Here is a 62,975-nt window from a genome sequence, read left to right on the forward strand (position 1 = left end):
GACTTAACCCGACGCTGAACCATACGGTGATACTGACTCGCCCTTCCACGGTAAACATAGGTATACTGGATTAGTGGAAACTTCAGCATTCTTCTTTGGTCTGGTCTCAGTTACATACTTCACAATAACAGACTCGGGGTATCCATTGAGACGAAACAGCGCACGTAACTTCTCCAACTCCTGCTCCAACCTTGAAGACGAACAAAGGCGACGTGCACGATCCACCAAATTACGCAACAAATTGATCTTTAAATATACAGTGTCGCGCAAAACGAATCCCAAACAATGTACAAGCCAGTGAACGTAGGCTTGCGATAGACCGACGTGACAACACCACCATCAATTGACTTCTCAACGAGCACGTCAAGAAAAGGTAGACGATCTGACTCCTCAAATTCACACGTGAAATCCAACATACCATCAACAACCTTCCTCAGCAGATCACGAAATTGGAGGCACTGAGCCTCGGACTGAAAATACGAGAAAGAATCATCGACAAATCTCACATACAAGGGGGGGGGCATCAAACTAACCGGAATCTGACATTCGTAATAACCAACAAATATATTTGCCAAAACAGGACCAAGGGGCGAACCCATAGCAACGCCATCAATCTGTCGATACATGACACCATCAAAGGAGAACTCCACACCTGACGTTACCAAGCGGATCATTTCGCGGAACGAATCTTCACGTAACTCGCCAGGCGGACATAGTGAGCGATGATATAGCGTTTCACAGCAAATATCAATGACTTTATCCAAAGGGACATTAATTTTGTGAACAGACTAACAACATCGTAAGAGCACTTATAACATAGGTATCGGGGAAGGAGTGGTCGCGCAGAATATCGACAAATTGAAAACTATCGCGCACTACATACCGACTGTATAATTCTAAAACGGGTTGCAACATTCTACATAGCCAGCGAGAAATCTTATACTGGGGAGAACCTAACATAGAAAGGATGGGACGGACAGGACAATCCCTCTTATGAATCTTCGGTATTAAAACCATACATTCTAGGGCGAGCTGAACCCAAAGGCTTAAGCAGCTTAGCCTCATAGTCAATCAGTTCCTTCGACTCAACCAACCTATCAAGAAAGGCGCATAATTTATCTTCAATTATAGAGGTACGATCATGTGACTCGACGGGACCTAACTTAACAAACTTAGAGGCATCGAAAAAAATGTGAAGGGTCTTAGCAATATATTCGGCTTTCTTCAAAATTACTACGGCTCGACCCTTGTCAGGCCTTGTGATTGCTATATCTGGATTATTGCGTAACTCTTTACGAGCTTTGTAATGTTGAGGAGATATAGGGTATTGCGCCGTATCACTCCGCGCATCAAGGTAGTCAACCGCCACAGCAGAGAGCTTGGTCGCGGCAACGTCATATGACTCAGATGACTTAGGGAGGGAACCAGACTACCGATCGTGAAACAACTCAAATTGTGCATAGACCTCCTCGCGGCCAGGCTTGCAAGGTAAACCATAGTCCATACCCCGGCACAACAACTCTCTTTGTGCATCCGACAATTAAAAGTGTGAACAAAAAAGGAAGTGCTACAGCATTACATAATAGGTGTCAAACATAGTGCTAACATATATAACTGAGTGCTGCGAAATCGGCCACGGCTTTGCAGGAACGTACACTGACTGGCAGAGTGTTCCACAGCGCAGGTCCACGGAAGAACGGTCGGCGAGTGCCTGTATTCGTCCTGGCCAGCGGGAGAATGAGCCCGGCGTTGGCTTGATGTCGAGTTGTGGCCGTGGTGGCGGGCGTCAGCTGCTTTGAAAGCGCTGTACTACATTGGCCGTTCAGGCCGCGCCAGATGATGAAAGCAGCTGAGGAAATCGGTGTGGACATCCAACTCCGCGTCCCACACACAAGTCACGTGTCGCAAGTTGCTGATGTGGCCAACTACTTCCCAGCCTTCAAGAGGAAGCCTAGGCAAGCGAAGTCTGATCTGCTTGTGAAGAAGGTCCTTGGTGGTCAGCCACCTCGCCTTGGTGTTGCCGATATGCCAGCCATTGTCAAACAACCTCGGGAGGACGCTTTCCATGCTAGTATCAGCCGCAAGGGATGGGCAGAGATCGGATTTGATCCAGCGACCAAGTGCTGCAACAGAAAGCTCTTCTGGGACCTCAAGTTGAATGAGGAAGCCACCAAGGAGAAGCTCAACCAGTCAAATGCCAGTGGTCTTGTCCTCGACACCGGCTGCATACAGTTTCAACAACATGCTGCAACTGCAGATGACAACGAATGCACCTCCGATTCATCAGACGCAGGCGATTCTGATGCCAATGTCGACAATCTTCGGTTGGGCGGCGAAGATTTCCAGGTGAGTTATTTTCTTACATTCAACATCTCTAATTTTAGTACTACTAACTTCCATCGCACACAGCCGCACGAAGTCCTTCAATGTTGCAACACAAAAGACATACAGTTGATGCGTGCACTGTGGGTACTGTTCATTTACTTTTCTTTTTCTTCTTTTTTCAACGCAACCAAGCCTCTTGTGCGGGCAAAATAAACACAATAATTATTACGAGTGCAACCTCAACAGCACCGGAAGAAAAACGAGCAAAAATGGCTGTGAAAACAGTCGAGAGATCAAAAATGGCTGTGAAAACAGTCTAGTACTACAGTCTAATGTCATAAAATGGCTGTGAATACAGTCTACTGTTCATTTACTGGTATTTTTGTGGCTTGCATTTTACAGCATTCATTGGTTCACAATGACATGTTTTACTATATTCTTAACAGGCTGAACAATACCTTTGCATTATAATTATGTCTTTCCTCTGTCTACAGTTTGGGCCCGTTGACATACGGGGCAGGTCGAGCTAAGCTTGAAGAGCGGCAGAAGCGGAAAGAGGCGCAAGAAAACCTCAAGAATGAGCGACCTGCTAAGAAACTAGCCAAGGACAATCGGAAATCTCAGGATAGTCAGCACGCTGCTAGGGAAGCTGCGAAGCTCTTATGGCAACATCACGACCAGGGTATGAAAGTGGCCATTACCAAACTCCAGAAGAAGCATCTTGCAGCACTTCTTCTTTTGACCAATGAATCTGTAAAGGGATCTGAGTCCAACGCAGTGCTTCTATCCGCATTGGAGAAGAAGTTGTCAGATGAGGATCCTGTGGAAGAGGTTAACAATATGCGTTCTCTGGTGTCATTGTTCCATGACATTCCTTCAGCACCGACTCTCGCTTCCGATGTTTCTGTATCCCCGTGCTCTGAGCCCCCTGCAACGTACCTGAGCTCTTTGTCTTCTACAGCAACATGTAGCCCTAGCCCTGGAGCATCACTTCAACTTCAAGTGGACTTATCATGCAGTTCTCCGCTAGCAACACCCAGTCCTCTGTCATCTCGGCCCGTGGACACCTGCAACTTACACACTGCATGCCCCGACTTCAGCACCTGCAGCCGATGCTTCAGCCACTGTAAGCATGGTAAGTGGCTTGGTAATAAAAATTAATGCAAATAGCAGCCCTGTGTTGTCATCCAATTCAGCATATCTCCACGTACTCGTATGTACCTTGGCACATCACGGATGTCAACAGCATCTCCTAGACCGCCGCTAGCATCGCCACAGGCTTCACATGGACTGACATCGAGGTATGCGTTTTGCTAGTTGAATGACTTGATTTCATAATAATTGTAGTCTAGCTTGTTTTGGTGTGTGTGTGTGGGGGGGGGGGGGGGCAGGATGGTTTCTAAATTAGGGTTCAAGTTTGCACAACACATGAAGCAATTCGTTCTGCTCAGTTGTTAGTATGAACACCCTATTTGAACGATTGTGTTTGTTTTGTTTGTATTCGGCTTTGCTCAGAGTGCAGCATGCAACAAGTGTCATAGGTCGTAGACCGCCGCTAGCACCGCGGCAGTAATAGCACGCATGCGCAGTGGCTAATAGTGTGCCTCATCGGGTATGTCACAGTATGTTGCAGAACTTTCTATCTTCCTTTGGGAATTATTTTTAAAGTGTGGAACAGCAGACTTTCCTTTGGGCTTTTTTAGGCTGACCTCCACTGGTTTCGAAAGTCGTTGTATAAGAGTAGGTGCATTTCTACTCTGTGTGCGGCTGACTATAACTACAAGTAATTGTACATGTTTAGTTGATAACCCCGTATCTACCTGTGCAGGGTTTACCGGGTGTTAGCGACCGTCGTGAGTTTTTTCGGGAACGGACACGATAGTAATTTACTTTATATTTACTTACCGGTGCATGTCCATGTGTTTGGTGTTTGCAGTTTTCATAACAGCCGACATTACCAAGACAACAAGGAGGCGAAATCGCCTGTTTGTGGTGCGACGTTAAATAAACTTCTACAACAACAACAACAACAACAACAACAACCACTTAGAAGTTGCTAATTTATGTAGCATATACTGTAACACGTGTAGTTTTCCTCACTGTTTATTTCTATTGCATGATTTGCATCAGGAGATCCCCTCGACAGGCCATCGCCTCTGGGAGATCCTTTAATAAAGATTATTATTATTATTATTATGTGAGGATTCCTTCCATATGTATCACCGCGTAAATCAGTCTCTATCCTTCTTGCTCTTATTGTTTCGTGCTTGTATTGGTCGTGTTACATTATATCTTTTCCATGGCCCGATCGGAATCGGATCCCTTCTTTTTCTGCATGCCTTGCTCCCCATTGGCACATATATGAGCAGGAATTGCTTTGACGTACGATTTGATTTTATCTTTTATTATGCACTCTCTGCTTTGATTGCAGAAAGTGTGTGTTTTGACTTTTGAGTCATGTTCGTTCTTCGGAATTAACTGTCACGGTGATTCTTCTTTCCCATTTGAGCTGGTTGAGTTTTTGTTACTGCAGACTAACAGTTATGGGTGTCTGCTTTTGATGAAGACCTTATTGATTTGTATCTTTCTGGTGGTCCTCTTATGAGTGCTGGATCTGCATGACTGACTTGATTTGTGTTGCATAGTAGCAAGGATTAGTAAAATACCGGCATTTTACTACTCCCTTGTAATAGCATAATAATAATACTTTTCCCGTTTGTCTCTTTCCCTCAAACCAGTTAAAATAATAATAATAATAATAATATCTTTATTAGGATGACCCAGAGGCTTGTATCGGGGCGTGCGGAATGAGCTCTCGTGCTGCCCTGCTTCTGATTGTATTGGTTATTTCAAGCTAGATTGGTGTAGTACCAGCTATTGAAGTAATATTTATCAACTTCAACACATTTATGCATGGTTAGCCTGGTTTGTGATGATATTTTACACAATGTCAAATAATGACACACCTACTTGTTCAAGGGTGTGAACACCATGAAAGCAGGGCGTGATCTTGGGAACTTTCCTTCAATGGATCGTCCCCATTTTTGGACACAATGGGCAAGAAGGATGCTACTTCCACTTGCCACAAAAAAAGTTTGACATTGCTTTGCTAGAAGTTGATGAAAAAGTGACATTTTACAAACATGTTAAAAAGCCAAACCACCTCGTACCCTGGCTGCCACGGCTTAGACGGATGATAGACATTGTAAAATAGAAGAAGAATACACATGGAAACGATTTATGAAGCAACTATCCACGACTGTAACAATAATAAACGGTCAGTACGTGCGATAACAGGGCACAACACTGACCGGCTACTGAGACATTCAGCGACCTAATGATTTGACATTGTGTTCTGATTGCCTTTTCTTTGCGTTGTTGTTTTTCATCACTATTGATTTCACGATCTATTTATTTTTGCCCGTACAAGAGGCGTTAATACATGTACAGTAGTAGCAAGAGTACATGCATGTACCGTCCTCCTCCTTCCTCCACCCTTTTTCTTAATTGGCCTCATTATGGCATTCGCTTCCATGTAATTGGGCTTGTAGCCCGTGTGTGTACTTGCGAATTCAAATAAAACCACACCTACATGTAACCCCCTGGGGGTTATGTACTCTTGGTAGTAGTATTTATTATTTTACTTGGGTATACCCAACAGGCCTATGGCCTTCTCATAGGGTGCCCAAGAAGAAATTGTGAGCAGCTAGCGCGAAAACCTAGCCGAGAAGCAGGCAAGGTGCGCATAAGTATAACCATACATCCTCACAACTGAGGGTTAGGCATGGGCGGATAATGCTCGAAAAGCAGTGAAATTGGCAGAACCATACAAACCTTATGGCGGGCAATTCCTCGAATTCTGCTCCAGTTCTTTATCCAAAATACCATACCAAACATGCATGAAACTTACCAGAAGAAGTACCGAATTCTGCCAATTTTTCTGCCGGCATTAGCCGCATATGCAGCCTACCGAGGGTGTATGCTCTTTCTCATCGACAAACAACACAACATTTTACGGAGATGTGTTGAAGCTAGGTGTCAGGACGTCGAATGTTTCAGTACTCTGTCAGTTTTGTGCCTAGTTATTGCACTTTCTGACTGTATATAGTATCATGTTACAGTGATGGAGAGTTACTCTTAACTCGTATCCATATGTCTTTTTCTCTTGCACAACATTTTAATTTAGTACTGATAGAAATACAGGTCTAGCAATCAAGTCGCAATCAAGTCGAGGATCAATCAAACTGTTGAGGATGGCGACGTCTGGAAACCGTTGTCGCGAACCAAACGAGTCCTGGACAACGCCACGGTGGCGAAGAACACACCCGTACACGTACGGAGTATAATGCCCTGGGGACTTATACATGCATGCTCTTGGTATGACCAAGACTGGCAAGAGTGCATAATCTAGTATAGATGTACATGGACATGTACATGTACAGTGGGTATGGTAGAACAGGGTCAGCCAGGGAAACCTGGGATCGATTAGCCGAACGGCCAGAAGTTTCAGAACCAATTAATTAACACTTCTTCGTGATTCGTATGGTGTCGTCCACTCTGCCACCAATTTCAGTCAAGGAGGTCACTTCGGAGGTTAGGTACGAGTCAAGAAGTGTCGCGGAAAAAAGAACCACTGAAGCATTTTTTGACGAAAAAGGCTTGCAGCTAGCTACATGTACATGACGCTCGCATGCAGTCAAAAGCAAAGGGGGGGGGGGGCATCGTACAGCTTACCATAGACATTATGCATCGAACAGCTTTCTATAGCCGCACCTGCAGCAGAGCGCGATGCCAGGGAGTCCAAGTGGAAGCACTTCGGAATGCCACAGGAACTCTTATGTCCTTTTGATACTAATACTTATAATAGGATAATTTCCGCAACATGGGTTATGATTACTAGTATGTATGTGTGTGTGCATGTCAAAACAGCACAGCCAGTGATCATTCCGGTAGACCTGTAACATCAAAATAATGGAAGAGAGAGAGAGAGAGAGAGAGAGAGAGAGAGAGAGAGAGAGAGAGAGAGAGAGAGAGAGAGAGAGAGAGAGAGAGAGAGAGAGAGAGAGAGAGAGAGAGAGAGAGAGAGAGAGAGAGAGAGAGAGAGAGAGAGAGAGAGAGAGAGAGAGAGAGAGAGAGAGAGAGAGAGAGAGAGAGAGAGAGAGAGAGAGAGAGAGAGAGAGAGAGAGAGAGAGAGAGAGAGAGAGAGAGAGAGAGAGAGAGAGAGAGAGAGAGAGAGAGAGAGAGAGAGAGAGAGAGAGAGAGAGAGAGAGAGAGAGAGAGAGAGAGAGAGAGAGCACTGCCTTGTTTGAATGCACAGCGGTCTTCAGTGGATCGAATGTTAGCCACTGGGTAGCAGCATTTCAATACTGGCAGAAGCAGCAACTGCGAAATGCATAACATGCAATGGTCGCTCCACTATAATGGTGCCACCTCATTGTCGAGGCAAACATGGAACAGTCAACAGGTGTGTAGCTGGACCTCGGGTAGCGGAATGCTCACAGTATGTATAATAATAATAATAACTTTATTAGGATGACCCAAAGGCTGACCGCCTATCGTGGGGTCCGTCGCATTGAAGGATGATGGTACAAGAGAGAACAGGTTGGGAAGGGGGGGGGGGACTACGATGAACAGGGTAACGGCATGCCAGCGAGTAGACCTGAATACTGACAAGAATGTTTGCGCAGCTCTTTCTTGAATACATGGACAGAAGATTCTGTAGCTAGGGGCCTCCGGGCGAGCGCGAATAGGATTGAATTGTAATAAAACCAAAGACAGGTCCGTTCGAGAACCATTGTGACTCAGAACCCTATTTGAGAACCATTGTGAGAACATGTTTGTGAGATTCAACCCCCGAATCTCAGCCTGGACTGTCCACTCTGTTCGCAAGCAAGTCCCTCATTTCGGATAGTTTCCACCGGACATCGAGTTGGAGTCCTAGAGGATTGCCCGTCGCAACAACTGCGTCATTTTCTTCAACAGAAGTTCATTGCCGATACCATGTCCTCTCCAGCCACTACGCCCGAGGATGTCCTGGATTTCTGGTTTTCTCTAGCTCCTGAGGAGCACTTCAAAGTGAATCCGGAGTTAGATGAGAAGATTCGCGCTAAGTTTAGCCAGTTGCACGATCAGGCAAGTGCTGGACAATTGGACTGCTGGAAAGATGGTGTTGAGTCATGCCTGGCACTGACTATTATTCTGGATCAGTTTTCCAGGAACATGTTCCGTGGCTCAGGCGATATGTATGTCAATGATGTGTTGGCGTTGGCCGTGGCCAGCCATGCTCTAGAACAGGACTATCACAGGTGCCTCCCAGTACCACGTGCAAGTTTCTTTTTCTTGCCATTCATGCACAGTGAGGAAATGAGTGATCAGCACAGGTGCGTCCAACTCTACCGTGCTGAGTGTGACACAAACGGAGCAGCTCCTGCTGCTTCGCTCGACTTAGCTATAAGGCATAAGTACATAGTGGAGCGCTTTGGCAAATTTCCACATCGCGATGCGCTACTGGGCCGCAAGTCGACAGCAGAAGAATTGGAGTTTCTCACTCAGCCTGGATCGTCTTTCTGAGCAGTGCTTGGTCGCCACCAGGGAGTCGTAAAGTGAATTAGATATTTTTTTAAATGACTCCCCTTTCTCTCTCTTTGATGTTGCTTGTGTTTTCACAGTTTAAAAAAAACTATTTTTTAAATGACTCCCTGGTAGGCAGCTGGTACTCATAGTGTAGCGTTGGCACGCTAGTAACACACACACAGCTGCAGCGTGAATCACTTTCAATGTATTGGTCACGCGTGTTGCACCGCACCGCACCCCGCACTTGCAACTCTATACCGTGCTTGCAGATCCATGACATGGATAGTACTACTAGTAACTAGTCTCACTGCGTTCAATGTAACTGTTTTAATAATTATATTGACCTTAGAAATACTACTCTAGACCTTTTGCTGCACTTTCAACCGCCTCTTTTACGCCCATTGCCCACACCGCTGTTCAGCTCCTTCTTCTGCATAGAACCAAATAGCATTCCTTGTGCAATGACTGTGGCCCACACATCTTACTTTGACCTTTCTTCTTCTGCTCTACGTATCCCCTGGTCATAGCTTGGCTTGGCTTACTTACATGAACAGTTCCTCACCCTATAAAAGCTGCTGTTCACAATTCTCTGCAGTTCAGTTAGAAATGCCAGTTAGACATGTCAGTTTAGAGTTAGAGTTCAACCTTCAATCCAGTCTTTCGTGATAATAAAGTTAACAACAGTGCGTTCACTGAGACCCGTGTGCATTTGCCTCCGAGAGAGACTGCGGCCCGCTACATTAGCAGTAGACCATTGTCATTGGCATTGTCACCAATGCCACGTGATTGTGGATTCCCGTATGTCAAGTGATTGTCGCCTTGGCGTCGACCAATGACAGATCAAATTGCGTCGGCTGGAAAGCGTGGTCCTGCCTGCTCAAAGGTGATGGAACTGGATCCACCGCCCGTCGACAAGTGAGGACGGGCAGGAACGTCGAACGGATTCCACTGCCCGTCGTCACTAGACGACGGGCAGGAACGGAATCCACTGCGTTCATTGGCTCACGAATAGGGGTGTGCGGATAATGCTCGAGAAGTTGGCAGATTCTGCTCGAAAAGCAGTGAAATTGGCAGAACCATACAAACCTTATGGCGGGCAATTCCTCGAATTCTGCTCCATTTCTTTATTCACATAACAAACATGCATGAAACTTTCCAAAAACAGTACCGAATTCTGCCATTTTTTCTGCCGGCATTATCCGCATATGCCTACTCACGAACTACAACTTACAGACAGTACAAGTACATGTATGGTGTTTTATTTATAGGTTAGTGCATGGCAGGGAGGGCCTTATGGCTTGTTAGTGCCCGACAGGTTAGCCTGAGGGCCGTAGGCCCGAGGGCTAACCTGAAGGGCACAAACAAGCCATAAGACCCTCCCTGCCATGCACTAACTATTTTAGAACGAGGTTACATGCATTATCTCACTTCCATTATGCTTGTGTACCAATATATGGGGTAGTTTTGTGGTTTGTGTGCAGAGAGACTTGGTGTGGTATGAAAGAATATTTTCTTCTGGTAAGTTATGGTAACTCAGCACCACTTAGGACTACTAAAAGTAGAATGGAAGCAAATGAAATGCTGGGCTCTTATTGCGAGCTTCATTCTTATTCATATACATGTATGTAGCTTGTGGAGCTATTTAGGGGCTTTTAGAGCCCCTTGTCGATAGCTCTAATGACTTTGATCCTCGCTTTTTATAGGTTTCCGCAAGCTGTTGACAAAGAAAATTCGTACAGATGAAAGAATACGGGAGGCAAAAGCCGTACACACTTCTGAATTGCGTAGCTTTTAGTAGCACACCGTACACGTTATGCAGAGTTCATTATCTGCACCGTACTATTATGCATACAGGGAGTTGTACGCACCAGTTTAGAGTATATTCAGCGGGCTTTAAACTAATCCAAGGCCCTCGACGCGTCATCAAGAGTAGTAAAATAACGATTGAGCGGGCTTTAAACTCTGATAAGGCCCTTGGCGGGAATGTCGCTGATTGGTCGTTTCCTGGACAACGAGACAGACCTCGTTCTAAAACCTATTAAACACTGGTTCGAAACCAGTATTATAAGTACATGTACATGTACATGTACCGGTATGTGTAATACCAAGAGTACATAACCCCAAGAGTGTGCAACTCCAGCTATGGCCCAGTATGGGGTCTGCGACGGCAGAACTTCACATCACGTGATGAACCCGTGCACTCTGTGCATGATATTTGAAGTATGTCGTGATTCAGAAAACGTCTGTACGGGGATCACTGAGTATCACGTGGTAAATACCAATGATCAAGTCAAAGGAAAAAGAAGTTAAGAGAAATGCAAAGCAGAGCTGGAGTGCAGCCGCCCGATAGCGGACTGAAAACTACTAGTAGTAGGATGAAAAGAGCACAGGCGAAGCCAATACAGACAAAACCAGAGGCAAATGGTATCAAATGCGAATGCCCGCCTCAGCAACCGCCAAGGTGGGAGGTGAGTCCAACTGCACCGGCCGAAGATTCCGGGATCCGCGCAAACACATCACGCTGGACCGGAGTAGGGCAAAACTCAATTTGCATCGAACCCAAGACATAACACAGCTGTATGCTTCTCCAGTCTTCGCGGCTTGAAGAGAAGCTATCCGCTTGTAGAGCGACTCCGCGTGTTTGCCCAAACCACCAGTGGTAGAGAATATGGCCGGAACAAACAACGAATGCTCTATGTCGCGGACACGTTGCTCGTAGCAGCGCCGCTTCTCCTTCTCGTGCTTGGTGTAGCAGGAAGCAATGGAGGTGGCGCGGTTTGAGGTCGCATGAGGATTGAAACCCTCACATCGATGAAGGTGCGCTCAAACCGGCCACCCCAGATGCCACTTGCCGCAACGTCGAGACGGGCCTGCTCAGTCTGGATAGCGGTGCGATACCGGAACTGCTCCCCAGTGACCGGCTGGAGGTGGGGCTCCACGGAGACATTGTGAACCACTCGCTTCAGCATATGGGCAGTGAGGTCACGCACCTCATTGTGCCGCACCGACGGAAACCCCCCTGTGGGGCAAGACAAAGCGTGAGCGACTGAAAATGTGGCTCCACAGCTGCAAGATGATGGCAGTCGCTGTGGAAGCCAGCCGTAGCGCAAGTGGATTCCGTCGCGGAACTCACCCATGGTGAGGGTCAAGCCATGCCGCTTCAAGGGTCGACAGGTCAGCCAGGAAGAAGCTCCCTTCTCCGACGCTAGCGCAATGACCATGATAGATACTGGGTTGTATGCAGCCCAGCTTTGGGTACAACTCTCTTGTGGTCACTTTGCACTGTTTGCCAGCATAACCTTTTGAACCATGTCACATGATGTGAAGTTCTGCCGTCGCAGCACAGCATAGAGGTTGTGCAGGCAGTAGTAGTAGAAGTAGTAGTAGAATTTAATATTTTGATAGGGAAGGACCTACAGACGTTGCCGTCTTGTTACAGGGAACCCTAAGTGCTCTTTACAGAGCGAAACAAAAACGGATAGATGCTCAACCTGACGACACGAGACAGGCAGAGAATTCCACCTATCAGCGCCAAGGAAAGAAATAGAGAACATGCCATATCTAGTGGTAGCAGCGGGCAAAGAAAGTGAAGAGAATGATTGCCCTCTAGTGCGCCTCTCGGTTGCACACTCTTGGGGTTATGTACTCTTGGTAATACTAATACCGTATTTCCTTAGACCATGCTCAAATAGTAGACCCTCCTAGAGGCCTTACGGAAAAATAGTAGACCATGCCCGAATAAGAGACCCCGTCTCTTATTTTGAGTTCATCGCTTTGCGCATGCGCACTAAGAAAGCACGTGGTGGATCAAAAAAGGACGCGATTTTAGGTTGCGCAACTACAATTTTTGTAGTGGCTAGTGCTTTCTTTCATTATTTGAGCACGGTCCACTATAATTATTTTCATCGGCACATCGCTGGAAATGGGCGCGTTCGAATTGTCACTCTTCGACTTTTCGAGGAGCTTCGTTTTTCTGAAGAGGTGGCCTTATTGGCCTCTTCAGAAAAACGAAGCTCCTCGAAACTCCTCGAAACTCATCCCATCCGATGGGAAGGTGGATTACAAAGTTTCGAAGAGTTTGGAATAGCTACGTCACGTAGTACGTGGAGATATATTATTATTATTATAATAGATGGTGGATCTGATCGGACGTCATCATCGCCATGACAATTCCACTGAAAGTGAAAAACTCTAAAATGATAGAAACCGTTCTAATGGGACACATCAACTAATCTCTTTATAAAATTTGTTTGAACAGTTGATGAAGACGAACGCGCCCTAATAATTATAAAGTAATAGTTACTTGGCTTGGGTGCACACGGGAAACACGTTCCAGCAGAGTGTAGGCCATGGCATGGTAGACAGACTCCTCACTGACCTCAGTGCATGCTGCTCAATGAAATCCGATCGCCTGAACTGCTGAAGCAAGTCGACCTTCACCGGTTCACATACCAGCGTTCGCAAGTCTAGGACAGCCCAGCGCGACCGGCGACGGCGTGGCATAAACTGATAAAGACTTGATGCCGGTTAGCATGCACGGACGTCGGTTAGACTAGAGCCTCTACTCTTCAAGACAGCGTATAATGACGTTTTCTTCTTATTTATTTATTTATTTATTAATGGCTATGAATAGGATCAAGAGTAATGTACTCTTGATAGGATGAAGGCCGCAGACATCACGCAACTACGTTACTTGTTTGACATGTATTAACTGTGTATTTTATAACAAAAATATTATTGAAAACCCATAATCGATTTCCTTGTTCCTATCATCAGTGGGAAAAAATACGGAACTAAGGATACAACCAAAGAAACTGAAGTTAAGTACTGTAAATAGAAAGGTGTTAGAAATAACAACAAAGATACAAGTGCAATATAACCACTAGAGGAAACGCAAAAAGGTAACAAGATTACGTAACCAAAGGCGAGAAGGCACTAAACGAAGTGTCAACCTACGAATACAACTTCAGTGCAGTTCCGTATTTTTTCCCACTGATGATAGGAACAAGAAAATCGATTATGGGTTTTCAATAATATTTTTGTTATAAAATACACAGTAAATACATGTCAAACAAGTAACGTAATTGCGTGATGTCTGCGGTCTTCATCCTATTCATGGCTATATTAAAATTATTATCTCCACGTAGATTGAAACTCGGGTATTGAGCCAAAAATAAAAGTAGAAAGGAAAAGGACAAATGGAAACGAGTTAAGAGTAACTCTCCACCACTGTAACTAGATACTATAATACAGTCAGAAAGTGCAACAACTAGGCACAAAACTGACAGCTAGGTGTCAGGACGTCGAATGTCTCAGTACTCTGTCAGTTTTGTGCCTAGTTGTTGCACTTTCTGACTGTATAATAATTATTATAGTAGAGAGGTTCTGCAGAACGAAAATGTGTACGAACTTTCGCTCTACGTCACGAAGTGAGAAACTTCGCACGAACTTTCGCAACTTTGGACGCGAAACTTGCAGGGAACGCGAAATGAACTTTCGTAGGAAGTTTCGTGAGATTGGGTCATGTCGTACGTGCACTTCTTTGACTTGGCGCGTGCAAACTACGAAAATGTGCAGAACACAAAGTTCGTGCGAAACTTCGTACACATTTTCGCAAGGCCTGTCGCGAAACTTCGTTCGAATTTTCGTTGTGCAGAACCTCTCTAGTATCTAGTTACAGTGGTGGAGAGTTACTCTTAACTCGTTTCCATTTGTCCTTTTCCTTTCTACTTCCACGGAGATTATTTTTATTAATGGCTTTCTCTTTTACCTCGAATGGTTTACAGTCTGTATGACAATAATTATTATTAGTGCCTGGTACTAGTACTAGCACTAGTGGTAATTAAAAGCAGAGACAGACTAACTGGATTACATTGTTGTAGGGTTTGATTTCGAGCAGCACCGAAATGATGCATTTGTGGTCTTTTTGTTTTTTACATGGCGCCGCGGACGGACATGTCGACAGCGCGCGCGCGCGTACAAGTGTGAAGGCATGCAGTGCGTCTCCTTGTCCGCCATTTTTACACTGCAGTAGTGTCTAGTGATAAGCAGGGAGTCGTATGTCTACGACTCCCTGGTGATAAGCTCAGTAATGGAGCTGCTGGTATCACAGAATGTCCTGCCGCTACCTGGATACAGCTAGCTATGTTGGTTGTTCTACTTCTAGCTCGTCGTCCCAGAAGAAGTCTATCTGTCTGCCTGACTGACGGACTACAGGAGGACATTGCCAAGCCGGAGCTGAGCTACAAAGCAACTCGCTTCGCTAGCTACATCTGCAAGGAACAGACTCGCCTGTCTGACTGACGAACTCCAGGAAGACTTCGCTTGCCCGAAGTAATTTAGTTGCGAGAACTGAGCTTAGCTAGAAAGCGACTCGCCTCGCCAGCGTGCAGTAATCAAACTTCTGCTAAAAACTAACCCGCCTCGGCGCCTGGCTGGCTTGCTGACTGCATGAAGATATCGCCGAGCGAAAGCTGAGCTAGGCATTGAAAGTCGCAACTCTCTCCACCATGCAACGTGCAATATGCAGCGCCAATGCCAATGGGCAATCTCTACCGAGAACAGGTGGGGACGGAGGGTGGAATACTCTCACCCTGCTGCTGGCGTATCCAGAATGCCCGCCTCCCGCAGCCTACAACAGCCCCGTGCCCCACAGGCCTATTTCCACGTGTTGCTTTCGATAACGGTGGCGAATCTGCCCCAGCCGCATCAACGGGCCACGAAGACACACTCCGCGTCTTCACTTGTTCGAGAAATACGGGCAAGGACAGCTTCAAAGCTTTGGGACACTGTTTCTCACGACACGGCCCTTCAAGTCAACGTACATCCTGCACACAGTCCGTAGGAGTGTGTGTGAAGAATGAGGCACGTTGATTTTGTTTTAAAGGGTATGTAGAGTAACAGTTATTGAGTACATGATTGTACAAAGAACTATTACCCCATGCTATTACCCAAAAGAATTATTACCCAATTGGCAATTACCCAAAGAAGTATTAGTGATGCTCTGCTCTAGCATGGGTGTTGGAGGGCAATTATTTAGGTGGTACGGTGAGTCATCTGAGGCACATTACCTTATAGTCAGTTTCAAAAAGATTAGCAATCCTGGTGATCGCCCGGGGAGTTTGCCGTCTTACCGTATGAGCGCTCGAGCGCTGCCTGGAAAAACTCACTGTGAACTCGAAGAAATATTCCGCGCGAAAGCATGAAAAATGACAACTCACTGACGATCTTCCTCGCATCGATGTGGAGTCAGAGAGGACATGTCGAAAGTGTGGTAAATTTTGACGAGCGGGATGCGTCCGTTTTGTGACCAAATAGATTCTTTGAGCTGCCGCGGATGCAATTTACTCTCACGATGTGACGAAAACGGCATCGACACAGACTCATTCCCAAGGCCTTGAAGTGGCAAAGTTATCCGTGTGACTTCGACGACATTTTGAGAAAGCAGACGCCTGTGAAAGCTGATAGAAGACGGCGTTGACTCCTAAATTCAAATAAATTGGCGATCTTCAAATACTAAAATAATTCTCAAACAGAAATCGATCGATCGCGATGTGCCGGTTTATTCAACAACACGTAGCTACAGCGCAATGACTTCCGTGTTCACTCACACGGTTTCAGTGTTGTGTGTGTTCACAACTTCACATGGCGTGAGCCAGTCATTCAAGTGTCAGTCAGCTCGGCAGGAAACGCGAGCTCCAACAACAAGTCGCTTGGCGCAGCCACCTTCTTTGTCTTGTACCAAAACAATGAAAAAAATTGAAGAAAAAATGTTTGACTTGAAGATTTGTTGGGATTTGAACTCACAACTTCATGGTCAGCAGACAGCATTCATAACCACTAGGCCAAAAAGGAAGGGATAAATCGTGGGTTTTGATAACAAATCGATACTGGCTTCCAAGGCAAATTATAAACCATGGGAAAAGGCCAGAAACCTGGCCGAAATACTAACTCCTTAACGGTTGGTCCAATTGTTCCGAAACCTTCACAGAACAATTTTCCGTGCCCTAACAAGCCGTTTTATGTACTTTGTTGTCCAGATTTCCCTTATCTTCATACGTTTTAAGACCTAAACTTGATTGCTAATCTTTTTGAAACAGACTGTAGTAGGGTTCTAGACAAAGGGGGTGGGGAGGGGGACGTAGACTCTATCCCAGACACCTGCTGCTTTCTACGGGATTTCTGTACGCGTATAGCAGAACTTCGCTAACATCTCCCAGTTCGGCACAAAACAAACCATACATGATACTGGTGCAGTGTCGACGTTCTTGTAAACAAATTCTTGGCCTCAGTGCGATAGAGAGAAAAGTCTTGATCTGAGAAAGCTAATACACTCCCACACTCTATAATTATTCCCAATTTAACTCACTCCCTGAGACTGTGTGAGTGCGCCCTACTAGATAGAGATTTGCTTGGACAGTTTCAATGGAAGCTTCACTTCGTTCTTATAGAAGTGTTCAGTACGAAAAGGACGACGGCATATTCTCCAGAGACAACAATGGACAACGGAAACAGGTAGGGTGGGGACGACATTTATCAGGGAGATGAAGAGACACAGACAAAGACGAACGGAACGACTACATTGTGGAAGAGAGAGACGAGAGCGAGAGATCAAGTGTGTCCGGCAAGATAAAGGGCCTGGGTAGCTATTGCAAATATTGGCGCGCAAGTAGCTACCCAGGCCAACGGAACAAAAGGTGACAAAAGGAGACAAAAGGTGAGTACGACGTAGTGTGGGGCGCATTCAGGCCAGCTTGGAAAAGGTTGTACGGGAGGAGGTACCTAACAGAAGCATGGACGACCCTGAAACAAATACCGGTATTTTACGACTCCCTGGTCTACTCTCATTAGCTTGACATTGGTTATCACACAATCCCCTTACTGCAGGGCGTTTCAAAAATATAGACGCGTGACTTCAAAAACCCGTTAGGCAAAAAGCTCCAGCCAAATTTGAAATATTTCAAAAATACCATGCATCTATATTTTTGAAATGGATTGTAGATGCAAGTCCGGATAAGAGAATTTGTTTGTAAACAAAGTTCGTTACAGTGTCACCTTCAGCTGTCCAACAGGTTCAATTCCCTCGTCGCAAAACAATGCAAATCATTGCCTGTGGATAGGTCGATCAGTGCTTTATGTTGCCGTATATAGGGATACGCTGGAAAGATTGTCTTATAGCGGGTTGTGATGTACAGGGACCGTTGGGGGAAAGCAGTGTCTTAGAATGGGGATGGAGTAACATTATTTTTCTGAGCCGCAGGCGCGTGCGCCGGTGCCCTTCAAGGGGGGAGGGTTCCGGGGGGGGGGGGGGGGCTCCGTGGGAATTTTTCAAAAAATGAAGCAAAATCCTGCACTTTGAGCGAAAAAAAGGGGGGTTCCGGGCACCCAGGAACCCATACGGGTCGCGGGCCTTAGGCGGATACAGTATGAATGATGTAAAGCAGCAGAAAAATGTGCAAGTCCTTGATAGTAGAACCTACATAAGACAAAACAAGTTGAAGCCCTCGGCGGTTGCCTACTAACGATGGTAGAGCTTTAGTATTCTGGACGCTGAATCAAAATGGCCTTGGTCCGAGGAGGCTGCAAACCACGCAATCCCGTAAAGCACAACTCGAATGATATATAGGCATTCAACAGGCCTAACTATAAGCAAGAGTACATAACCCCAAGAGTGTGCAACTCCAGCTATGGGGTCTGCGACGGCAGAACTTCACATCACGTAATGAACCCGTGCACTCTGTGCATGATAGATACTGGGTTGTACGCAGCCCAGCTTTAGGTACAACTCTCTTGTGGTCACTTTGCACTGTTTGCCAGCATAACCTTTTGTACCATGTCACGTGATGTGAAGTTCTGCCGTCGCAGCACAGCATAGAGGTTGTGCAGGCAGTTGCACACTCTTGGGGTTATGTACTCTTGCTATAAGTAATTAAGTATCGCCTAAATTAGTTGTGGGGGCATTGAAAACCAGAACATGGGCCTGATGGGGCTGAAAGTTTGAAGAAAAAGCGTGTCCCGTGCCTGGCAGCTGAGACATTCCATGAACTTGAAGCTGATCCTGGGGTCGCTCCAACCTCTTTCCCAGCAGTGTGTCACAGCACTGTGCCCTATTACCAAGCTAGATTAGTACAAACACTCTAAATGCATGGCTGAAGCAAATGTCACTCCAGGTTCCGCTTAGCAACTCGGATAGTGGGGCACTCGTTACTCGTTTATCTTACCTCGACGTCCCTGACAGCTCACTGACGACTGTGTCGAACACCATCCGTATTCTGTCTGTGACAGTAGCCAAGATACTGGTGAACTCGGGCTCTTCCTGATACTTCTCACCAGAGTCATAGTAAGTTAGTGTTTGGTATGGATCAATATACCACAGCTTCTCATCCGTTCCTTGCACATATGTGTTCTTCAGAGAGCGGAGTCCTCTGGTTCGATAGAGTACTCGATGCCCACAGGAGCACTGTGCCACACGAGTCGCAGAGTACCTGCTTTAAATAACTAAATGGGCTCTTGATTGGACTGCAGCCAGTCGCCACTGATAGATTTCTTTGTTTTTGCAACTAAATGGTGGCAGTGTGCGGGAACGCGCAACCGGCTTGCGAATCCACAACGCCGTTTATGTAGGACCCTGTTTCCTTCTACGAGTCTTTGTGATGGACAACGGTGTCCGGGTATTCTACCTAGACTCGATTACCGAGTAAGATGCAACACGAACGAAGTCTACCCGAGGCGAACCGAAACGCAAGGAAACACAATACGGCTAGCTAATTAGAGGTACTTACGGAATAGGGTTGTGGGTTCGAGCGGAAGTTGGGCGCCAATGTTGAATATATCTTAGACCCACTTCTCCAAACACAACGGACGGCGGGACAGCAGACGGAGCGAACGAGTTCGAGAGGGGGGTTATGGACTCTTGGTTCGAGCCAAGATCGTCAGTCGGTACAGTGAGAGCGAAAAGGCGAGCAAAACACAAGGCTATGAAGGGCCTGGGTAGCCATGGCAATGGATGTACGAGAGCGCGAATGTAGCTACCCAGGCCAAATGAATAATACGGGAGTGCGAGAAGTTGTAGGTGTGAAGCGGGAAAGGGTGCATGCCGTGTGTATGAGTGCGTGTGGTATGTGTGAGAAAGGTCGTTGGAGGTCGACCGGTCGTTGGTGCGAGAGTGCGTGCATACGTCAGTGAACTTGTGAACCTAACAGATCTGGTCCTACAGCTGCGAAATGGGTGCTCAACATCAAAGATGGAGCGGCAATGACACACAAGGCATCCATTCTTACCTATTTTAACATGTGTGGAAATTTCTCTGTCGTCTAAACGGTGACTCTGCGGAGGCAACAATCTTTGAATGGCAATAAGTTGGACAAGCTGAATCAAGCATATTATTCAACAGCCGAAAGGTACCGTTCAACAGTTTATTGATAAGCTGAATCAAGATGTGGTTTATTCAAACGGTGGCAATCGACGGGGACAATGTGCCGCTGTGGGTGTAGTCCCAACTAGATTGCAAGTGATCCAAACGCCTGCTGAGAAGTTGTGGCCGTGCTGTTATGCTGGTGTCGGGCTGTAGCACTGGAAACTCTGCACACAGCAATCTCACAGCTGTACTTTAAGTTGGAATTTCTTTCGGTGTCGGAACCTTGTTGATTGGAGGTGTTTGTAAAAGAGGCCGGGCATGGACTAAAATTCTAGTGGTGGAAAGTTGAGTGGAGGTTGGGGACCCAAGTTTTCATTTCAATGAGACTTGGCTAAAATTGTCCCCTGAAAAATACGTTAGTAAATGTAAATACGATAGTATTTTTCTCTGCATATTCGGTGGATGTGTAGGTATTGTACCGGTGGAATCCTGATATTTCGTGGCTTAATTCGAACATATCGTTTAAAATTAGAAGTTTTCCAGGACCGATTTCTATCAATACGATTCCCACATAAAATTTTCTGATAATTCGAACCTCGAACTGGACATGTCCGGATAATTAGAAGTCCCACAGATTCCACTTGACTTACATATAACATGTGTGGGATTTGTAATTCGAAGTTAGCAAAGTGTAATTCGAAGTTAGCAAAGTGTAATTCGAAGTTAGCAAAGTGTAATTCGAAGTTAGCAAAGTGTAATTCGAAGTTAGCAAAGTGTAATTCGAAGTTAGCAAAGTGTAATTCGAAGTTCACAGTACACTGTACTGGTCAGTTCAGTTGGCATGAGCAGGCTGTGCCGGTTAGTTCAGTATCCGTGAAATCAGTGTCGTAGGTCCCTAGCGCAACTCTGCGTGACCATGAGAGCATTTTGACAGACATATTGTGTTGTGGGTTCATGTTTGGATAATTAGAATGTCCGGATAATTAGAAGCTTTTTCCTGGCATTCTGAGGTTCGAATTACCAGGATTCCACCTGTATTTTCAAATCATTCTGTGAAATGAACAAAAAATTGTTGTCCCATAGGAGGTGTTTGTAAAAGAGGGGCAATGACTATTATCTAGTGGTGGAAAGTTCAGCGGAGGTTGGGGACAATTTTAGCCACGTTTCATCAATGTATTTTCAAATTCGGTGGATGTGTAGATATTGCTTTTTCAAATCATTGTGTGAAATAACAAAACAAAGTTGTCCCATGGTTTTTACGATGATCTAGAGGCCCGGCAAATGTTCCTATTTTCCCTACAAATTCCAGTGTTTGGATTTCACTAGTATCGGATATTGGACCCCCAAATCGTATTGCAGTTTCATAATCAGCTCGCTAATCTCTGTTAGTCCACCAGAATTAAACAAATAATTACGATGATGAAATTTTGGGAACTCGTACTCGTGCGTCTCCTCTCCAGTCTGATTCTCGGCATCAGTATTAAAGGGGAAGTATACCCTAAGATCAAATTTTAACCAGTTGTAGTCTTTGGGGTGCGGAGTCGAATGGTCTTGGTCCGAGGAAGCTGAGATGCTCCCTTTCTCCTTTATTCGGAAATATTCCCAATCGAACTCGCGCACTTCCACCGATACTGGGTGACTGCGCCCTACTAGATAGGGATTTGCTTCAATTGGTCCGGTCGTACCATAGTCTTTCATACAGTTTGTGTATAATGTGGCGGCGACGTAGGCCCTCCTCAGCGTTGCTAGCTACAAAGTTGGTCCGGTGTTAACCTGACCAACTGGACGGGTTCCGGTGGGCCTGCCTAAGGCTTAGGTTCACAAGGTCCAAGTTTTTGAGGGATGCGAAGAGGACGGCAGTGGGACGATCATGAGCAGCGCCTCACCTGCGAGGCGTGAACAGTTTACGTGATGGCGAGAATTTCTCTTATTTTCATGCCGGCACATGCTGACTAGCTCCGATCTGTTGTTGATATTTACACGCTTGTGCGCCTGCAGAGGTCTCTAGGTTCTCCCTTAGGCACAGAGGACATCGCTTGGTTGTGTTCCTGTAACCTGCGGTCTGGGCAATAACTGAACAGCCAAAACCTGTGTTGGCGTATAAATCTGTTATGCATAACTAGCAATGCAGATGTTGGACTTGTTTTGTTTTTTTTCGACTTCAGGAAGCGACATGTTCCCTCAAAACTCCCCAGCTCCACTGCAGCATTTTCTTCACTTGTACGCTCGTAAACACCTCGTTGGAAGTGAGTCGTCAATACGGTATTGAGCTGCCGAAACTTACACGGAGCTGTGGAAAAATCACAGTGAGTGTGTAACGTTAAATAGTAGCAAATGCCAGGTTTGACAATGGATCTGTACTATTGATCCCAGCTGACTAGTCACTTCCGGTGCATACACACTTTTTCTCTTTTCTTTCTTCCCTCTTCGCTGCCTTGTTAGTGGGCAGAAATTCCCGTTTGGATTTTGCGAAGTAAAGTCAAAGAAAGGCCAGAAGAATTTTCAAACTTCGCCCGATGTCCTCTAGCTCCTATTGTGGATAGTTGATTGCATTGGGCACTGAAAGGTTTACTGATCTATAATATCACCCTTTATCCACTCAATACATCCTACATCCTGTATTTCCCTCCACTCTCTCTCTATGTATTTGCCACTTTGGCTCAACGTTGCAGCTTGCTATGAATCTTTTCCACTACAACTACAGTCGACCTACCTATAAAAAAACCTCTATAACGATATTACCCTTATAACGATATTTTTCTGCCAAACCAAATCACTCCATTGACTTTTGTATACAATGCCCTACCCTTATAACAATATTGCTATAACGATATTACCCCTATAACGATATAAAATGGCCTGACCAATCAACATTTTCCATTTTATAACAATATCTAGCAGGGAAGATGTAGAGCCCACTATCCAGGTAGGGCAAGCTTCACTTGATAAGTCGCTGGGACATGACGAAATGCAATGGGGGCACCAGTGGGCACCTTGCTGTGTACATAATGTACATGTATGTCAGTTTTTCATGCTAGGAAGAGTGTAAAAAATGAACAAAATCCATGCATTATGACGTGTATGTATGAAATGAACCAGTTACCCCTATAAATAATATTACCCTTATAACAATATTTCTTGGTCTGACGCAAATATCGTTATAAGGGCAGGTCGACTGTATATGCATTGCACATTTCAATCTATAGATTTTCAGATTTCAATTTCACCTCTTTCTTGTGATTTGCTACTCTCAGTTCACTTCACTTGTACGTTCTAGACAAGAAGTGTTGAAGAATGGTGTATGGATGTCCAAACTGACTTGATGCTTCTGGCCAGTTGGGCCCCATCAATGAATGCTTACCTGAGTTCGATCTGATCCGACTTGTACATGTACGTGACCAACTCCGATCCCCATTCAACATTTGTGTGAATTGGCGAAAGGTTGCACAGCCCACAGTCCGAGCCATCACAGCTGGAATGCTGTGCTGAGCAGGCTGTAAAAGTAATTACTTGGTGTTTGGCGGTCGGATGAGCCGCAGTTCTGGACTATTTTACGAAGTGTTGAAGAAATAGTGTGAGGAAGTGCTCCCTTCTCCAAACACGAAATCTACCAGTCATAAATAATACAGAATTCCTGTAAATGTCATCCCCACATCCAGAGTGTACTTCGAAGTAGTAGTTAGTCGGTTAAAAAAGCTAAATTTGCAACAGCATTCACACTAATCGGATGTAAAGTTACAACGGAAACAGCAAAGACCAGCCCAGAAAGATTCCACCGCAGAGAAAGTTAAGTGGGGTAAGAGATTGTGAGAGTGTGCGTGTTGTGACAATGATACTGCTGTGCCCTTACAGCCGACAACACGCACAATCTGTGTATGGTTAAGAAGTGTATGGTTAAGAGTATGGTTAAGATGACCTTTACAGTGCCTATACTGAAGGTTTCCGTAGTATAAAACATAGTGGCCAATGGCATTCAATTCGCATTGAACCATCATCGTGAAACATTGCGCCTTTTAGAACTACTGTAGACAGGTCCTGCTCAACAGTGCAATGAAGCGTTTCAAAACGGTGTCCAAGTAAGTGCAGTTGTGGCCAAAGAAATCCAACCCGCGTATCTGTCATTTCGACTACACCATGCACACTCCATAGACCCGTCTGAGGGCCGCAGGGGACGCCGTGTGCCTTGGCACTGCGCTCGGTTAAGCCAAGACTGTGTGCTATTCAACATTACCATACACAGGGAGCAGCGCTGCGATGAACATGTCTTAGAGGGTACGTTTGGAGATCATGCGTAGATAACGTAGCGTGTGAACCCTCCACCGTGCACCTCCTTGAGTCGCTTGCAATGCCGCAGCAGAGCTATGATGGCTCTGCCCTGCGTGTCCACCTTGAAACTAGTGGTCGTGCGGATGTCATGGTCCGTGATGAAATGCTTGCCTGCAACAATCAGCAAATTTCGTACATGTGGATACGTGCATGCATGCCGCCCGCACACACACGCACACACACACACACATGCACACAAACGGGCACACACATACATGCACACAGCCGGGAACACACGGGCACACACACCACCGCCACCACAACACACGGGAAACACGCACACACACGCGCGCACATACACACACACACACACACACACACACACACACACACAAACACACACACACACACACATACACATTTCAGGTACTGAGTATGTAAACACACATGGATTTCGGCCTTTGACCTCTGGTTGCTGGATCTGATCTACTGTAAACCGGGAAACTTTCGCGAGCGGATAATTTTCGCGAGTTTCGCGATCACCGTCAAAACGCGAATTAGAATCGCCGCGAACTGAAGAATTTGAACGGAAGTACATGCACTAGTACCACTTGAAAAGACCAAATCGCTAAAATTGCCGCTCGTTAACAGGGGCGTTTTTTAAAACGCTGAAGTTTCACGCCACAAACGTTTCCCGGTATACAGTATCCCTCCTCCCCACCCTGAAACCAGTAAACACCATGCACTTTACACATGCATTTTCCTCATTTCTTCTCCATTGTATGTTGTATTGCATTTTAATCCATTGTGTTAATTTTTGCCCCTAAAAGAGGCTTGACCGGTGCAAAAAAACCCAAATAAAACCCCAAATAAAACCCCCAAATAAAAACCCCAAACGCAATGCGCTCACATCTCTCTTGCACGGACCTCTAAGGTACGGACGACCACCTCGCACCCTGGGGGTGAGTTCTAGTCGAAATGTTACTACTCTTTTGCCAAAAAGACCGCCTCCGGATAAGAGGGATACGAGTGTACAGCACTGCAGCAGCAGGGGCGTAGCAACCGGTCCGGATTTGGCCGGACCACGGTTAAAAAAAAAACACAATGCCAAAAGTGCCCAGAATGCAAGACCTTGCACCCGAATTTCAAAATTTTCACGGTGGAGACCCCGCACCCCCTCCGACCCAACCACCTCCAACAGCTGTGCTACGTGCCCGAGCAGAATGAGTGTGACTCTACCCAGGCGATGGTTGGCTCGTTGGACAAGGCCAGGCTTTGCTGCCTGGAAGTCGACTCAAAATTTCCTCTCTGTGTGACTGTCTGTGTGTGTGGAGTGATGGCTGGGTTTGTAGTCGGGGTATTTGTCGGCCCGCGGTACATGTGCACGAGCGAGCGTGTGTGTGTGTGTGTGGGGGGGGGGGGGGGGGGCATGCGCACGCATGCGTGTCCTGGGCCAGCAGCGCAGAACTGCAGGATGCTCTCCTCACCTTCAACGTCCTTCATTTCTTGCGCCCTGTACGCTTTTCTCTTCTTGATCTCGGCGTCCGTGAGTTGCGACTTTGGCACTGCGATCAGCTGATACTTGAATGAGTACGCCTGATTTAGGCATTCCACTGCCATGTTGACTGAGTCATAGGCCAGCCGACCTCGAATGTACCTGAATCAAATACGGTAGAAACACAACCAAAGCACTGTCGTGGACATGGAAATCTAGTTGATTGACTGGGGCCGGCGCCCTCGGCGCGTACAGAACGCTGCGTGCAGGGCACATGTCGATCCGATGCGACTAGCGCGCTGCAGCGCATAAAATGCATGTGTGTACCGCATACTCACGGCTGCATGGCCAGCACCCTGGGGCCGCTAGTCGTGCGACCGGATTTCCATGTCCACGGCAGTAGGTTAATTAATGCACACAAAGTGCTCAATGCCCAAAAAGAGCAGAGCCTCTTTACAAGTAAGATGGAACAGAATATTATTGCAACTAAGAGTTTCGGGCTTGCGCGATCATGATCCAAATCGACCCGTTGCGGACATTCCGGGCCATCTTGCAGTGAACAGGTAGGGGAAAGTGCTCAACCTGAGAGGGGGGTCTACCAGGTAGGTCAAGTCCAAGTCCTCTCTGCGCACAGAGTGCTCAATAGGGGAAAAAATGAAAGTTATGAAACAGAAGTGGTAAAGGCAAGCCCAGAAAGAGGAATTAACAGGGCAGGAGAGCGAGTGCGTGAGTGAGAGAGAGAGAGAGAGAGAGAGAGAGAGAGACAGAGAGAGAGAGAGAGAGAGAGAGAGAGAGACACACACACACACACACACACACACACACACACACACACACACACACACACACACACACACACACACACACACACACACACACACACACACACACAGAGTCACACAGAGAGAGCAGCAGTAGCAGCAGCTGCAGCAGACACAGCAGGAACATCACTTCACAGAATGTCTCACTTTGGCACGTCATTGAACTCAGCTAACGTGATGTACGTCAGTGCCGGTAAAGAATGAGCATGGGCGGTAGCTGCCGATACCTTGCGTGATGCCGCAGACATATCTCCTGCAATCCAGCAACAGAGAGACAAGAGACTATGAGCTGTGCACAGCCACTGATGTGATTGTCTCCCCAGCACTAGGGATGTTTAGTCCCACGTAGTCTGTGTGTACTTTACGTGTGTGTACCACGTGATACTCAGTGACCCACATACAGCCGTTTTCTGATTCACGACATACCGTGTATGGAGGCTCACACACGTTCCGCCAGAACATGGGTGAAAATCAGAATGGAGCGCATTGTGCAAGCTGCGAGGGTGGACGGCTGAAGAAGCTTCTGAAGCACGAAATCAAAATATTTGATGAGCTTCGAAGTTTCGTCTTTGACCAAGTTTGGGCATTTCGCTTCATGCTTTTGTTTGTTCCGTGTGACTATTTTTCCTTTCTCTTTCTCTTTTTGAGTATTTGTCTCTGTTTTTCTCTCTTTCGTGGAGGCTTGCTTGTTGTATCCTTGGCTTTTGGCCGTTACTTTATCGCCATCATAATATTGGGCATCATTGCCCGCTTGGTCTGCGATACAAAATTAAATTTCAACAACAACAACTAAAAACAACATTGCGAACGTGGGTCCATTGCATGAACTTCACGTACATCCCCCACGTTCCCGTATCCGTTACGTGGGACTTAACCTCCCTGCTGACTGTGCAACGGACAGGATTGGATGTACACACTCCTTACAGTGGCTGGCGAGTGAAATCCAACCCCCTGGCTTTGTGCAGATCGGTGCTTGAACGGCCGTGGTCGCTCTGTGCATGCCTTTCACCATGCATGCACCAGGTCAGTACTTGCCCAGCCGCACAACACCAAGGGCTGGATTTCACTCGCCAGCCACTGTACAGTCTACTCGCGACAAGCCACGCACTGTTAAGTCACGTACTCGCGATAAGTGCACTTTTGCAATTTGGACGGCATATACTTTTGTATACGGATACTAGCAAGAGTGTAATTATAACCCCCTCCTGGGGGGCTATATACTCTTGACACTAGTATGAAAGTCACACACTCACGATAAGTCACCCATTTTTGTTTTCAAGACAGGGCGAGCGACTTATCGCGAGCAGACTGCACCTGTCACCATCGAGAACAAGGAAAAGCCTGACATGCAAGACTTTGGATTTTACTTTCAGATCGAGCACAGCAGCAAGGCACCCACTGTACCTATGGCGGGATGAGGCGCCTGCGGTTGGCGATTGTCGACGGCGACACTGCTGGTGGTTGACGAAGCCTCACTGCCGTGCATGGACGACACACTGGACGTCTTGGACACGTTGGCGGTGGAGTTGCCACTGGATGAAGCGCCTCCTCTGCAACCAGCAAAGAGCAAAGAATTGACGAGTTGGATTTTTGATTTGATGATGGTTTTGTAGGCAGGTTGTAGATGCTACAACAGCATGCACGCACACAGACCCATGCACACGTGCGTGCACACACCACCACTCTCTCTCTCTCTCTCTCTCTCTCTCTCTCTCTCTCTCTCTCTCTCTCTCTCTCTCTCTCTCTCTCTCTCTCTCTCTCTCTCTCTCTCTCTCTCTCTCTCACACACACACACACACACACACACACACACACACACACACACACACACACACACACACACATGCACACACACACGCACGCATGCACACACACATACGCACACACACACACAACCAAAGCTGAGACACACCTGGCACTGAAGTCTGGCAGATGCGCTGGTATGTTCTGCGATGCATGCTCCAACTGTCGCCGCGTCTCCTCGGCTGACGACGTCAAGGTCTGGTCAGAACAAGCACACACAAAACAGAGCAAGACAAGCTATGGTTCAGTGAACCGAACAGGAGGCCCATTGTTACAGTGTGTTGATTTACGTGAACTACGGTGCATGTAAAGTCAGACCTCGCTTAACCGCACACATCCATTTTCCACAAAAAAATATCCGGATAGGTGAGGGAAGCGGATAAGCGAACACACACACGCTGTATGTATGCATGACACATGCTGTGAATCGGTAACCAGCGATTTTCTTCCGGATGGCGAGGGATCCGGATAAAAGAGGACCGGATAAGAATACATTGCCAGCTGGGAAATAAGTTTAGTGTACATTTCAGAGCAGTGAGCGCTGGTGTTCTTCAAATCTAATCTCTACCGCCTCCTGCAATTTGCGGTTTGCCCTCTCTCTCTCTCTCTCTCTCTCTCTCTCTCTCTCTCTCTCTCTCTCTCTCTCTCTCCCCCTTGCAGTTTACAGACGCTGGTAATGAGGATGCTACCTCTGACAGTCAGGTTGATCCCTGCATGCTTAACTCAGGGAATCTGGTGTCAATAGACCACCATAATTATAAGCAACCTGATGATGGCAATTTGCTGCAAACGTTATTGTGGAATCTGATCCAGTGTACTGGGTTGTGAGTTTGCAGAGCTGACGGAAACAGCATTTGTGCTCAAAATTTCTCACTGGGTTTGACAACTGAACAGTTCACAAAGTCCGACTGAGAAGAAGTTACCCACCCATGAAGCAAGATCATTGGTCAACAAGGGTATTTCCCAGGCAATCCCCTGACTTGCTTACAAACACTGACTGCCTTACTTCCACTCAGGAATATTTCGGCCCAAGCCCAATCAGACACCCGCTGGGGCACGAGTGGATTCTAAAAGCTCGTGTCCAAAAACTGTGCGCAAAACGTGCGCCAAGGGACGCACACACAAAATGTATGGTAGGAAATAGGGCCGGAACGATATAATCGATTTTAACCGTTTGCTGATCGCTCAGAAAGGTATCTATACATGCCAACCCTCCCGGTTTCCCCGGGGAAATCCTGAAAAATCGACACTACTCCCGGGGTCTCGGGCATTACAAGCAAACTCCCGGAAAAGTCACATTTTTGTCGGACACAGAATGTTCCTGAAAACTCCATGGATTCGCCTCGAATGTCAAGGGTTGTTTTTCTTCAAAATTATGTACTTCGAACTTCGCACTTCGAACTGTGCACAGTACTTTTCAAAGATCTGACCAGCCTGCATGCATGCAAGATCTGCACTGACAGGCGGGCGCCGACTGATCGAACTGCACTGCAGGGTCGAACTGTGCTGTACGCATATCTGCAGAGTCTATGCTGTCAAACTTTTTTTTTTGCGGGAAAAGCTCTTTTTCACTTGTTCTTGTGCCACCCAGGGATTTTGACAGAAATCCAGGGATTCATTCTGCATGTCTTGTCAATGGATTGAGGCTTTGGTGGTTGGTCAGTATGGGTATCGATTATCGTCAGCTGTCACTAGCAATATAACGATATACCTACTGCACCATATACATAATACATGCATGTGTGTTAGGTGCTAGAATGCAAGTACAGTCAGACCTCGCTTATCCGGTCCTCTTTTATTCGGATCCCTCACCATCCGGAAGAAAATTGTTGGTTACCGATTTACAGCATATGTCATGCTTACATACAGTATGTGTGTTCGATTATCCGGTTCCCTCGCCTATCCGGATATTTTTGTGGAAAACGGATGTGTGAGGTTATGCGAGGTCTGACTATAACAGCACTGCTAGTGATACGTGAACAGTGTACCGGGTTCCGACCACACTGAGTGCGTTCGATTATGCCCGCGGATCGATTCGCGCTATTCACATCACCCCATGTGAATAGGGTGAATGGATTCCGAATCGATTCCAGGGCTCATGACATGAAATCGAACGGCGTGATTCCATTCACGAATCGATTCAAGTGCGTATATAAATCGAACGCACCGCACTGTCCACTGGCATGACACACGTCCAGTACAGGCAGACCTCGCTTATCCGGTCCTCTTTTATCCGGATCCCTCGCCATCCGGAAGAAAATCACTGGTTACCGATTTACAGAATATGCCATGCACAAACACACACACACACACACACACACACACGCGCACACACAGAGTACTGTGATGTATGTGTACAATATCTGTATTGGGTCACGTGTGGAGAATGCCCTGGGGGAATCTCTACCGTACCTGTTCTAGATCTGGGTTGGAGTTAGGTGACCATTTTTGGTGATGACGAATCATTGTTGTTTTAGTTTACTTGGTGACAACTCAAGTTTGATCTCCCCAGTGTCGTTTGTTGATGTGAGCTCGAACGAACATAACATGGCGCAGTGAACAGTCCATAAATAACGGGACGCAAGCAAAAACGTTCTGCGGCGGCGGCCTCACCAGCCAAGGAGAGCTGGGAGGAACCGGACAACCTGCATGGATGCAGGAGTTTCTCGAACAAATGGTCGAGGACAGCCGTCGTCGGAAGAAAGAACACCGCGAGTTGCTGGCGGCTCTGAATGCCCCCACGCGGGGGTAGACCCCATACGCGGGGCAGCGAGGTATCTGAGCCACTTGGGGATGCCGAGGAGTGTCGGTCTGCTCCTCCGAAATTACCCAGTGCCACACCACCACCTCCGCTGCAATCGTCGGTGCCTCTGTTAGATTTTGTGTCGTGGCGTTCGTTGTGGAACGACTACGCTACTCTTATTCGTCCGGATCGTCTCACTCCCCGTGAACAGTGCGCCCTGCTAAGATCTTGTTTGTCAGTAGAAATGAGATCGACTTTAGAGTTTGCTCTACAGTTCGAGACATCAGATGTCTGTCCAGTAGAAGAGCTGTTGGACACCATCCATAAATTTTTGCGTGGCCGCAGAAATATTGCTCTCGATCGAGTAGCATTTGGAGAACGCCGCCAGGAGCCCGGGGAGACGTTTGACGATTTCTACATCACACTGAAAAAGCTGGCTGCCAACGCAGATTTGTGCTCAACGTGCCGTGATGAGTGCATGGCTACCAAGCTCATGTCAGGCGTCAGGGATGGGGAAGTGCGGAAAAGGTTGTTGGCGTTATCGCCATTTCCCAGCTGTCAGCAGGTGATTGACTTGTGTCGCAGCCAAGAAGCTGCAACACAGAACGCGGCCGAGCTCAGTACTGCAGCGTTTCCTGCGGTGAGCAAGCTGACGGCCGACAATAAATTAAGCCGATATTGCGGCCATCCTGCCCATCCGGAAGGCAGACCTTGTCCGGCACGAAAGGTGACGTGCAACGACTGTGGAGTCAGGGGTCATTTCGCTAGAGTCTGTGAGAAATCTAAGGACAAGTCTCCAAAAGCGAACTCCGTCCAGGTTCTAGATGTCTCGTCTACTGTGCATGCTCCAGCTCCTCAAGTCCAGATCATTCTGAGTCACACTACAGCAGACATGGTGTACATGGTGTATGGGCACTGCAAGGCTACCCCGGACACAGGGGCAGATGCCAGCATTCTCGGGTATGCTGTCCTTGAATTTCTGGGCATCCAGGATGAACAGCTCTGTCCTCCTGGTATTTCTTCCGTTCTCGCGGCTAATGGCTCGGCGATGAAATGTGTAGGGACGCTCCTGCTCAGAATCAGCTATGGCAAGAAATCTACGTCACAGCGTGTCCTGGTGTGTAAGGATTTTGAGGGCTGCCTTTTTTCATGGCATGCTTGTCTGGATCTTGGAATCATCCCATTCAACTATCCGGAGCCCATCTCCAAAGAGGGTTCAGCGCAACCTCAGATCTAGAAAGCTACAGTTGATGCCACTCAGGCAGACCTACCAGAGAAACTGCGTGACATACCAGCTTGCCAATCCACAGCTCAACATACTGCAATTCGTGAGCATTTGATGCAGGAATTCTCCGATGTGTGTTCTTCAGAGAACCACCTGCGTGTGGTGGAAGGGGAACCCATGAAGATTCACATCCGGTCTGATGCAGTACCCCACGCTATTTACAGTGCACGCACTATCCCGTTTGCCTATCGGGACACCGTGAAGTCGTTATTGACGGACATGGAGCGAGAAGGTGTCATTTCACCACTAGGAGATGAACCGTCCCAATGGTGTCATCCCTTAGTGCTGGTGCCGAAGTCGAATGGAGGTATCCGTATACGCGTGGACTTGGTAAAGCTGAACAAGCATGTGGACCGTGCATTCTACCCCATGAAGACTCCCAAAGAAGCAGTCGCCGCAATACCACGCACCGCCCGCTATTTCAGCACTCTGGATGCCACCCATGGTTATTGGCAGGTCCCACTCGCAGAAGAGTGCCAGATGTTAACAACGTTCATTACACCATGAGGCCGATACAAGTTCCTGCGCTCCCCCATGGGGCTGGTGTCCACCGGTGATGAGTACTGTCGGCGTGGCGATATAGCTTTGGCGGATGTTGCCAACACACAGAAAGTCGTCGATGACATCCTAGCATACGACGAGTCGTTTCCAGAGCATGTTCGCCACCTCTGGGTACTTCTACAACGGTGCCGGCAGCACGGCATTACATTGAATCCGACCAAGTTCAACTTCGCATTAGAGGACGTGCCATACGTGTGTTCGCTTATCAGGTTCCCTCGCCTATCCGGATAATTTTTTCGTGGAAAACGAATGTGTGCGCGGTCTGACTGTACTACATTCATTGTACACTGGGGGTAGACAGTCAGTGCGTGCTGTAAAAGCAGAAAATTTCGGTGGTGTAATAAATTATTTTCGGTATTCTCCAAAACCGGCGGTTCGGAGGAGGGAAATTTTTGGTAAACAGCTTTCCAGGTAAGTGTACTAGTACTAGTAACGCAATTTTCGGTGCGTTTTATTTTCGGTGAAAATTTCGGCACCGAAGCTTACCGAAAATGAAAGTATAAAACACCACCGGAAATTTCTGCTTTTACAGTACCCTGGCCCAGCGTGCAGACAGTACCCTGGCCCAGCGCGCAGACTACTGTCCCGGTCCAGCCACGATGGACAATTACTGCCAGATACCGGCTTAAAATATCGTCATATCGATATGTCGATTGTTTGGCTAAAGGTGCTATCGTTAAGCAGTTTCTGGATATCGTTTCAGCCCTAGTAGGAAATCACTGGTCAACCGATCACCCTAGCAAGCTGACATGCAGATTGGACAAGCCATTGATCTGACAACCTGGACAACAGGGCTTTGGACACGACCACGGCGTGGCTCATGTAGTCTGGTGGAGGTGTTCTGTGGTGTGAAATGAACTGCCAGCGCGAACATGCGCACAAACGTGCACACGGGAACTTAATTAACTGCATCAACCCCATCCCCGGTGAAGGAAACACTACACACACATACGGTCGCGTATACACACGCACGCACGCACCCACACTGACGACGGGGACTTCGCGCCACGCGTGTGTACTGACCTTCATATCATTGAGCATGCTGCGATCCCGTTCTAGTGCTTCCCTCTGACTGGTAGCGAGTTCCTCTAACTGCGTCACTTCTTCATTGATGTCAGCCAGCAGCTGAAGGGAGCTTGTGCAATTCTCTGCAATGCCAACAGCGTAGAGGAAAAAAAACACAGATTTTAGTACATTTTATTTTTACAAGCTGGAAACCAGATTTATGTTCTTGATTCATTGAACAGCAGATGGAAAGGAAGCACCCACAATGTAGGCATGGGAATGTGTAACGTAGAGTGTACTACCGGTATGATATTGGTTCATGATAGTTGTGGAGAAATACAACACGCCACAAAACGAAATCGTCTTACCCACTCCAAGGAGCTGAGAACATCGAATCAGCTTGTCGATTCGCTGAGTGTACTGCGTTGTGAACTTCTCAAAAGAAGAAGCAGCCATGCCGTTGAGCGCCGGGAGTGCAGACTCACTAACGACTAAAGAAAAGGTCGAACAAGATCCACGTTTGGGATTTTCAGCTGGTGCATGGTGGCCGATGGAGCTTCCCTTTTGCATGTTTTGGATTTTCAAATCTTCCCTCTTCGCATTTTTCGTACAACATGACGCGATGACGTCTACGCATTCAGTACCCATGGAGATCGATAGAATGGCTTGAAATAATTATTAATGATTAATTTTTTGATTTTTGTGGCTTCATCCAGATTATGTACATGTATAATGTAGCTAGCTGTTCGCGATCAGAATCTCACACAATCATAGTCATACTGTTCTGTTCTTGGAAAGTGTTGTGTTACTATTATTGTGTTGCCTGTTGCCAGTCTGCAGTGTTGGAGAAAGAGGCCGCTGGTCTGTTGTTGGAGAGATAGAGCAGAGGAGTTGTGGTGCTGTCCTTGCTTTCTTTCCTTTCGATGGCGGATTACGGAGTGAATCCCGATGGCCCGCCGCGGCTAGAAGGAATGGTCAGTCTCAAAGTGGACAACATCCCATTCGAGACCACTCTCTCCGACTTGAAGCCGATGTTCGAGAAGTACGGTCGAATTGGAGACCTCTATATACCGCGAGAGAAGGATAAGCGTAGGGCGCGTGGCTTCGCTTTCGTGCGCTACTTCTCTCAGGATGATGCGGATGCTGCCATTGAACATTTGACTGGGACTGTGAGTAATGTTGCTGATCTGTGTCTCGTATAGCTGGGGACCAATGTTGGAGAGAGGGAGAGGGAGACAGAGAAAGAGAGACACGCACATACAGAGCGAGGGAGCGCAGTACGCCGGTCGAGACGCAGGGCGCTGCTGCTGGTGCTAGCTGGTTTGCTGTTCTCGTCCTACTCGGGTGTGCTGATGCAGTAAGAAGTTCTGTGACAGCCACACTAAGCGAGACCCATTTTTTTCCTCAAATCGTCACCACTACCACGCTGCCCCAGAGTTTGGAGACGTGTTCTAGAAGGTCGCCATCTTTGCGGCAGTTGTGAGGCTTCCAGCCGTGGAAAAAAATTATATCTTTCTTGAGTGTAGTACATGTACGTACTTTGGGTGAACTGTCGAGGAAAAAAATTGGCCTCTAAAAATCCTGGAACAGTGTTCTGGGTATAGAAATGTACGAGTCAAACCTACGTTGTATGTTCCTAATGTTGGTCAAAGAATGCAGTGCACAGTATGCTGTGGTATTGGTAAGTCGACCTACTGTAGTACTGAGTACAGGTCTACTCTCCATATAACGTAATCTCTGGGACCACGCAAACATTATGTTATATCGAGAGTTATCTTATGTAGAAAACCGTGTGTAAAATACAAGATGCACCTCAAAATGAAGGGTATTACAAGGCGGGTTCAACCGTGCAAACATATACACACTGTACCACCATCGACATCAGATACCATCAATGCCGCAGAATATAATGCACATAGGACTAAACTGGCTAGCTACGGCTACAGCTTGATTGTGCCGCGCACGTGAATCTACGTTGTATCGAGAGTGTACACGTCAGGGACTGCGCCGTAGGGTGCGTTATGCCGAGGTTTACGTTATGTAGGACTAAACTGGCCTAAACTGCCTAGCTACAGCTACCGCTTGATCATACCGTGCACGTGAATTTATGTTGTATCGAGAGTGCGCACGTCGGGGACCGCTGTAGCGTGTGTTATGTCGAGGTTTATGTTATGTAGAATTATGTTGTGTAGAACAACATTTGTATGGGAGTGATGCTGTTTCGGCGCGGGATTTGACTTTTTTATGTACTAACGAGGTTTATGTACAAGTGAGAGTTGTTATATCGAGAGCAGACCTGTACTGTGCTAGGTAGCCCGAGGATCATATGTCTGATATCACGCGACGTATATACACTAGTTACACACGTAATTTTCGATTTCGACAGCATGTTACACAAGGCGAGGACTCACAGTGCTCCTGACTACGACCGTAACCCGGTTGGCAGAGTTCGGGTCTTGCGGCCGTACGGTTCAAACCGTGACTCTGCCAACAACCGGGTTATGGTTGTAGCCAGGAGCACTGTGCGTCCTCGCCTTGTATCATGCTGTCGAAATCGAAAACATTGTTTAAGTATCAAGCAAGGCTTCTATGTACCGTACACACATAATGTGTCTATGTACCGTACACACATAATGTGTGTATGTACGTCTCGTGATATCACTCCAACCACACACCCATGCCGATTGAGTTGGAGTAAAACAACAACAATAAACGGCAGCGACAACGACAACATTGATAAAAACAACAGCATAAACACATATGCACGCAGTCCGTTAGAGATTCTCCCTGACTCCGTCAGTGCATCACAATCACAGCTACACAGCATTTCTGGAGAGCCGTAACCGGTTTGTTTGTGGCCTCTTGTCCTGCGGCTTACTATGTTGAAAAGGTGTTCCCTTGGCGCGCATTGTGTGTGTGTGGGAGAGAGAGAGAGTGTGTGTGTTGTAGTCCGGTCACCCATGTTCCAACGTTGCTACAGTTCAAGGTCCAGCAGTACCCAGGCATGTGCGCTGGTAGCCATGTCCACTTGTCTGCAGATGGGGTTTGTTGCAAATCTCAGCATGCGCATGCAAACAATGTTTTCACGTATGTAGCTCTAAAACAACAGTACTGGATGTGCTGAAAGTCTCATTTTGCCATGCGTAAAAACAACTTGTGCGTTCCCGATTCACTGCCTGTGTGTGCTGTGTTGTGTAGCTCAGCTGAATTCTTTCTCCCTCTCTCTCTCTCCTCTGTGGGGGGATTGGCCCTTTCTCGTACAGACTTCACTGTGTAACAGCCAGGGACTGAGTATAGCTGGTCGAGCTGCCAGGTTTTGTACAAACTTATCTAACATTCCTGTCTGTACTAGTATCTGTAATCTACTTGTAGTGCTGGAGTTAAAACTCCTCCACTCCAGTAGAGTCGCGTGCCCAAGAACGTTGTTTCCAACGGGTTAGCCTGGGACGTTCTTATTTCTCAGCAATCTGGCTGCGTTCTTTTAGCACGTTCTTAGAAACAATCCGTACTGGATCGTATGTATCCCACAAGCTGCCAGAAAACCAACACCGCCGTTCTTAGTATTTCAGGCTGGACGTTCTTGGGCTCCACGTTCTTCAGCGCGCGACTCCACTGTACTACATGTAGTAGATTACTGATGAATGCAATGGCATTAAGCAGTGCCATATTGCTATGCTTGGTGTTTCAAGAACGCCTTTTCGGGCTGGCTCGCTCTTCGAGTGTGACGGCTACGTTTTGAATGGCATTCTGAGCTTCAGCCTCTGATTATTATCAGGCTCGACGTTCAAATACTCATGCTTTTTTTGCCTTGCTTCTGAGTATATGATTGTATCAGTGACTATGACAGCTTGTCACAAGTGCCCTCCACCTTGTGGCAAGCTGTCATTGTCAGGCATGCAACTCATGATCTTGCAGTGCAGAGAAGCTAAGTGTGTGTATGCACTATATAATTATTATACAATGGCCTGCCAAGTCTAGTTGCGCTTTACTCGCCGATACTACAGTGCTGGTCAATGAAGTCCTATCCCATGATTGGATGTCATGCTGGGTGCTGTGCGGCCCTAGACCTGCGAACACTGGCGCAGGGCGTAAACTTGAGTGACTGGATCGGATTTCATTGAACAGCACTGTATGGTACTACTTCTAGTAGCTTGCCTGGCTGCAATAATTTGACTGCATACTTCCTATCAAGTATTGTAGTACCAACCGGATTAGTTTTATACTGTGCTTGACTCGTCTGTGTGGTTCTGTATGGCTGTGCTCACACATGCAGGAAAACACACACGCACACACACACACACATACACACACACGTACACACACACACACACACACAGCCAGTTACTTACTGTAGAGTCGCGCACTCAAGAACGTTGTTTCCAAGGTGTAAGCCTGGGACGTTCTTATTTTTCAGAAATCTGGCTGCGTTCCTCACGTTCTTAGAAATAATCCGTACTTGATCGTATGTACTTCAAAGTATCCCACAAGCTGCCAGAAATCCAACACCGCCGTTCTTAACTTCAGGCTGGACGTTCTTGGGCTCCACATTCTTCAGCGCGCGACTCCACTGTATTAGATAAACCTTGTATTGTAGAAACACGCTTTAGTTTGAGAGCATATTACAAGGTGGTGGAACACCGTGTTCGGAAACGGTGCCCCTGGCTACAACCATTCACGGGTCAGAACCGGGTCTAACACACATACAGTTCAGATGGTCCCAACACCGGGGCTCTGTCAACCGTAGATGGCTGTAGTAGGGGGCACTGTTTCCGAACACGATGTTCCACCACCTTGTAAGGCCACACGTCTATGTTTCTCGTCACCCGCGCGCATACGATTCAGGAGTCTGGAGGAAAAAAAGAAAAAAAATGTGCTGCACTGACTGTGCATGTGGGGACCAGCACACTCATGCACATGTACATAATGTGGCCTGGCCTGCGCGACACATGATGCGAGGTCGCCATTTTTTGTGCGCAATCTAGCTGCACATGCACAGATTGTGACAGAAGCTCCTACCACAGACTAGTTGCTAACTATGGATGCTATTTTGCATGGTGTATTGGTGGATTTTAGTGTGAACAAAGGTCTAATAAACTTTTTTTATTTTTCGGTCATTTTTTATTTTTTTCCACCTCTCGCATACGTTTTTAGATTTTCAGGTGTCGAGAAACATAGAAATAAAAACGTGTGGCCTAATATGCTGTCAAATTAAAAACCGGTTACTTCCATCCCGCGTGGCTGTGTGCTGGAGAGGTTAGCGTTCAGTCACCAACAATTTCTTTGATCTTAGCAAAGTAGTCTGCTGAGACACGGCCAACCCCCTGGAAACAACATTCCTGGACGCGTGACTCTACTGCACGGTGCTGCTCGGTGAAGTCCGATCAGGACAGTCAATGTCACACGGCGGATGCTGTCAGCCTGTGCAGCCCTAGACCTGTGAACACTGGAACGTTCACTGGTGCAGGGCGCAAGCTTGATTCACGCCATCGGATTTCATTGAGCCGCACTGTACATGTGGGTTCAGAACATGTACTAGTGCTACTAGTATACAGAAGCCGGATTGAGCAGGCGACCTAGATTGCTGTCGCCGCAAAGTTCATGGAATGCATTACTTTAGTGGTGCAGTATGTACACTCGCCTTTCAGGCAGGTCTTCTTACTCCTACACAGCTGTGGCTCAGCTCCATGCCATTTAATGCCACTTGCACTTCAATATCTGAAAAAGAACTCGCCTGGCTCTTCTGGGGGTATATTGCTAAGCTGAAACCTGAACTATGTGCGTAGAAGAAGTATGTGCATTTGGCAACCGTTAGGCTGTGTTTGCATTAGGCGTTTCCACCCGGGTCAAGTTTTCAACCCGCCGTGGAAACAGATTGGCTGGCGCATTTACATGACGCATTGCGCTTGACCCGTTTTGAAATCGGGAAATCGTACTACCGTACTTCTTTGCGTATCTCGAGCCAGGTCTGAACAGCATTGCACAGGCAATTTCGCGCGAAAGCATTCACGTGACCATACAGGACTCTAGAAGTGGACTTTTGGCGGCATGTCAGTAATTGACCCGGGTTACCTGTCTTCATATAAACACCCACCTATTTCTTTACATCGTACAGCGTTTCAACCCAGGTTGAACTCGACCCGGGTTGAAAATTCTTATGTAAACACAGCCTTAGTGAGTACTAGAGAGGTTCTGCACAACGAAAGTTCGAACGAAGTTTCGCGACAGGCCTTGCGAAAGTGTGTACGAATTTTCGCACCAACTTTGTGTTCTGCACATTTTCGTAGTTTGCACGCGCCAAGTGCACGTACGACATGACGCAATCTCACGAAACTTCCTACGAAAGTTCATTTCGCGTTCCCTGCAAGTTTCGCGTCCAAAGTTGCGAAAGTTCGTGCGAAGTTTCTCACTTCGTGACGTAGAGCGAAAGTTCGTACACATTTTCGTTTAGCAGAACCTCTCTACTGAGTAACGAGTAAGTGACGAGTAATCACCATGACTGTTTCACCCCTGGACCTAGTTTCTTCACGCACTTCACTTCTCCAGTAGTGACCAGGGCAATCCGGAATTGTCCTCAGGTGAAGTGCTGCGGTTGTGTTGTTCATCTTTGGGCACATATGTACTTTAATAGTGGAAATGTGTTCCTCACTATGCCTGAGTTTGTCACCGTACTTCAATAGCAGATGGTGTATATGATTGGCCGAACACAGCCTCCTAGACTACCAGTCTTCGATCTATCAGTGAAATGCTGGGTGACAATAGACGCATGGTAGTACATCCCGTCAGGTGTGTGTGTGTGCGTGTGTGGTGGGTGTGGTAGCTTGTGAACGTTGTTTCTCATCTTGTCGCCTGTGTGCACGTGTTTGTGTTGCAGGAACTTGGTGGGAGACAGATCGAGGTGAAAATGGCTCAGTTTGATCGGCCACAGTTTGACAGGGGTTACCTCGCCAAGCGTACGTTGTAATCCATGCTGTTGACATTGTTGACACAGTCCATGAACAGTGTATGTGGTTGCCTGTGGGCACATTTGTGTGTGTGTGTGTACGCGTTCCTTTTGAGTCTATCTCCCCTCTCCCGTGAGACCCACATGTCCAGTTTTGGCAGTGAGCAAGTACACGTGTGTGTGGGGGGGGGGGGGCTTATCTGTGTGTGTGTGGGGGGGGGGGGGGGGGGGGGCTTATCTGTGTGTGTGTGTGGGAGGGGGGCTTATCTGTGTGTGTGTGTGGGAGGGGGGCTTATCTGTGTGTCTATAATTTGTTCTTTTCAAAGTACCCACGGCCCTTACCACTGTGTTGTTGGTTTCTCTGAAATTCTCTGGGCTGTGATTTGCATGCAGGTGAAGCAGCGGAGCGGAGGCGGGAAAGATCCCGCGGAGAACGGAACGGCCGTGACGACGATAGAGATCGGTACCACCACCGTGAACAGAGCTGGGAGCGACGCCGGGAAGGCTATCGGCGTGACGAGTATCGCCGCGGTAGCTATGGCGACGAGGTTCACGACAGCCGGAGGCATCGCGAGTCGTCTCGATACAGTCCAGAGCGTAGAAGGTAAAGTTCATTGCTGTGTGTTGTTTTCATACACCGCATTTCCCCGAATATATTAAAGTGGCACCTTTTTTACGCTAAAAATTCAAGGGCGAAAAAGGGAGTGCGACTTACAATCGAGCGTGACTTACTACTGAAGTGAATATGTCGAAACCGTATTGCTCAAACCTGAAGAAGTGGATGCGACTTATAATCGAGTGTGACTGACAATCGGGGAAATACGGTACAGGCAGACACACATCCGTTTTCCGCAAAAATATCCGGATGAGCGAGGGAGCCGGATAACCGAACACCGGTCATGTGGATGCACTGCGTATGCTGCAAATCTGTAACCAGCTATTTTCTTCTGGATGGCGAGGGAGCCGGATAAAAGAGACCGGATAAGCGAGGTCTGACTGTACTGGAAAACAACGCACCCAACTCGCAACGACGCAAGGGAGAAAAGACAAAGGAAAATACTACAGAAAGAAACGTGACATCGAATTCAGGCAGACGAGCTATCAACCATGATTCTCAATAATGTGAACTAGAAGGAGTGGCAGAATGCAGTATTATAAGTAGTGGAGGTGGATTTTTTAAAAGTATGTACCGTATTTCCTCGATTAATGGACCATGCTCAAATAGTAGACCCTCCTACAGGCCTCACGGAAAAATAGTAGACCATGCCCGAATAAGAGACCCGGTCTCTTATTTGAGTTCATCGCTTTGCGCATGCGCACTAAGAAAGCACGTGGTGGATCAAAAAAGGACGCGATTTTAGGTTGCGCAACTACAAATTTTGTAGAGGCTAGTTCTTTCTTTCATTATTTGAGCACGGTCCACTATATTTTTATCGGCACATCGCTGGAAATGGTGGATTTTTAACACGTCATAATATAGAACTTCTATATTATGACGTGTTAAAAATCCACCATTTCCAGCGATGTGCCGATGAAAATATAGTGGACCGTGCTCAAATAATGGACCATGCCCAAATAAGAGACGGGTCCAACCCTCTTCAAAGAACAAAGACCGGGTCTATTAATCGAGGAAATACGGTAATGGGGAAATCCCCACTTGCCTAAAGGGGACTAAAGGGTACCCCAGAAAGATCTCCTGCAATTTTTTTCTTCTCGGCAGAAGTTTCCGAATATACACCACGGTCCCTTTTACGGTCCCATTCTTTTCGACCTCGACACATTTGTTTCAAGAGCAGCATGAGCAACGTGACACACCCTGACCTGTGCCACCTCCCTTCCCCACAGTGTGCTACTTCACCTGGCCGTGGGGAGCTTTTACGACTCGGTTTTATTCCCGTAGCTATGCAGAAGACGAAGTAACGTCTGGCGCTAGCCAGGGTCCACACAGCTTTAATTTGGTGTTTATTTGTTTGTTTGAGGCGGTCGGACCTCCGTCTGGCGCTATCCCGTATCTGTCCCGTACCGTACCATCAAAGACAGCTGGCCACAATATTCAAATAGGGCTTTCAAATGCAAGATCATAACGTGAAGCAACTTGGAAGAATGAGTATGAATGTGAAGTGTATCGGGTAATGCATGTAGGGCGATTGTGCGGGTCCAATCCCAGGTTGTGCCATGAAAAAAATAGGAGAATTTGAAAATTTTATAACATCCCTATGCTTTTTTGCCTAGGTCATCAAGGTGGTAGACGGTGTCGTATTACCCTCGACCGTACCTGTCCCGTACCGTACCATCGAAGACGGCTGGCCACAATATTCTAAAAGGGCTTTCAAATGCAAGATTACAACGTGAAGCAACTTGGAAGAATTAGTATGTATGCGAAGTGTATGCAAGTGTATGCATGCACGGCGATAGTGCGGGTTCGAATCCCAGGAGAAATGAAAAAAAAATGTTTGTGCTATGATTCGAACATTCCGTGCAATTCGAAATTTTCCATCGTAGTGATCTGCAAATTAGCTCAAGTCAAATTCGAATGTGTAATTTGAAGTACGGAAAGTGCGCCCGCTGGATAATTCGAAATCTGTCATCGTACGGAAGAGTAACTCACAGTAAAGCGACTATTTCCGTTGAGCGCTTATCTCGAAGTGAGATCGAATTGCTATACTGTCAATTCGAAGTTCTTTCTTTTCTCCTTCTCTAGCCAAGAGTAGCTTGAAAATCGACCCCTGCAGTGAATGCATTTACAATGCATGAACCTCTGACTATTCAAAGTTCAAGTATTAGAATCTTTGAAAAGGGTTTGCTCCCCGCACCGGAGCTCGCGCCATCCCGCCGACTTGACTTGACACCTTTTTTTAAACAAATCATCGCCGAAGTCGCAACCACTATTTCGTATTAGAATCTTTTTTTTCTTCTTCTAAAAATCGTGTTTATGTGGAAGAAGGTGGCTGCTCTAAACGTTGCAGCTTGCGCTTCCTGCCGACTGACTGACACTTGAAGCAGGCAGACATTTGGAGCAGCCACCTTCTTCTACAATGGGTGGTATGCATCTAAGATGGTCGTCACCCTTTTTGCGGGGCAAGTTACCCTACATATTGGGCAGGTACAACCCGTTATAGTGCATTTATGAGTATGACCTCACAAAGCTCGTGACCTTTTATGCAGAGTTGATGTCAAGGTGTGCGCGGTCGTAGTGGACTCGCCCCACAAAATCTGATGGCGGGAAATTAATGCATACGTCCCGTCGGCGCCGAAGTCGCAACGTCTCAGTTCGTGTTTATGTGTACTGTAATTTCACAAATTTTCGTTGTACTTTTATTTTCGGTACTTTCGGTGATTCTGTCTCATACCTAAAATTTCAATACTGTACACCGAACAAACACTAACACGCATAATCCAATAGGGGACTGCTTCTCTGTACCTAAACTTTCTGTTCACCTAACCTGGCCTTTTGCCTTCGTACCGAAAATATTGAGCACCGAAAATTTCTGAAATTAGAGTATGTGTTTATTGGGTGCTGCTGCTGCTGGTCCTGCAGGGTGTACGCCAGTCCGCCGCGCTACAGGCACCGCTCCTACTCACCTCGACGCATGCCGCCACCCATGCCGCCGCGCTATGTGCGATCTCCGCCCCGCTATGTACGCTCGCCACCCCGCTACGCACGCACTCCGCCTCGGCACCCCATGTCGCCGGCGTACGCATCGCACGGCTACTCGCGCAGTCCTCCCCGTCAGCGTTCTTACTCACCGCGCCGCTACTACTGATGCAGTCGCCCTATGTAGTATTCAAGCTCTCTTCCACTCCAATGCTGATATATTGGTCCTGTTCAAGGTCTCTTACATCGCATGGCGCTCCAGTGCTGATTTATTGGTCCCATTCAAGTTCTTGCATCGCATGGCACTCCAGCGGAGAATGGAGGTGCCCCGTGCCGACGATGTGGTGTATTTAGGCGAGCGTTGTGGTAGTTGCAACATGGCAAATGTCCAGCACGGCTCTCGTGCTTGACCAGCCGAGCTGCCCGATCTCGACAAGGGTCTGTGTGGGGGGGTCTGTGTGTGGGTGGGTGTTGCATGCGGGACGGTGCGACCCGCCTGCGGGTGGTGAGCGCAGCAAGCACTCTTTCTCCGTGTGTATGTGTGTGTGTGTGTTCGTGTGTGTGCGTGTGTGTGTGCGTGCGTGCATCTGGCACGCATCGCTCGGCGGCATGATACTTTTGAGATATTGCCAATTTGCCATGGTTATCACCCCGCCAGCACCAGCCTAGACTTCAATTCTCTTTCTTGCACTCTTTACTTCCATTCACCCCACCATTAGCGGTGTACATAATGTAGTCGTGTTGTTAGCTCTGCTGGCCCTGCGATACAGAGGCGTCTGCACAGCGTCCTTGCGTGTGCACGCGTTCTCGTGTGTGTCCGCTTCACCTGTCCCAGTCGCGTGGTCCGGTCACGTCTAGCGCTTGCCGCTGCTGCCCTGCTAACTTTCCTCTGGCTTGCTAGCGACATGTACATAATATGACATTAGATAAACCTTGCACACTGTATTGTAGAAACACGCTTTTAACCACCTTGTAATATGCTGTCGAATTAAAAGCGTGTTATGTACATAATAATATATGTATGACAGTGAGGTAACTTGTGCCACAGCGGCGTCTACACCATTAGCAGCAGCAGCAACACACACACAAGCACACAACCAGCTACGGGAGCATTGTCTTTATCCTAGCACTGCCCAGGTGGGTCTAATCCTCCTAAGCCGATAGCTTGCGTTGAGAAAGACAAAAAAAAGGAGTCTGAATGGTCACAGTCTGTATATATCTGTTTTTAGTACAACACTCACTTTTACTGCACCGATCGTTTGGGAAGTTTTCACTGGCTTGTTTTGTTACTGTGTTGTTACGTCGTTTCTGTTGTTGCGTCGTGTCATGCAAGCAGTTCACAGCTAAGGAGGGCTGCTGTGTTTTTAGGAGTGCCTTGAACACCCTATCTCTTGTTATGTCTTGTGTTTTCTGTGCTATGTTCAAGTAACATTCTGCTAGCCTATGCGAATTTTTGATTCTTTATAATAATTATCATTATCCTTTTTTAATTTTGTCACGCACTCGGTTCACTCATTCAGACTGTATTTGATCCTCTGTGTGTCCTCGCGTACATGTGTGTGTGTGTCTTTGTATGTGTGTGTGGTACATGGTGTGTGTGTGTGGGGGGGGGGGGATTCACTGGCCACAAAACAAGCCACTTCGAATAGCTATACGATGTAGACCAGGCTGAACAGTGGCGGTCAATTCTTCAGCCTTGCAAACTGTTGATTGGTGCAATCCCGGCACAAGTTGCCATGGCTCCAGCTGTGGCGTGAAGAAGGTGTGTGCGTGTGTGTTTGAGTGTGCATAAAGTAGAGATGTCAACGGGTAGTAGGGTACCCGTGCTACCCGAAATTAGCAGTTTGATCCTGAGAATCCTATCGAGCGTGGGAGTACGGTGTTTTGCAACGGTACGGCTATGCGCTTAGCACTGCTTACTGTGCACTTTCTATTGCAGCGCAAGTGCACACTCCCTGTACAGACTATGTAAAACAAGATACCCGACAGAAATACCCAAAACTCGGTACCCGACCAAACCCCTACCCGTTGCAGCCCTAGCATAAAGGCCTTGCGGCAGTGTACCCGCAGGGCGCAGGATCAAGACCATCCCATGCATCATGGCAATAGACCGATTCACTGTATGAAACAGAAACCCGGCAAAGACAACGCCTGACCATGCATGCATGTCCATGCCAAGCATCGGAATCATGTGTTTGTAGAGATAACATGTACGCCGGCCTGTGTACAGTATCGTACAGATTTCTGACACATTTTATTCTGCGGAGTAAAGCCTCTCCATGTACTGGTATCTGTCCCCATGAATTCTGAAGGCATGCATGTAGCCTTGTAGGACATGTGGGCATGCATAATTCCGCCGTGAAAAGCAGCAAAGCCTGCAACAGATTCGTACACTAATCCAGGTGTCATGTACAGCATCGATCTGTCCCCTGGAGAAACCGCGGAAGAAAATCTGAGGTATTTGCGGTGAATTTGCGGCAAAATTGCACACACGCACATACACACATACACTTTCTATGCTTCCATGCAACTAAAACTCCAGAAATCGGGGGGAAATAATTAATTGCATCCGTGGAATCGCGACATTTCCCGGGGACAGCTTTTATACAAAGCGCCGATCAACAGTTTACACAGCGTCTGCGCTGTACCAGATCGAGAAATGCCCACCACCACACACACACACACACACAAGCGCACACACACACACGTACACACACACACACGTACACACACACATGCGCATCTTCGCACTGCCATCGCACCGGAGTTCAAACCATAATACTAGCATATAGTAGTTATAATTGTGAAAAGAAGAAGGACACCATCCGAGTTATAGTAGTTATACCTAATAATTATATTAACGAATCCGTTGATCCCCGAGCTGCAGAGAGTGCTCAATGTCAGAGACTCAGCGGAGGACGTTCAGGTTAATGTGCTGTGCCGGACACGTCCAAAATAATCACACCGAGAAAAGTGAACAAGAATAAAGACAAAAATGCATGCACCGCCGCATTGATGGATGTTTGCACAAGCGACCAAGTGAAACACTGGTCAAACTCAGGACGTTATCGCCCAAGCTCGGCCGCGAACGACCGTGGAAAAAGTAGCGGCGTGCTGCAAATCTGCATGTCAGGAGTGACCTCAAATAGGGCTGCTCAGAATGTATCAAGGCTGTGCTGCGCTCATCTGGGATCATTTCAACACACCAGCACACATAGAGTGATAGTGCGAACATGCACTCATTATTTAAAACTATCTTTGTGAAAACTGAAAAAAGGAACTCAAATCAAAGTAAGTTCGGGGTCTGATTAATTATGACCATTTTTTTCTCAAGATGGTGACCATTGTACTGCAAGTCACAGACCGACAGCAGTCTTAGTGATTTGTCCGTGGCCGCTGGCCAACGGCATGTATGCGCGTGCGTATTAGATCAACAATACGGGAACCTGGTGGTATCACTCCCTGGCCGTCAAGGGAAGAAAGTTCCGATCGAAGCCTCTAGTGACCAGTCAACACATGCTACACGCCGATTGGGTGCCGGATACACACACACACGTGACACACACAACACACACACACACACATGCATGTGCGCACACGCACACACTCTTCCCTTCTTCTCTATCTCTCTCTCCCGAATGCATCACACTTCCGTACCCAAAACGACGCCTACGCAGACCTACCACAATGGCTACCACAGCGGGTCTTGTTCATTCTGCTCCTGGTCTACGGGTGTGAGTGCAGCTGGCGTTTTCCGCTTCCCTTGTTTTGCCTGCTCTGGATTCCACTGCTGCTGCTGCGGCTGCGGCGGCGAGGACAGATCAGTGGCTTTGAGCTGAACGTCAAGCTGCTCGGGCATGCCCCCGGCAACCTGCTGCTGGTCGTCGTCATGGCGCCACGAATCAAACGTCTTGCCTATGAGTGAGAACAGGAGCGCGTTCTGCGGGCGGAAGAAGTCGGCCAGCTTGCGTCGCAGCGCGTCGGGCAGGGGGATGTGCTCGCGTCCCTTGGTGGCGTTCAGGCAGACCAGCTCCGGCCGGCCTGTGCTCTCCTTGACGCGACTCAGACACGGCAGCTTCACGCCGGGTACGCGCACGATGTGCTTGTCCCAGTTGAACGGCGACAAGCCCAGGAAAGCGGACGCCTGCTTCAGCACTGCCGCGGGGTCCGTGACCAGCGTGTTCGTGCTGGTGATGAAGATCTGCTGGCGCGCGAAGTGATGCAGCCAGCGCTCCAGGTGCTGCGCGTACAGGCCCACCTTGATGAAGCTGGCGCTCGGGTTGACGGCGCCGTCCGCCTTCAGCACCTTGGCCTCGAGCCGCCGCTGCATGGCGGCCAGCTGTGACGGCGTGAGATCGGCGACACGCACCATCTTGCCCATCTGGTGATGCTGTCCCTGCATGAAATCGGACACCACACGGCTGACCGGGTCACGCAGCACCAGCAGTAGCTTGATTTTATCGCCGAGATCGGCACGCATACGCTCCGGCACCTCCTGCACGACGAAGTACGCCGGCGATTTCTCGATCACGATGTCGCCCGGCAAGGACGGCTTCATGCGCGACTTGTACCACTCCAGGCCGTTCTCGTAGTTGTAATCCCGGTCGAAGAAGTGCACCTCCTGACCGGAGGATCTGACGTTCGGGTGCAGTGCCAGCATCTCGATCAGGGCACGGGTGCCACCTTTCTTCACGCCGATCAGGATCGTGTTGGGCAGCTGCTGCTTCAGCACAGGTAGGCCAGCGCCGCCGCCGTTGCCCCGTACTACGCCTCCCGCTCGTACTCGTGCCGCTTGGTCGGAGACTCGGTCCTGCAGCTGAATGCCGCCCTTTTGGCGCTCTGGCGTATATTCCGCAGGTCTGCGCTGCCCTGTCCGAGCCACGACTGCTGGACGGCGAGCTGCGCGAGGTGAGGGACTGAAGCGCAGAGCTGCTGCATCGTTTGACGAGAAGTAGAGACGGGCACACAGCGCCCCTCCGATCAGCAACAGAGACGAAATAATCCAGACTTTCAATGGAACTTTTCCCATACCGTTGTGCCCCTACTGGGCTTAAAAAAAAGATCGCCTGTCTCTCACGCAAGCCCCACAGATCCAACAGGCCCGAGGGGCTCGCAGCAAATGGTTACAGCGATCGACAAGAACCCAACTGCGCTTTCACCAAGTAACTCACTTTCCTGATCTGAAATAACATCTATGCGCAGCTGATTGGTGTCCACGTCCGCTTCCCGCGGCAGCAGCTGACGGAGCCAGTTCGTCAACGCGCGAGAAACGCTACACACCAGTGGGTGCGACACACATCTAGCATTGGACTTCACAACATGCACACATTCATACCGCGTCGTCGTAGTGTCGACAACAGTCTCTGGCGCCTCAACCAGAAACACTCTTCTTCTTGTTTGGGTCGCGAAGTGATTACAAACAAAAGCCTTGAAAAGGTTGCAAATCGATCATGATTCTCGAAAACAAGCCCACTACGGCACTAGTACATACCGGTAGTATTAGTAATACTGGGGCACATACACAAGCCGCACGCGCGCCATGCTTCCAACATTGCAACAAGCGTTCGTGCAGCTCGCAGGAGTATGTAGACTACAATCAAATTGTAGATCTACGCTTCGGGACTGCCGGTCTGAATCTGCTAAAGCATCTGAGCAATCATTCGGTGATGGCCTAGGCCTACAAGTACAAGTACAACTCTGTAGATCTACATCATGCATGATGCAAAGCACGGCTCACTGTCAGCACTAGCACTGCAGCATTCATACTCCAGGCAGCAGAGTCAAAGATTTTACGTGGCACGTTTTCTTGTTTCAATGTTTGCTACATACTACAACTACTTACAAGCACATGCATGATCGATACCTGTTGTAGTGTCTCCAGGCTGTAGTAGATCTCCACACAGTCGTCCATGGTCGACTACCATTTTTACCAGCGCACAGTATGAATTGTTACTACTACAAGTACTCAGTACTAGTAGTACCGTATTAATACTATTATCTCTCTGAATATAAGCACGGTCCTTTATTTTTTCAATGTACCTCCGCCCCGTGCTATTAATGGAGACGTTCCTTTATTGGAGACTGTTCCATTATTATTTCAACCTCATTTCAGAGGAATGTTACCATGCCAAATTCATGTATGACACACACATTTCAGGGTTTTTTTCGCCGGTACTGATAATGACTCAGTGTGCTCATAATGGAGACTGAGCACTTTATTTTTTGAATGCCGCCCCAAGGTGTTCTATTATTGGAGACGTGCTATTATTGGAGACTGTGCTTATATTAGAGATAATACGGTATGTTGGCTTCATGATCTATCCCCGATCGGACCGTACCGCCTAGATTCACCGTGTCTTCGACACTGAACTCTGAAGTGTCAAAATAATTCTTCCTTGTGGCCTGACTTCAGGCTGCAGAACTGCAAATCATGTACTGATGCAGAATTATCATGTACAATATACACAGGTCAGGGCCAGGGGCGGATCCAGAGATCTCTACAGGGGGGTTCCGGTTGAACCAAAATTGAACAGCCAAAATAGTAGGAATCAGATTGTACAAGTATTGAAGTTGTGCGGTTGTACGACAATCCGATTGTGTTAGTTGGGAATCGCATGCTTTTTTTTAAAACACATTACGGACACATATTCTTCCATCATCGACCACACCACAACTGCGCTCTGCAGCCGGCCTGGACACGTTACCACAGCACACCACCATCGCTGGAGAGCGCAGTTGTGGTGTGGACGGAGTGCAGTGGTGGACGATGGAAAACCTGTACAGGGCTAAAGGCTTGCTGCTTACCCTACATTGTACCGTGACGAACACATAATCATCAAAGGCAACATTGCCTGTTGGGAAATCCCTAACAAAATAAGAAGAAAAAAATAATAATAATAATCTACATGTGTGCAATCGACTGGCACACAGGTTCAGCGAGGGATTGAAGACCCTTTCATTATTTCTTGTAAAGATCGAATATACAAGCCATGGCGGCATCGTTGCGTTGAGAGCCAGGAATGCCGAAATGACAACTTTTAAATCTTTCCCTGTCCATTTGTACTTTCGGAAATTTTTAGCATTTTTACGATAAGAAATGCTATATAAATCACAGGAGCATTGTCTTCACTTGACAGAAACAACAGCAGTGAAACAGTGTCGACAATCCTTCCAATGTCATCTAAAACACATCGCTGGCGCAGCACTCCGTTCCTGCGGAGGAACAACTAGCCACTACTGCATGCTGCAGCAGGTAGAGATTACTGACTTTGCTTGGATGTCGGAGCCCTCATCTTCTGAGGACCTTGAACTCTACGTGTACGAGTTGAAGTATTAGTTCGTTGAAGAGTGTCATCAATCGGAACATCCTTTCTCTTCCGGAAAAAAAAACTTATCCAAGGAATACTGACCACAGCCATCCAGGGCAGCAGTGAATGACAGCGCCAATGCAGGTAAGTATTAGTTTGGATCGTCTCGAAAGATCAAAAAGGAAACAACCACCCAATGTTGTCTACCATGGTCTACAGACAGTACAGTGTCCGTTTGTAAATCACGGACGTGAACACCAGTACAGACTACATGTATGTACAGTATCGATCTACCGCATGCTACCGCATGCGATATGCAGTGCACTGTACTCCTTGACTCAGTGACGTGACTGCACTGTGATCGGACGCGTCGGACGTCCGTTTTTGCACACACGATATTTTTCGATATTAATAATTATTAGCCTCGTAGTACGGGCAATACCGGCTACGATATCTGCCCTCACGGCTGACGCCGTTCGGGCAGATATCGGCCGGTATTGCCCTGATACTCGGCTAATAACACATACATACTCAGTAAGACTATGCCTGCAGCTGCAGAAAAAGTGCTCAACATCCAATTTCTTGGGGGGAGCAATGACACATGTCAACAAACAATGGATCACTCGTAATATTTTGCTACTCCGAGTTTATCAAAAAGTATTCTTTCTAGACCAAAGAGTGGTATATTTGATAACAATAACGATAGAAATTTTTACGATACTTCTCCAGACGTTTCGTTGTTCTGAACAACATCGTCAGTGGATAAAGTACTCCGAGTTTCATGCACCGTGTGCAATCATCAGGCAAACAATATTCAAATATTACGAGTGATCCATTGTTTGTTGACATGTGATACGAGTTATATACATGTAGATATAAATAATTATATTGACCTTTGATAAATACCCACACTCATTAGTGACCACACCATCAACAGTATCAAATTCAAATAAACTTGCTTGACTCAATAAATACCACTGTACTTTTCCATGCAGCACTGCACTTTTCCCTAAAAAGGAGTATTTTATAAACAGTATTTATTGGCCTTTAAATAGTGGTATTTTATAAACAGTATTTATTGGTTTTTGGGCCAATAAATACTGTTTGGGCCACTAAATACTGTTTATAAAATACCACTAAGGCCAATAAATACTGTTTATAAAATACTCCTTTTTAGGGAAAGCGAAGGTCAACATTATGTATAATAAATGTAGTAGCCGAAGGATTTATTGCAATTACATACCAGTTATAAAAACCTCGGGGGACCTCGGTTTTTATACTGGTATGTAATTGCTATAAATCCTTCGGCTCTACATTTATTATAGATACGAGTAAATTGGAAGGCTGTCGGTTAGCGCTATGGAGATGTGCTGAAGCTAGGTGTGAGGACGTCGAATGTCTCAGTACATGTACTCTGTCAGTTTTGTGCCTAGTTGTTGCACTTTCTGACTGTATATGTGGTTACAGTGATGAAGAGTTACTCTCAACTCGTATCTACATGTACATGTATATGAAATTTTCCTTTTCCTTTCTACTTACATGTATGTGTACGTGATTACCAGGCTTTGGAAATTTTATTTTTCATTGCTATCAGTTCACGTATCAGAGTATCAGCTGAGGTTCGGCCTCATTTTCTCTGTGCTGCGCTGTTGCCTAGTGATGGTCCTGTGGATTGCCTCAGCCTTGCTACATCATAGTATAAACAATCATGTTTCCGATTTCGACATGTAATAGTTGTTAGTGTTACAAGCAGGGAGTCGTAAAATACGTATTTTACGACTCCCTGGTTACAAGGCGAGGAGGCTCCTGACTACACAACCAGAACCCGCGTGGCAGAGTCCCGATCTTGCGATCATGAACAGTTGAACAGTATTCATGGTACATGTATTGGGAAAACCCCAGTTCGGCGAAACTAACTCGGACCCTCTATTCTAGGGTGGGGGGGGGGGGCGGGCGGGGCGGGGGTGATTGAATTTAGAATTTTATCTTTTTTGCTGATGTTGTGTTGTTGTTGTTGTCGTTGCAACGTTGGTGGTGGGGGTAGCTGCCGCTAGTACATCATGGTAGATCTACATACAATTTGTTGTTGTCTTGTAGCCGAATGTCTCAGTTCTCTTCTGCCTTTGTGGTCCATGTATGTATACATGTACATGTACATGTTGTACAAGTCATGTACATGACTCATGTAGTTCAGAGTTCAGCTGGAGTCCAGAGTCCAGACTGGAGACTGCATGCACTGCATAACCTAGTTGTGCAGTCTGCAGCTCAGACCATCACTATTACACATGACATGTTGTACTTTTTGCTGATGTAGTGTAGGGAAGGGGAGAAGGATTGTTGTTGTTGTTGTTTGTTGTTGTTGTTGTTGTTGTTGTTGTTGTTGCGGTTGTTGTTGTAGTTGTTGTTGCTGTTGTTGTTGATTCGGTGCCATTGCAGTGGGGAGGGGAGCTCGGAGGAATAAGTCAAAAATGATTTGATCTGGAACTGGGAGAAAAGAAACCCCTTTGTTGAACGATATTGGCGATGTGAATGAGCTCCTCCAAAAAGTTGAGGAAGAGACTGAAACTTTTATTGCGCAGTCGCTCGCGAAGGAGATCTTGGACGAGCCGGATTACTGAGCCTCAACCAAAGCGCGCAATGCTCAGCAACCTGCAGGACCCGCGCAATTTGCCCAGGTTTCTCATCATCAGAAAGAAGAAAGAAAAGAAATTCGACGGGTTCGCGTACCGGGCAGGTCTAGAACAAGGAGTCGTAAAACTCCCTGATCAAGAACCACCTTTCCGCTTCCGTGGGACGCCACCACCCCATGATCAGGCGTCAGATGCGGTTCCTAAACGGTGGGGGAGGATAGATCAGGTCCACCAACCAGAGGCCAAAGGCCTAAATCCCATTTGCCACATCCATGTTTTACTCATGCCAGGCCACGAGTTCCCGATTAATAATGGTCTTAGACCAACCCACTGTGCCTGCCTGCGTCTCATCATCAAGACCTGGGAAAAACCCGTAGGAACAGAACAGTCAGAATGCCCGATGCCCTAGTCGACAATGTCAATGGCACCACGAGAAAAAAAAGCACTCTGCCTAGTATGGGCTACATGTCCATAATTGTACTACTGTACAGAAAACATCACAAAACACAATGCGCATGGGCACCTGGTACATGGTGTGCATCTAGGTAGGTACATGTACATGTAGGTACATTTTTATTTGAATTCGCAGAACCAAACGGGCGGTGTCGCCCAATTCCATGGAAGCGAATGGAAACAGCAAAATATTGTAGGAAATAGCCTAACATGATAGCAGGGTGTAGTACAAAGCAAAGAACGCTCAGTCAATGAATAACGTTAACGTTAGAATACAACAACGGGGAGGCGGTAAACAGCACATGACTGGTACTGTGGAGTACCGCAAACGTTCAAAGAAGGCTGTAGTGTAGTGTTGACAGTAGTGGGTCCGGGTGCTACTGCTTGCAAGACAGAACGGGAGACACGTGCACATGTATCTCTTTATTTTGGCTTGGGTGCACACGGGAAACACGTTCCAGTCATAGAGTCATACTGTCATAGAGTCATACAGGACTCGGTCACTACCAGTACCGCTGTTCATCCAGCCCTTGCCGCTATCGCGGCGCGGGCTGGATTCCGCGGTACTGCCCTGCAGGAACCTGTACTTATTATTACGCACCATGTTGCGGAGTTCTCCATAAAGTACTATAATTATAAAATATATACAGGATTGAATGAGAGAGCTAGAGAGAGTATGTAATATCCAGGGGTCGTTATATCCAGGGAACGTTATATCCAGGGGTCGTTATATCCAGGGAACGTTGCACTGTTGTTTCCCTCGGCAATGGCATGCACATGTTCATGGAACTAGTGTGAATCTGTTTTGCGATGTACCTCGTCTACAAACATCCACAGACCTTTGCAGTAACAGAGGTAATGTCTGTCTGGACCATCGTCCATAGCTTCGCTGGAGCAAGCCGTCCATGCCAGAAGGCACAGCAGCTGTCGGCGTATCGACTCTCTCTCTCTCTCCCTCCCTCCCTCCCTCCCTCCCTCCCTCCCTCCCTCCCTCCCTCCCTCCCTCCCTCCCTCCCTCCCTCCCTCCCTCCCTCCCTCTCTCTCTCTCTCTCTCTCTCTCTCTCTCTCTCTCTCTCTCTCTCTCTCTCTCTCTCTCTCTCTCTCTCTCTCTCTCTCTCTCTCTCTCTCTCTCTCTCTCTCTCTCTCTCTTCTTTCTTTCTCTTCCTCCTCATACTGTCATTGGGAAGGTTCAGCTCTCATACTGCTCATTGACACACAACCAAGTGCAATGATCATGTACTGGCTGCGGTTACAGTGCTAATGGTCTTATCTACATCTACTAGTACTACTAACACAAACAGTGTTTAAGTTATTATAATTATTATTAAATTTTGTTATCACCCATACTCTTACTACCACCTGTATGTGCGTGCATGTATCATCTGAACAGTTCTCCTATCATGTACAGTACATTGCAGGTCATCAAGTACTACTACTAGTACTAGCAGCAGCGGAAGGATAGTTGAGCGCTCACTTCCACCTCCGGGTTGTTCTGACACTCTGACATGATGTCTTGAGTTGAACGGATCTAACGGGGCCCCATACTACTACTAGTACTGCTACTAGGTGTACTGGCCATGGCCGCACAGAGCTCACACTGTATTCGCAGAACCTTGACGTCCTTGTTTTTCTGAAGTACATGCAGCTTTCATGTGTTGTGCTGCTCCAAGGCAAGGGACAACGTGTTCAGGCACTCTTTGACGGTCTTCCACAGGGTAACCAATGCCAATGGTTCAACCGCTTAATTATAATGTCCTATGGAATTGAGTAAGGCCATTGGACGCCAGTCGGCCAAGTGATGAAGGAGCGGACAGAAATGCTTCATACACACATACACATACACATACACACACACACACACACACACACACACACACACACACACACACACGCACACATACTGTCACGTGGGCCTCCCCGGGAGAAGGGAGAGAGAGAGACTTTTAAAAAGGAATCTTGGAAAGATGACTCAATTGGCTGTTGAACCGCCCAACGGCCGACACCCCCTGAAATCCCCAAACTCTGGGTGAACTTGGAAATGATCCCACTAAAATGGGCTCACCACACCTCAGTAAGTGGGCGAGGACAAGGTGCAGAAAAAAGGATTGACGGCATCAGGCTATCCGTCCCGGGATCCTACTGCAGTCACAGTACCCCTGTCCCCAGCTACATGTACTTGTAGTGAAGGTAATGTACTTGCTAGTACTAGTATGGGTAGGGGTAAGCGGATTATGTTCCGACAATGACCAGATTATGCTCTAGCGGATGCTCGCAGGATGCTCGAGGAAACAGCCAACTACATGTACATGTATGTCTTTTATATGCTTCACCAAAAGGACCAAAAGAACAGATAATCGTCATGAAAAAAGGACTCATACCATTGTCATGTGGACTGGTAGCTTTGTGGAAGTACAAGACATTGAAGACAATAATTTATTAATATGCAAGACGAATACCAAATTTACAAGCAAACGCTGAACCTTTGGGAGATGTCCTATAGTGGCTGCTAAAATATTATTCCAAATCGACAAGAAGCGCTATGTACATGTCTGGTCCTTCAATAGCAGGTGTGTACAAAACAGCCTCATTGGGCATCTGGCCTTGTTTTTCGGATGCCATTTTATGCTCCTTCTCAAGCACCTGATTATGCCCAAACTCATGCCTTCAATTATGCCTTCAATAGCAGGTGTGCATAACAGCCTCATTGAACATCTGCCCTTGTTTTTCGGATGCCATTTTATGCTCCTTCTAAAAAAAGGACCTGATTATGCCGACAATTATGCCGGCATAATCCGCTTACCCCTAAGTACATGTACATGTACAGTGTATAGGTGGCTAAATCAGAGTTGACCTGATCACACACACATACACACACACACACACGCGCGCACGCGCGCGCACACACACACAAACGCACACACACAAACACACACACACACACAGAGGGCAGGCACACACATGTACCACGCACGCATGCACGCACAAACACACGCACGCACGAGCGCACTCGCACACAGGTGTGACACACACGCACGCACGCACACGTACACACACCATGTACACACACACACACACACACGCGCGCGCGCGTGCACAACCACGCACTTACCCACAAACACTGGTAATGTGGGTCTCCTTAGGAGAGTGAGAGTGATTCAAAAGGAATCTTGAAGTTGAAAGAATGAATCCATTCAGTGACTATTGAACCAACGAACGACCGACATCCCTGAACTTCTCAAATGTGTGTGTATATCATTTTCAAATTTGGTACTGTGGCGAAAGTCATGGTGTTGGTATTACATCAGTGTAGTGAGTGTATTTGAGGAAGTGCTGGCAACATCATAAATTTCACGGTTCGCGTGAGACTCGGCTGGAAGCCGGGCTTTCCGCATCCGTAGGAACGCCACCACCTTTCAAGGATCAAGGCGCAGATGCAGCTCCTAAAGCGGTGGAAGCTGGCAAAGGGAATGTTTTCATTCAGCAGGGAGACAGATGGACTTGGAAATGATCCCACTTCACAGTGTAAGCAGGTGTTCAGTGATTCACTCTCGCCATTACATGGACCACTGCAACATTAGCATTACTTGGCGACAGTAGCAGGGTGACGGCTCTTCCCCCTCAGCGGCAATGACCTTTTCGTACTAACGTACATAATAGTGTATGTGTCTCAACTGCATGTACAGTCTGTTCTAATTTCTGCTGTTCGGGTATCTGACAGTGCACGTCCAAGCCAACGCTGAAGCCAGTACTAGAAGTCCTGTAGCATGCCGAAGACGCCAAACTACAATGTATCTGCCACTTGCCCACAACGGGTTTATTCAAACAATACGACATGGAAAGAAGGAAGAAAACCCAAAGATACAAGGGATGAAACTCCGATACTCGACGATGAAATCAAAGTGAAAATTTGAAAAAGTATAATCCAAAGAAACTCAAGGCAGATGCAATAAGGTTGTGTAAAAGATTCAACTCAATCCCTGGACGAATGCTTTGAAAAATGTAAAGTGTGCGTGAATGATTGGATGAATGATATCTGCCACTTGCCATTCTGGTCTACTAATAGTGTACATTGTACCGTATACTATTATTATGAAAAAAGAGTTGGTGGACAAGCCGTTGATTATTCACTCTCATTGTAATATCAAAAAGTATTCTTTCTAGACCAAAGAGTGGTATATTTGATAACATTTAATAACGATAGAAATTTTTTACGATACTTCGCCAGACGTTTCGTTGTTCTGAACAACATCGTCAGTGGATAAAGAACTATTATTATGACTGGCTGTGGCCTGACGCCTGCCAGAACATGTTTCTCTACAGTGCACGCCAGCAGCGCTCGTTGACAAGCGCATCATTGACAAGCGCGCTGGCGCTGTCGTCGGGCCTGGCGCGCCAGGCCCGCAAGGCCAGGAATTAGCAGGAAAATCCCATAACAACTTGAGGATGGCGATAATTTTAATTACCGAACTTCCGGATCAATTCGGTGATAATTAAAATGCATTAGCCACGTGTCCCAATAATTATTACTAATAATTGCCAATCGGACTGGAATCACAGTGGATAGGTCGACACACATGTACGCGTGTGCTGTCCTGCCGACTAGAACAAACTCTTGGCTGACTCACGACTGCCGTCCAGCGCTGGCGAAGAGCCGGAAAAGTCCATGGAGTCATTCAACTGGCCAATTTTAAAAATATCTTGCAAGAAAGCAACTACAGTGTACCGCTCCTTGCCCGATGCACACACACACAGTGCTGTGTCATGTCAGGCTGCTTACTCCTCATCATCATTTACAGTTAGCCCTAGCCTATAGGGTACGCTGGTCATCCCGTGACGCTGCACCACAGCACAGTCCACAGTCCGCAGCTCGAAGTCTACCTGTACATTTACAACGTCCAGAAGAGAGCATTACTAGCAGGGAGTAGTACAATACCATAATATTATGGTATTGTACTACTCCCTGATTACTAGTATCTATTTTATTTTATTTATTTATTTTATTTCGGCCAGTCGGCTACTATCATTTCGTCTTGGGGGTATGACTTCACTATTTCATGGTGATCGCCTGTCTCTACTAAAGGCTCAAACTCAGGATTTACTGCTGCCATTATGAACAGAAGGGCCAGCAGAAACATCCAGCAGCTCAACAATCATAATCATTATGATATGGTCGCCAAGGCGTACATGTACAATGTGCAATGTACATGATAGCATGGCTTGGAGACGTCAGTTGTGACTGTAATGTCGCATGAAACGTCGATTTGGAGGGAGTTTGACATCATGCTGGGTATGTGCATATCCAACAACTGGTAGCTAGTATTACCTTCACTAGGGGCAGGGTAACTGCAGTTGGATCCCTGGACGGAGACCCTGATGCCGTCAATCCTTTTTCTGCACCTTGTCCTCACTCACTTACTGAGGTGTGGTGAGCCCATAAGTGGGATCATTTTCAAGTCCACCCAGAGTTTTGGGGATTTCAGGGGGTGTCGGCCGTTGGGCGGTTCAATAGCCAATTGAGTCATCTTTCCAAGATTCCTTTTCAGTCTCTCCCTCTCCACGAGACCCACGTGACCAGTTTTGGCAGTGAGCAACAAGTACACGACTTTTAGTACAAGTACAAGTGTATATCCATTCGTTCGAGGGAGATAAACATTAATACAATATGAGTAAAATAAACCATCCGTCGCAATTGTAGCACAGCTATTGAGTTGGAATGGACTCTCCGTCTTTTTTTCTATCTCCGCGCTCTATTGTTTGAATGAGGAGCTCTCTCCGTAGATAGTGGACACTCTTTACTCTTCTGGAGGACAATGATTCAGTGAGGCGTGGGGCATATACCGACTGGATTGTGATCACATTATCAATGCAGCGTTCGTGTAGACGGCGTTCAGACTCTCACAAACCATATTTGTCTGTCCAGAGGATGCACAAACCCAACTTTGTAAAGGAAATCATTATCGCAGAGGGAGAGCAGAAATACTTTAGTCCATATCAGATGCCCAATCTCGGAACGATCACCTGGGAGCGGACACGCACATAATATCATTGTACGTGTGGGTAGTGGGACTCGAATTCACCAGCCCGTGATTCAGCGGCAAAGTATTAATACTCCAGCTCTAGTAATTCTGCCACCTGCGCACATTTCATTGATACAGCAAGCGTGGTTGATATTCCAGCACACACCCAACGAAAAAAGACCAGTTCTTGCCCAGACTAATCCATGTCCAATGTCACAGTGGAAAAGCTAGCAGGTCGACTTTAAAAAGAAAAGGCGATGTACTGACAATAGGGCGATGTACTGACAATAGGGCGATGTACTGACAATAGGGCGATGTACTGACAAGGGCCGCGGCATGAGGACAGAAGAGCAAACAGTAGACGATTATAGACGATAGTACACTGTGCAAAGCAGTTGTCCGTCTCCTGAATTTCACCCCATGTTCACATGCAATATCCAATAACAAGCACGCGAATCGCTGCCATTAGGACACTCGTGACAGCATGACGTTGTAGCAACTGCTGCGAATCGAATGCGAAACGAAAGTTTGATTCGACTCGTGCTAGTTTCGTTGAAAGCAGGGAGCCCTACACGTACAATACAATCATGTACATTATAGTACAGCACTGAGTGTACATGGTATGCGTAGGGCTCCTTGATGCAAATGTGCCCTCATATTCATAAGCAACTCTGACGAATCCTTGAACCCAGGCAACGAATCAGCATTAATAAAATTTTTGTTTCGTATCCCTGCGCGTGAAGCGAAAGTAACGGTCGGAAAGGTCCCTCTAATTATTGCTGTTTTACGAGTGCCGTTATGAACTTCAATATTATCAGAAAGAATCTATCACAATTATTAGTAATTATGAGACCAAATTGTTCATAATGAGCGGATTCTTGTATGTCTATTTCGCCAGCACTTCCTCCTGCCCCAGCGCGTAATGTCACTTTTCCAATAATGACCCGGATATGACTGGGGATTGCCATTATGCTTCTATGATTAAAAGCAAGGCCTGCTTATAATTAAAAGGAGTGTGGAATGTCATCACTAATGATTCATTAGCATTGCTGTGTCGACAGACGACCTGCACGGACTGACATTATCCCACCAGCGCTGCAGCCATCCTAACAGCCGCACATGGACATTGTACATTTAATGTGTAATGAACGTGTGCAAGGCAATGATGTCGCTGCGGAGCTGGCCCATCATGAAACTTCCCGCATTCCGATAATTTCTACGGGACGGACGAAACTTGAAAAGCACAGCACAGTCTACCAACAGGTGAACCGGGTGAGTATGTGTGCCGGGTATGTACAATGTCGTCCGGGCCATGCCCAGACTGGTCATTCTATGAGCTTTTCGACTATAAAAGCCGCAGCACTTGGCCCAACAGGTCAGATTCGGCTTCGCAGCGACACTCTGTTCTTCAGCTAGCAGCTCCTTCCTTCATCCGATCAGGTAAGCAAATGCGAGGCTTGCTCTTTTCCCTCCAATCCACCTGTGTCTCTTCCACGGTGTGCGTCTGAGGATCTGCGCGTGTGTGTGCGTGTGGATATGTTCGTGTGTGTGTGTGTGTGTGTGTGTGTGTGTGTGTGTGTCCCTATATAATCATATCGATATACATGTTATTTCTGCGGAATCTCCGTGTAGAGTTATGTGAAGATGTACACCGTTAGGCGCTGCATCTGCCGCTAGGGTTTGCCGGGTGTTAGCGGCCGTCGTGAGTTCCCTTCGGGAACGGACACGATAATTTACTCTCTTTTTTACTCAGATACTCGTACACGTATCTTTAAGTTTTAGTCCTGACCCAGATCATGG

The 62,975-nt window shown here is 47.1% G+C and overlaps 4 protein-coding genes and 1 long non-coding RNA gene across 5 annotated transcripts in view; 3 read left to right on the forward strand and 2 right to left on the reverse strand.

Moving 5' to 3' along the window:
• The first annotated feature begins 8,325 nt into the window (after positions 1 to 8,325).
• LOC135812923 (uncharacterized) lies at positions 8,326 to 8,895 on the forward strand. Its single transcript, XM_065326140.1, has one exon. The coding sequence runs from the start codon at positions 8,326 to 8,328 to the stop codon at positions 8,893 to 8,895; it is 570 nt and encodes a 189-aa protein (XP_065182212.1).
• Positions 8,896 to 23,764: 14,869 nt separating this feature from the next.
• LOC135811704 (spindle and kinetochore-associated protein 1-like) lies at positions 23,765 to 34,811 on the reverse strand. The gene is made up of 7 exons (XM_065324942.1): positions 34,602 to 34,811; positions 34,252 to 34,376; positions 28,749 to 28,837; positions 28,241 to 28,386; positions 26,984 to 27,089; positions 26,008 to 26,177; positions 23,765 to 24,691 (listed from the first exon to the last, which is right to left on the reverse strand). The coding sequence occupies exons 1-7, from the start codon at positions 34,801 to 34,803 to the stop codon at positions 24,540 to 24,542; spliced, it is 990 nt and encodes a 329-aa protein (XP_065181014.1). The 5' UTR covers positions 34,804 to 34,811; the 3' UTR covers positions 23,765 to 24,539.
• A 190-nt stretch (positions 34,812 to 35,001) lies between these two features.
• On the forward strand, positions 35,002 to 46,289 carry LOC135811705 (serine/arginine-rich splicing factor 2-like). The gene is made up of 4 exons (XM_065324943.1): positions 35,002 to 35,402; positions 41,105 to 41,183; positions 41,567 to 41,777; positions 44,712 to 46,289. The coding sequence occupies exons 1-4, from the start codon at positions 35,157 to 35,159 to the stop codon at positions 44,935 to 44,937; spliced, it is 762 nt and encodes a 253-aa protein (XP_065181015.1). The 5' UTR covers positions 35,002 to 35,156; the 3' UTR covers positions 44,938 to 46,289.
• Positions 46,290 to 47,535: 1,246 nt separating this feature from the next.
• LOC135811706 (heparan sulfate glucosamine 3-O-sulfotransferase 6-like) lies at positions 47,536 to 50,410 on the reverse strand. The gene has a single exon (XM_065324944.1). It carries the CDS (start codon positions 49,795 to 49,797, stop codon positions 48,460 to 48,462), a length of 1,338 nt encoding a protein of 445 aa, XP_065181016.1. The 5' UTR covers positions 49,798 to 50,410; the 3' UTR covers positions 47,536 to 48,459.
• A 12,040-nt stretch (positions 50,411 to 62,450) lies between these two features.
• The window catches only part of LOC135811707 (uncharacterized), a 2,000-nt gene continuing 1,475 nt past the window's right edge, over positions 62,451 to 62,975 (forward strand). The window contains exon 1 of the long non-coding RNA XR_010552685.1: positions 62,451 to 62,615. This is a non-coding gene — a long non-coding RNA (uncharacterized LOC135811707). The remainder of the gene's footprint in view (positions 62,616 to 62,975) is intronic.

The sequence above is a fragment of the Sycon ciliatum genome, chromosome 3 (assembly GCF_964019385.1).
Source record: "Sycon ciliatum chromosome 3, ocSycCili1.1, whole genome shotgun sequence".
In the NCBI taxonomy this organism is placed as follows: Eukaryota; Metazoa; Porifera; class Calcarea; order Leucosolenida; family Sycettidae; genus Sycon; species Sycon ciliatum.

Excerpts from the sequence above, each read along its gene's own strand:
- LOC135811706 (XM_065324944.1), bottom strand. The coding sequence starts at position 49,797 with ATGGGAAAAGTTCCATTGAAAGTCTGGATTATTTCGTCTCTGTTGCTG.
- LOC135811704 (XM_065324942.1), bottom strand. The coding sequence starts at position 34,803 with ATGCAAAAGGGAAGCTCCATCGGCCACCATGCACCAGCTGAAAATCCC. Across the intron at positions 27,090-28,240 it reads GGCGCCTCATCCCGCCATAG|GAGATATGTCTGCGGCATCA; the intron begins GTACAGTGGGTG and ends GCTGGATTGCAG. Across the intron at positions 24,692-26,007 it reads AGAAATGAAGGACGTTGAAG|GCAAGCATTTCATCACGGAC; the intron begins GTGAGGAGAGCA and ends TGATTGTTGCAG.
- LOC135811705 (XM_065324943.1), top strand. The coding sequence starts at position 35,157 with ATGGCGGATTACGGAGTGAATCCCGATGGCCCGCCGCGGCTAGAAGGA. Across the intron at positions 41,184-41,566 it reads CAGGGGTTACCTCGCCAAGC|GTGAAGCAGCGGAGCGGAGG; the intron begins GTACGTTGTAAT and ends ATTTGCATGCAG. Across the intron at positions 41,778-44,711 it reads TACAGTCCAGAGCGTAGAAG|GGTGTACGCCAGTCCGCCGC; the intron begins GTAAAGTTCATT and ends CTGGTCCTGCAG.
- LOC135812923 (XM_065326140.1), top strand. The coding sequence starts at position 8,326 with ATGTCCTCTCCAGCCACTACGCCCGAGGATGTCCTGGATTTCTGGTTT.